Genomic DNA, 72,089 nt, shown 5'->3' on the forward strand with positions numbered 1-72,089 from the left:
TAAATACAAGCCTCTACACTGAGTTGTCTTTGTTTTCACCGTCGCCAAGTGGGTCCATATGTACTAGGTTGCACTGTCTGGTCCGGCCAGAACAGTAAATTGACATCAACAGTCAACGTCCCGTCGACCCGTGACACTGGAGCACGTTCCATCCGGTAGGCAACACGCTCAACGTTGGAGTCGAGGTAAGACCGCTCCTCACTAAAAAGTGGTAGTAGTGTCAGGGCATTTTTTAGTCCCTTAAAATCATGGACGACCTCGAGTCTTTACACTCAGAAGAATTGGGTCCAAGAACCCGTACCCTGTCAGAAAAGGGGAGAGAATCCTACATAGAAAGGAGAGACAAATATTCCCTGGACGTGGAATACCTATGGTCCATGCTGGATTCATATTTGAAAAATGCCGATAGCCCGCCTGAAGGGGTCCAAGCCTGTCTTGCCCTGGAGCAAAAAATCATACAGGGAAATGCCAGATATCTGAGTCAGGTCAACGCCTTTACGAGCTTTCTAAAAGGAACTAGGTCAGATGAAAGTACTCAAGATTTAGATACTTTATCTCAGCTAGTGGACGTTCGGAAACGTACTGTCGATAGGGCGCTAAACCTTCTCAAGGACAAAAGTCAATATGACGACACGAGGTCCATCAAATCACATCATTCTGGGAGCAAAGCTGGTTCCCAGTCGTCAAAACATTCTAACCCCTCAAGCGTTGCCAGACAAAAACGGGCAAAAGCGGAAGCTGCTAGGGCCGCCATTCTCTTTGCTGAGAAACAGGCTGAACTTGAAAGAATGGAGGCCATGACAAGGAAAGAAGCTGTTCGACAAAAAGCAGCCATGGAACAAGAGGCTGCTCGACAAAAAGCAGTCATGGACGAGGAAGCAGCCATTAATGCACTCCGGGAGGCAGAAATTAAGACTGAAATGAGCCTCCTTCAAACCAAGAAAGAGTTAGCCATTGCCGAGGCAGAAGCTCGTGTCTACGAGATGGACGAGGCCGGAAGTCAGGTCATTGAGGATGGTCCACCGCAACGAACGGCGGATTACTCTGACCGGATTAAAGAAAACATCAAACAACAAAGTCAGCTCATTGATAAAGGAAACATCGCCAATGTGGAGCCTGTTGAGGTATCGTCTGGTACAATGACCAGTGAACCGCTACATGACGTACAGAGACCAACAGGCGAGGATAAGAACCTTGATTTTCCTTATGGAGTCCGAGAACATCGTTCTGTTCACTTTGAGTCGTCCTTTGATGATTATCAGCCGATTACATCTACTCCTGCCAGATTACTCTCCAGGCAGGAGCCAAAATTATCTCAACTCTCCGCAGGCGCACCAGAATTTGTCCCTACTTCACACGACGAAAGACAAGGGGACCTAGTCCTCTCTCAAAATCATAGCTTAAATCAGGACATACAGATAGGGACGCAACATTCAACCCTGCCGAATGCCTCAGCTATGACCGATAATGGGACATCTGAAATGACAAAGGTCTTGTTACGGAAAGATTTGCTTTTCTCGCAGCTCACGCAATATAACGACAAACCTGGATGCTATCATGCATGGAAAGACAGTTTTCAATGTGTAGCCAAACAACTGAGAATATCAGACTCGGAAGAAATCAACTTGTTGGTTAAATGGCTAGGCCCAAAATCCTCAGAACAAGCCCTAAGCATCAGATCGTCTAATGCAGGGGATCCATCTAATGGATTAAAGGAACTTTGGAAACGCCTAGATCGGAGGTATGGTTCGCCAGAGATGGTAGAAGCTTCCATAAAGAAAAAACTTGAGTCTTTTCCCAAACTCACCAACCGGGACAACGAGAAATTATATGATTTTTTGGATCTACTGTCAGAGTTGAAATTCCTTAAGAAAAAGGATGAATTTAAGACTCTCCTTGCTTACTTTGACTCGTCCACTGGGGTACGACCTCTCGTATCTAAACTTCCTTACGGACTGCAAGAAAAATGGTCAAGCAGAGCAGCCAACTATGCTTCAAAGCATTCCATCGCTTTCCCACCATTCGAGGAATTCCATGCCTTTCTTGAGCACATATGCGACCTGAGGAACAACCCCGGGTTCCGACCCGTAGATCTGGACAATCCCACTCAAAAATGTGATTCTGCAAAAAACACTCATGGAACCAAACCTAAAGTGAGTGTCCGCAGAACAGAGTTGGCAAATCAAAGCGACGATCAGCCAAAAAGTCAACCATTAAATAACTGCATTCTACACAACACAAGACATACACTCGATGAATGTAGGGGCTTTAAGTCCAGATCCATCGAAGAGAGGAAGAAACTCCTTAGACAACACAACATTTGTTTCAAGTGCTGTGCATCGGATAAGCATGTCAGGCGCGACTGCAAGGCGAAGATTTGTTGTACGGATTGCGGCAGCAAACAGCATACTACGGCTTTACACGTCAATAGGCCTTCTCCAAGTTTACCTCCCGAGGTTGCGGCAAATCATGGCGGTGAGTTCTCCAAAAACTCCAAGAGGCAAAATGACGAAGACGTACGAACTAAATGTACTGAAATCTGTAAAGGAGCTCATGGCAAGTCATGCGCCAAAATCTTACCGGTCAATGTTTACAACAAAGACAATCCAAATAAAATTCTTAGACTATGCTATTATCGACGACCAAAGCAACAGATCCTTAGCCCTGCCAAGTTTATTTGACTTTTTTGATGTCAGATCAGAACCTGAGAGTTACACCCTAAACACTTGTTCCGGTCGAGTCACCACTTCCGGTCGGAGAGGAAGTGATTTCATCGTAGAATCCATCAATGGAGACGTCGAGTTGGAACTTCCGACACTCATCGAGTGTGACAACATACCTGATGATAAAAGCGAGATTGCAACTCCAGAAGTTGTAAAGTTCCATGAACACTTAAACGATCTTATTGAGTCTATCAAACCAATAGACAGGAGAAAAGAGATTATGCTACTGATCGGAAGAGACTTGGCAGAGGCTCATTACGTTCTAGAACAAAGAATAGGTCATCGAGGAGCACCATACGCCCAGCGACTCAAGCTAGGATGGGTCGTCATAGGAGAAGCATGTTTAGATAAGCAACATGCGCCCGATAATGTCAACGTCAGCCGAACTCATGTTTCACCTTCGGGTCAGCCGACAACCCTAGTGCCATGTCACAACTATTTGGAAGTACGGGAGCAACTTTCTAATCCCGCACTAAATTGCAAAGATAGTGAGTTTGGTTCCTCAGTTTTCGAGAGGACAAAGGACGACGACAAGACTGGTATGTCGCACGAGGACAGAATATTCATGCAACAAATGGATAATGAGTTTCAAATAGACTCATCTGGGCACTGGGTAGCTCCGTTACCCTTCAAGTCACCTAGGCCGCCACTGCCGAACAACGAGCCCCAGGCAAAATATAGGGCACAACTTCTTGACGCCAATCTGAAGAAAAATACTAGGAAACGTGAACACTTCCTTGAATTTATGGCAAAAATCTTGGACAATCATCATGCCGAGGTAGCTCCACCGCTAGCGGAAAACGAAGAATGCTGGTATTTACCATTGTTTGGGGTTTACCATCCGAGAAAACCCAATCAAATACGAGGCGTGTTCGATTCATCTGCAAAACACCAAGGAGTGTCATTGAATGACGTACTGCTTACAGGACCAGACTTAATCAACAATCTTATTGGTGTACTTTTTCGCTTTAGAAGGGAAATGGTAGCTGTTACCGCAGACGTGCGGCACATGTTTCACTGCTTCATCGTCCGAGAGGACCACCAAAACTATTTGCGTTTCTTTTGGTATGAGAACAATGACATCAATAAGAAACACACTGAGTACAGGATGAGAGTACATGTATTTGGAAACAGTCCACCGCCAGCCGTCGCAACTCTGGGAATACGTAAGGCCGCTTTGAAAGCTGAACCTGAGTACGGAAGCCAGGTTACATCGTTCGTCTCCAGGGACTTCTATGTCGACGATGGGTTAACTTCTTGCCCAGCACCCGAAGAAGCTGTTAAGCTCGTAAAGGACACTCAAAATGCCTTAAAAGACTATGGCAATCTTCGACTTCACAAAATTGCATCGAATAGCCCTGAAGTAATGGCTGCTTTTCCAACAACCGATCTGGCATCTAATTTGAAAGATCTAGATTTAGACTCGGAAGAAAAACCGCTCCAACGGAGTCTTGGCCTAATATGGGATGTCAACGCGGACAAATTTCTGTTTGAACTGTCTTCCGATCAAAAACCAGTTACCCGTAGAGGAATCTTATCAACGATCAACAGCATTTTTGATCCGCTCGGATTTCTGTCTCCCGTTATCATATATGGGAAACTCATCCTTCGAGACATTGTCTTAGAACCATAGATTGGGACGAGCCCGTATCCGAGGAAATTGCCTCCAAATGGGAGTCTTGGAAAAACGCCCTTGAACCACTTAAAAACTTGAGAATATCAAGGACATATGTGCCCGAACTTAGCAAATGCATCACCAGGGAACTCCATGACTACTCGGACGCTTCAGAGAAAGCTATTGCCGCCGTCGTTTATCTTCGAACGAAAAACGTCAATAACCATTATCACGTAGGATTTGTTATTGGAAAGGCTAAAGTAGCCCCCCAAACTGGAACCACGATTCCAAGAAAAGAACTTTGTGCCGCGGTCCTAGCTGTGGAGATAGCTCAGTTTGCTATTGAACATCTAGACATCAAGATAGACAATGTTCGCTATTACACCGACAGCAAGGTCGCTCTTGGTTACATATGCAACTCAACTAGGAGATTCTATGTCTATGTGGCGAAAAGAGTGGAGAAAATTCGCAAATTTTCAGATCCCGATCAATGGAATTATGTTCCAACGGATCAAAATCCTTCAGACTCTGCAACGAGGTCGATACAGGCTGTAGACCTTCAAGCTAGCAGTTGGCTCAATAGACCCCAACAATTATTTGAGTCGACTCCTCAGCAAGGTGAGACCCATGAGCTCGTAATGCCCAACGACGACATCGAAATTCGCACGGCATTTACCACTGTCGACCCTACGAAGGTAAATTCATCATGTAGTGGACTAGGAACCGCCAGATTCGAGCGTTCTTCGTCATGGAAGAGTCTGATTGCGGAGATTAATCACTTTCGACTAATTGCTCGCCAACGGAAATGTGGGAAATCAGCTGACTCTAAAGTATTGTCAGAAAGCCAAGTGTCAGAAGATCTCATCTTGAGAGCCACACAGGGCGAATTCTACGGCAAGGAAGTGGCCGCACTTCAAATGGGAGAACAAATTTCCAAACGCAGCCCGCTAATCAAATTGAACCCAACATGGGACACTACCCGGAATATTCTACGGGTAGGGGGACGCTTGGAACACTCCAAGGAAAACCTTGAGATTATAAAACCCATAAATGTACCTGGCAACAGCCCCATCGCAACCCTTTTGGTCAGACACTGCCATGAGAAAGTGAAACACCAGGGCCGTCACATCACTGAAGGTGCCATCAGGTCAGCAGGATACTGGATTACCTCTGGTAAACGCCTGATATCCAGCGTCATATACAAATGTGTAATTTGCAGAATGTTAAGGAGGGAGCCACAACACCAAATTATGGCTGACTTGCCTTCGGATCGCCTCGAGCCAGGACCTCCCTTCACCAACGTAGGTGTTGACGTTTTTGGACCTTGGGAAGTTCTCACAAGGAAAACCAGAGGCGGATCGGCTAACTCAAAACGTTGGGCCGTCATGTTTACATGCCTTGTAATAAGAGCAGTTCACATCGAAGTCATCGAAGAAATGTCATCATCATCATTTATCAACGCTCTTCGAAGATTCCAGGCTATCCGTGGACCCGTAAAGCTTTTCCGCTCTGATCAAGGAACAAACTTTATCGGAGCCGTTGATGACTTGAAAATCAACCACGGACCAATAAAAAACTATCTATTGGAGAACAGGACAGAATGGAAGTTCAATCCACCCCATTCTTCACACATGGGAGGCGCGTGGGAACGTATGATTGGCACCGCCAGACGGATTCTTGACGCCATGCTCGCCGAATCACCGAGCAGGAAATTCCTCACTCACGAAGTTCTCAGCACATTTATGGCTGAGGTCTGCGCCATTATCAACTCCAGACCACTGACTCCTGTCTCAACGGATCCGGAGAATCCTCTTGTTCTGACACCAGCGATCCTCTTGACGCAAAAAACCGACTACGCTTACAAGTCAGACGAGTTGGGAGATACATGTCCCGTAGACTTGTATCGTTCTCAATGGAAGCGAGTGCAAGCTTTAGCTCAGACCTTCTGGTCACGTTGGAGGAAAGAGTATCTTCCGTTACTTCAGAACAGGAGAAAATGGACGGTTCAACAACGGAATCTAACCGAAGGAGACGTCGTTCTTGTGAGGGACAGTTCGGTGTGCAGGAATCAGTGGCCAGTTGGCATTGTCACAAGGGCAATAAAAGGATCCGATGATCACGTCCGAAAGGCAGACGTCCGGATCGTTGTTGGTGATAAATGTGAACCTAAAATTTACACCCTTCCGATTACCGAACTTCTACTTCTGATTGACTAAAGACATTCATTGGATCATCGTTCATTCGTCATCGACATTCAGACAATTACCGTTTTTCCATTTGCATAACTGTTGGATAGGAATCCATTCATGTGACATTCGTTGGGTTTACGTTTTATTCGCATATTCGTATTTCTATGTCTTGGATATATATCTGGGATTTATGTGCTTTATTTATTCACATATATTAATTTGGATTACTGTGTATCCACAATATCGTTTTATATTCTAAAATAGAATAAGTGGTAGTGGTATCTCTATAGATGCCAGGCGGGGAGTGTTCTGGATCTCATTCACTCCTCTAGTGATTCGATCCGTTGTGGAAATATATTAAATATCTTGTTTATTAAATTCCCGAACTCCCGTTTTACCTTTTAAATAAATTTCATTAGTTTCCGGATTTGACTCCGTATTCCGCTTCCGCTATTTTACTTACACCTGGATTTCCTGAAAATCGTTCAACATACGACACTTTTTAAATCGACAGGACAGGACAAACTACTGTCAAGTAAGACTATATATCTATTCCTTTGTGCTCAGGAACATTATTTCGGACTGTTCAATATATTAATTATTAGTTTACAACCGTCAGATGTGTAATTTCAATGTTTTGAATTGTATTTTCGTTTTCGTATGAACTGGACATTTCGTCACATATATATTTCGTCATGTAATTATAATTTTCCCTCATTTTTTGATCATATTGTAATAGCCCCTTACCTTATTTTTCAGTTTACCATTCTACTGTACATCCATTGGGAATTTGAATAAATACAAGCCTCTACACTGAGTTGTCTTTGTTTTCACCTTCGCCAAGTGGGTCCATATGTACTAGGTTGCACTGTCTGGTCCGGCCAGAACAAATGTTGTAATCAAGGTCTCCTCGCTAGTCGCAGAAACATCGACGCTAATTGGTACGTTATCACCGACGTTTATCAGGTTCGTTGTAGCCCGTGGATGGAATTGGTGTAGCTGTTGTTGTCGTTGTTGCTGGTATCCTCGATATTATTGCGAATAAATATCTAATGTGCCACCAAGAAATTACACGAACACACAGAAATAACGTACGCGGCGATATTTATTATCGGTATCACAAGAACGCAAACATACCAGTGCACACGACTGGAACAGATTATCGCTAATACAACACCGCCCACATCCACAATGATATCAGCGACGTCAGCGAGGTCAGAATTTGATACTGATTTCCCAACCCCGCTAAAAGCCCCCAAATGGACAGTCGAGATCGCACCGGCACAATTACGAGTTTATTATAGTTGGGCAAATATCAGAAGAATCATTTGGTGGATTAGATGCTAATAATTAACTAGCATCCTCGTATAAACCCAGCGATGGAATGGGTCCCTTTTGTGTGTGTGTGTGTGTGTGTGTGTGTGTGATTTGGATTTTATCGTAGGTTTAATACTTTTTCAGTCATATCGCTACGATTGTTGCAGTGTGACGGAATATTGTGATGTTTAGCACTGGGTCATCATGCTGCAGACATGTAGCATGATGTCCCATCCAGTTACATTTTCCTGACACCAGGTAGGCCATTCTTAATGCTGAACGCTAAGTGAGGCAGCTGTTAGTATCATTTTTATAAGTCTTTGGTATGACTCGGCCAGGGATCAAACCCACAATCTTCCTCATCCGAGGTGGACGCTCTAACCACTAGTCCACCGGAGCGGTAGGCCCTTTTTGGGATGTCGTTCTTTTTCCAACAGGATCATATCAAATCGAACAAATCAATGATTAACTTCAGCGCTGAATTAAATCAATAACAGGAAAAGAATCGAAGATCGCTATCAAATTACACGAGACAATGTTGAATGATGAAATTTAAATATCGAAGGCGGGTTACGACTTTGACATTTATGGGTCCTTAATCAGAACTGTGCTGGGATGGCCGACGGTACCACCACCACTGTTTGGTTCTAGACCACTCCGACATAGTGAAACTGTCAGCGTTGGAAACACTTCCTCCGCGAAGCTCAATATAACCTACGCTGAAGCGAATTACGTACAATTTTCCTGGATGCAACTATCCGATCATCATATCGATATGAGTTCCAAAAATCATACTTTTGTGTCTGTAGGATTACGGTACACATTATTTCACACAAAATATTGTCCCGCTGTAATCCGATTAGCGATTTCAACTGTCGTAATCTTTCACTGCACGATTGATGGTTATACAATGTTTCTTAATAGTGGATAACGTTATTACTCATCCAGTCATGCGCGTATTCGCCTGTGAACGGCGGTGGCTGTCCGTGATCACCTCACATGATAATTGCAGAGTTTTTCGTCGACAGTCAGTCGAGAAACATTTTTAAAATATCTCTAGTTCGAGTGCATATTTTATCCAAAATAACTATTCTCGGTATATATTTTTGTCCCATTCGCTCGGCAGTCCACGCACCACCACGAAAATTCGTGACACGTGCATGACTTAACTCCACGTGCTTTCATCTCTCTGGCAAGATGGTGAGTTGGAGTCAATACAATCATATCCGAGTTTTTAAGTAATTCTATCGCACGTGTTGTTTTGCCAGAACGGCGAGATAGACTGTGCTATATCTCGTGATTGGATCATTCACTGACCGTGACGATGATGGTTTCAGTTTATGTGAAATGCTTCTATATTCTAGTTATGAGTGCTTGTTAAACTTTCCATTACATATGCATTTTTGTCCGACTAAGTCGAAAATTGCTGCATGTTTTCTTTGTCCAACACATTCACGAATCTCTGTTTCAAAACTATGTCCCTTCAACAGACTACTCCTTGTAGGGCCTTTTCTCGTTTAATATTGTATATCTTATTGACATTTTTTGTTTGTACTCCAGAGGCGCATGCATATTTTGAAAATACCTCAATCATTCCCATGATGCATTTGCATGCATCGTTGAATGGTTGATGTACGTGCAAGTCAATAATGTCTGCTCTTCACTGATCATTTAGGCGTGTAACATATACACTTCTACAGTAACACTGGCTGTAGAGAAAATACAGGTGAGTGCTGTAGTTGAGGACCCTAGCGTCAAGGGGACTTCTATGTTAGAAAAGGATCCCATCACGCTGGCGTCAAGGTGAATTTAATATGGGAAATATTGGGACTGTCTAACGACAAAAAATATTGGGCATATCTAAGGACAAAAGATATTGGGTCTGTTTAGCGTCAAGAGGAAATGAGCATAGGGATGTATAGCGGCAATGGAAATCCCAGTCAAAAAGGGCCTGTGGCTCTTTAAGGAAAATGGGAATTTAACATGGACAAAACTCCTGGGTTAGATTACAGAAATTCGAATTTAACAAGGGGAATTTTGGGACTGTATACGGACAAGGGAAAGTTGGGACTGTATAGGGACAATATGAATGACATAGGGACAATATATCCCGTTCCGCCACGTGTTATATAAAATCATATGTCCCGCCCAGCCAAGCGTTATAGCTTTTCACGGCGATTCACGAACAATGCGAATTACCACTACAAAAACCCTGGGACGATTCACAGACAAGATTTATAGGGACAAAATGTTGGGTCTGCATAGAGACAAAAATATTGCGTCTGTAAATGGACAATTTGAATGGAACAGGTCGGGTGACGTCACGGTGCTGGACATTGGCAACAATGTTGCAAGGGGCTGACCGTAATCGGGCAAAACATTGACAGCGGAAAAAATCTATAACGCCTTGAGGGCGGGACATATAACTTTATAGACATAAAATCACCTATCAAGCAATCTATAGCGATGAGAATACTGACCTAAAATAATTTTTTATACAAAATAACACACTCATGCTAAGAAAATCCACGTTATTTACTATCACTAGACTGCATTGAAGGACATTTTTTATGTACAAAATAGACCATTATCTTCAATCATCTCAGCAAAAGAGTTAGTGGTTATAGTCACACTACTCGACAGTCACACAAAACAAACACATGGAGCAGAGACAAGGTGTTTTTCGTTAAGGAAAAAAAACAAGCTTTCAAAAACATACAAACGTACGCGTGCACACATGCACACACATACGCACAATTTTTGCTAAGCGATACACTTTTTTTAAGGGAAGACAACACAAATGCACATAAACACCGACACATACAAACGGACGCTAATGCACACAAACATATGTACATACATATAAACCCTTTTTTGTTAAGGGATAAGTGTTTTTGCTAAGGGAAGAAAAGAAACACACATACACACACATACAAACGTACACGAACGCACAGAAACACATACAAACACATACATACAAACACTCTTTTGTTAAGGGATAAGTATTCTGCTTTGTTTGTTAAGAGAAGAAAACAAACACACACACACACACACTAACGCATGCAAAGACACATGTGCACACATAAAAACACTTTTATTCAGGGATAATATTTTCCTTAAAGGAAGAAGTCACACACACACATACATACAAATACTTATTTGTTAAGGGATAAGGTTTTTCGATAAGGGAAGAAAACAAACACACATACATGCACATACAAACGTACGCGAAGGCACACAAACACATACCAACACACACATACAAACACTTTTAAGGAATAAGTTGTTTGCTAAGGGAAGAAACAAACACGCATACAATCAAACACACACATACAACCGTACGCTAGTGCACAAAAACACAAACACACATACGTACAAACACATTTGTGTTAAGGGATAAGATTATTTGCTAAGGGAAGAAAACAAACACACATACACACACACGGACATACAAACGTGCGCGAACGCTGATATCCCAGCATGGACACTCAAATTAAAAAGCAAAGCATTTTGAAACCTGGAGGTTCTCTAGAACGTGTCATCATTCGCTCCCTCTTAAAATGGAATCCCAGTGCCCCAAGAGAAAAGCCACTCCCGACTCCAACGGACCCAGAAGAAAAAGGGCATTTAGTGTCAAGACCAGAAAAAGAAAAGATCCCAGAAAAGACCATAGAAAGAAAGAAGCTTCTACGCGCAAGAGGCACTTCGACCGGGACGCAACTTTACATCCCTAAGCCACGACCTGCAGCGATGGTGACCACGTCTCCAGTAGCCTCAGATTCTTCCACTTCTCCGTTGCTTGTGATGCCAGCCAACTCCGATTTGACACTAGTTCTTCCCCCTTTAGTACACAAATGGAAACCTTGTCTCCAGGAATTTCTGAATCATAACTGTACCGTTTGTCATTTGATGGCCCATACCAAGGAGTGAAAAACCATTATCCAAGAAGCCACACGCTACGTGCTATACGTGGAAGTGTTGCCTAAAGTGGGAAACGACATCAGCCCCGCCTTAAGCAGAACGACCGCCAAGTAACCGATACGACGCGTGCAAGTGAAAACTTTCACCATTGCCTTTGGACTTCTATCCAAGAGCGAAGATAATCCGTTCCAATGACAGTTAACTAAACGTTTAATCGTTGGCATCATCAGCAAAGAAAGATTCCGCACTGCCAATCCGTTCGAGTTTAAGCACTATAGAGTGTCCAAGCTCGAAGTCAGTCGCGATGGCAAAACCTTGTATACCAGACCATTTGAAACTAAGTTTGCCCAGAAGAATTACTTGAGATCGTACTTGTACCTAAACGAAGGCCCATACATCTAAGGACCAACACCAGCCACGGCATTTTGTAAACGATTATGCAAGAGGCTACACTCTTTGGGCCTTTGATTTTACTCCAGACCAAGGCAGCGACGAGGGACATTTATACCCTATATAATCCGGTCAACTGCGTGTGGAACTTCAGTTTTCAGAATCTCTCACCGAGAAGGTGAAAGTCATCATGTATGCCGAATTCGACAATACGGTAGAAATCAACAGAAATCTTGGATCAAAAAGATCAGTAGAAATCTTGGATCGGAAAGAAGTCATTCTAGACTATTAGAAGCCATGGAAGACACTTATCTGTCTTTGAATGGTAGAGAATCTTTGGAAATGGAATGAGAGGATATGGTGGAAGCAGAACCCAAAAAACAACGACAATAAGAGGACGTGGAGGTCATGTCCAGAAGGCTAGAAAAAGAATAACGTTTAGTCTCCTGTTTTGCCACACACACCTAGCAGAAACAATCACAGCGTTGACCAAGAAACATTGCTATGGATGTCAAAACGGTCATCCAAGATAAAATCCACACGATAAATGTCTGATGATGAGTCAAGAAGAACAATAGGATAAGTATCTGGAGGACGCTTTGGGTCTTATCTCGAAATAAGCAGTATTTCATCAGTGGTATAAAGACTTGTGTGATCATTTATCCCCTTCCATTGAATTCTCCAGAGATCCATCACATCGAATCTCTCTTGGCACATAATACGAAGACGGAGCTAATCGATGTTTACTTGTCAGAGATTTTCAGGCAAAATGTCAGGATTGAATTGATGGCTTATCATTACCTGTGAAGAAAAAAAAAGATTAAACAAAATGGATACCTGGGAACTTTATTACCTTTTGAACAACAGTTCGTATACCGCTTCTTGGAATCCTCTCGTGTGTGCTAAAGATGAACTTCTTCATCGCAAATATAAAAACATCAAGCTTATGTCATTAAAACGGACGACAGTTATCTCCCAGGAACCCACTGGATAACCGTATACTTTCCCCGTGATGGCTTTGTGGAGTATTTTGATTCGTATAGAGTACTGCCTTTGGAAGACGACATCATCGACTTTATGAGGACAAATGCCTAGACGACTGGCTTCAGTAACGTAAATTACAAGGCACAGATTCCATAGTGTTTGGACAATATTGTGTGTATTTTTTTCATCAACGCAGTTTTGGATATCTCTTTAAACATTTAGTGACATTTTGATCGTGATTGTTCTAGAAACGATGACAAAGTAAATCGATGGTTTTGTGACCATTGTGGATATATCTTTTCTTTGTACTTCAATGGTCCAATTGGCCTCCCTCATTGGAAGTTTAGCTTGACTTCACAACGGCGTCTGCCTTTCCAAAATGTGTTATTTGATATTATATGAATTGTTTATTGTTAGTTGTTGGTTGCTTAAATAAAATATTGTTATGTTTTGAAAAAGGTGCTGGTGGTTTGTTCTCAGATGATTTCATACATGCTCTTGGACTTCACTCTATCTCTCACCATGAGATAAACTTTACAGTGTTCCAACTCCCAAAGTGAAAGTGGCTCAAGACCTGATAGAAGAAGTGTTTAAAGACGAAATTAAGAAGGAGCAAGAAGAATGGACGGAGAAGTACAGACTTCAGAAACAGCAACAGCGGAAACAACAGGAGCCAGACAATGATTTTGTAGACTGCCGTGTGGACAGGAAAGAATTCGCCTTCTTCTTCCGAAGAAGCAGACCCTACCCTGTGGGAAAGCCTGCGGACAGACGGGGGCACAATCCCAGACGATAAAATGATTGCCATAACCCCGATAACAAAACAGCCGTTTTCAGGGCTACCATCAACAATCTAGAAAAGAGATAATAGTCAGATTACCAAACCATTATTCTGTTTATGTGTTTGTTGGTTAAAAAATAGAAATCTGCCTATAAACACTTCGTTTCTGTTGCTTTGATAGTACGTACTTATGTGTGTGTGTGTGTGTGTTTTCTTCAATTAGCAAAACACTTATCCCTTTACAAAAACTTGTTTTTATGTGTGTGTATATGTGTGTGTGTTTGCATCGGTTTTTGTGCGTATGTATGTGTGTTATTGTGTGTTTGTTTTCTTACCTTAGCAAAAACTTATCCCTTATCAAAAAGTGTTTGTGTGTGTGTATGTGTTTGTATGTGTGTATGTTTGTATGTGCTTATGTGCATTAGCGTACGCTTGTATGTGTGTGTTTGTGTGTATGTGTTTGTTTTCTTCCCTTAGCAAATTACTTATCCCATAACAAAAAAGTGCTCGTAACTATGTGTGTTTGTATGTGATTGTGTGAAATTCGCGTACGTTTGTATGTGTGTATATGTGTTTCCTTCTTCCCTTAGCAAAACACGTATCACTTAACAAAAAATGTTTGTATGTGTGTACATGTGTGTGTTTGTGCGTGTGTCTTTGTGTTTTTCCCTTAACAAAATTGTATCCTTTTACAAAAATGTTTGTATATGTGTATTTATGTTTGTATGTTTTTGTGTGCGTTCGCGTACGTTTGAATGTGTGTGTGTTCTTGTGTATGCATGTGTTTGTTTTCTTCCCTTAATAAGGCTTATCCCTTAACAAGAAAAGGCGTTGTATGTGCGTATGCTTTTACGTTTGTGTGCATTAGCGTACGTTTTTATGTGTGTGTGTGTTTATGTGTATGTGTCCTTCTCTTAGCAAACAAACTTATCCTTTAACAAAAAAGTGTTTTTATTGAGTGTGTGTGTTTGTATGTGTGAGTGTTTTCTTCCCTTAACAAAAATCTTATCCCTTAAAAAGGTGTTTATATGTGTGTGTATGTGTGTGCGCGTACGTTTGCATGTGTTTGTTTATTTCATTTTTCCCTTAACAAAAAAGTACATTGTTCCTGCTCTATGTGTTTGGTGTGTCTGAATGTCGACTCTTTGGCTAAGGTGAATATAGGGAATGGTGTGTTATGCAGATTCAAAAAAATCCTTCTCCACAATGTACTGATAGTAAATAACGTGGATTTTGTTAGCATGAGTGTGCTTGTTTGTATAAAAATTTATTTTACATTAGAACTCATCACCATTGATTGTTTGGTAGGTGATTCTATGTTTATAAAGTTATATGTCCCGCCCCGCTAGGCGTTATAGATTGTTTTCCGCTGTCACCGTTTTCCCCAATTGAAGTCAGCCTCTTGCACCATTGTTGCCAATGTCCAGCACCATGACGTCACCCCACCTGTTTCATTCCTATTGTCCCAGTACAGACCTGATATTTTTGTCGCTATACAGGCCCAATCTTTTGTCCGTATAAATCTTGTACTTGAATCGTCCTAGGGTGTTTTGTAATGACAATTCCCATTGTCCATGAATCGCCCTGAAAAGCTATAACGCTTGGCGGGGAGGGACATATATTTTTGTATAATGCCTGGCGGAGCGGGACTTATAACTTTGTATAAAACCATGCGGACATTGTTGCCAATGTCCGGTATCGTCACGTCACCCCACCTGTTCTATTCCTATTGTCCCTATACAGTCCCAATTTTCCCTTGTCCGTATACAGTCCCAATATTCCCCTTTCAAATTCCCATTGTCCCTAATCTAACACAAGGGTTTTGTCAATGTTAAATTCCCATTTTCCGTAAACAGCCCCAGGTCCTTTTTGACTGGGATTTTCATTGTCGCTATACATCCCTATGATCAATTCCCCCTGACGCTAAAGAGATCCAAGTAGACGAACTTTAAACACTTTGTTTTATACAGCAAACCAACAGATGTTGTGACTCAGTTTTACTATGAAATGGTTGGATTTGCGAGATAGCGCATCTGCTCTTGACAGAATATAATCAGGAACTGCATTTACAGAAGTAATAAGTGACATAAGAAGTGTGTCAACTCTTCCATTATCTCTTACCACAATACCACTCCTTATCCAATCAGCTAGGTCGGAATAGTCCCTGGACTGAGTGTTGGAGGCAAGGGGGGATTATCGCTTAATAGACCAAGTAATCACCTGAGATTGATTGGTAAAGTTTCTATATGGGATATATAAGAATGGTTTATTATTCCCCGTGGTACATTGAAAAAGTGATTAGAACCTAGCAGTGACAATATGGTTTGGTCTATTTGTAGCTAGATCTACCCTCGCTAGGTACATCATAACTAGAGGCTGAGTACATAAGGGGTACGTTGCTGTGGGCAACTGTATAGGTTGGTGGCACACTTCCTATAGGAAAGGACTTATATTTACATATAAGGTACGTATAAAGCTTTGAGCTGCTCGAAGGAATGAAGAGCAATTTGTTTTATGAAGTTTATTCTGGAAGTTATTCGGTTGGTTGATCTTGGAATTATTAAGGAATCATACATTCTTCATACTGTGCCATAAAGAAATTCCCAGCCACCAAATGGCCAACAAGTCCATACTTCTGGATAAATTCTCGCACACTATGTTTTGCCCTGCCCGCATCTATAGTTATCGTCGGAAGGTTATCAAAATTCATCCGTCCTCGTGGCTGTTTATACAACAAGAAGACATAGCGGTGGAACCCTGAAACATAAAAATGCGCAATTCTGGTGTTTTCCATAATCACAAATGCTTTTTTCCCCTTTCTAATTGCTGGAGGTTTTCGTTGACTGTATTTGTGTGTGGAATAAATGCATCATGTCGCATATTTTTGAGATAGATGGCTAAATGAATATGAAAATGTTTGCTAGCCAGTCTTTCTTTTTTCATTATCAATTTAAATAATTGTCATGCATATGCTTAGTTCAGCGATGGAAACGGAAATGGCCCTTATTATGCAATTGTTCCTACTATAATACAGTAATACGTATAGATCCCATTCAGTTAAATGAAATTTTAGATGTAATTATATATGGTTCGTGGTTAATGCTAACTCATTTTATCGTGTTGCAAAAATAATGCCATTGTAAGTCACCAAAGCCTTTTAGACATTTTGTACATCATTATCAAAATGCATGAAACATAACGTAACTCTGAATCATGGAATATACCTATCATATGGCGTCTTTTATAATTTCTGCGTATGTCAATGAAAAATTAATGAGCGTGTATGTGTTTATGTGTGTGTGTGTTTGTGTGTGTGTGTGTGTTTGCCATCAAACTTCCAATAATGGTCACGTTACATAATCAATTAACTATCGAATCCACCTAGGCTAGCTGTATATCTGTTAGCACAGGTTTTTAATAAAACTTGTATTACTGATGGTTTTTCACACCTTTTAACTCTTACTTAGTTCTCCTTGATTAATATACGGGTATATTGGTATATATATATATATATATATATATATATATATATATATATATATATATATATATATATATATATATATATATATATATATAATCTTCCTTTATAAGTAGCAGGGTCAAGGCAAGAAGTGACATGAGGAGGACATGAATGACTAACATAAGTCTGTTTGATTGTTCAGTGATACAGGGATGAGATAATTAGCTAAATATAGATAGTCACATATTTCAGATTTCGGTGAGTTCTACGACGGTCGCTATTGATTTGCACGATCTCGCCAGCTGCAAGGAGTCGTCTGCCAAACTATGATGCAATCAAAATTGACTTCATTGAATACTTTACTTTTATTACGGAGGAGCAAGATTGACTTAATGGAATAATTAACTCCAGTAATTTATTAAGTTATTAGGATATCAACACCTTGTACATAGTTTCAGCCACTTTGATGATACTATAAGCCAATCAAAATATACTTAAGAATTACAAGACTTATCAAACTGATACTTATTGATATGTTGTCATTAATTATCAGCCGTTCATAATTGTGGTGGAGGAAATAGCTTTGTTAATTAGCCGTCATAGTTGATAGTCGTGATCAATCAGTTAATACAACAGCAGGGAGGGTGAACAGATCGCTTTTTTGAAAGGTCCAAAATTGAAATAAACCCTTGTAAAAAGACGATTAAATAACGTAAAGAACGCTAAAATTAAGCCTTCCAATCACCAGTGGAGGCTTCTCTAATTGTGTTAGTTCATTGTATTATTTAGCTTTTTCCCGAACTGAAAATATACAATACGCAATGTATCACGAAATTGGACTAACTAAGGAATCTTACACGGCTACATTAGTTCGAGAAAGACTAGAAGCAATAAAGAAATTTCTTCCTGGTCGTGATTATGTCCGGCGAAAACTACAAGAACGACAAGAATCACTAGTTGAATTTGCAGAAGGTTCAGAATAAGTATTTAAGCCTGTTACAAAAGTTCCTGAAAGAGTTGTAGATGCTACTGAAGGTTTTCTTCTTAGACGTTAAAACAAACTGCTGAACAAACTGAAACGTTAGCGAGAAGAACTAAACAAACGAAAAAGATTCCAGCTGATATAACTGCCGCTCAGCCTCCTCCTGTAGGTGAGGAAATAATTGAAGGTGTTAGTGAAATAAAAATAGATCTTGCACCTAAACCTAAAATAAAAAAATAAAATATTGAATTGATTAAAATATTTAAAGAAGGTGTTGTTGAAGAACTCAAAAATATTAAAGAGAGAGATTTACCTCGGGTGACATTGAAAGTTTGTTTTGAATAGTCTAAATATGTAAAACCTGAGCATGATACTGTCAGTGATGATAATTTAATCAAGTGGGTATTTCGCATATATTATAACATACAACAAGCCAGAACTGATGATCTAAACTACAGAAGTTTTCTTGATGAAATGGAAAGATTTTATGATGTACTGGACAAATTTTCTCAACATAAACCTTCCTTGCCGCAACTTCCTCAGCAACAACCTTCCTATCAACTTCCTCCACCGCAGCAACAAATAGAGCGACAACAACAGCTACAAACGCCAACAAAAATCATCGAGATTTGTAAGTATATTTGTTTCTGAATTTATCCGATGTATTAGAAGTGATCCGAACAGAGCAATAGATATTGCTACACGTGGATATGAGGAACGAGAAAAATATGTAAAACCTAAATTTACTAAAAAAAAACGAAACCCTGAACTTTGGGTTAATGAAATATATATCGTTTCTGAAAATAAAGATTCTATCAAACCTAGTGATTCAGGTTTAACTGAATTTCAACAAAAAGTACAAGCTAGAAGCGATTCTCTTGGATTGACAAGTCTACTACAGAAGAATTTTACGATGCACCTGATACCGGCGCTACTCGAAGTGGTTTTCCTTTGACTACAGGAGAAAGTGAATTTATTACTTGTCCTAACAATGTTCTTCCTGACATAAATAGATTAGAAATTCTGATTGGAGGAAAAAGGCGCAGGAAATAATTCTCCGGAAATCATTAATGAAATATCTGGTATTTGCCGACGATTATTTATCGGCGGTGTCATGGACATAAATATTCATCGATCTCATATTGGTGAAATCGTTGATGATTATCGTAGCGATTAGGATCGCTGATTAGATAAATGAATAACAATTTATATGATCATACATAATGCACAAAGTGGGTCGACCATGGTCACAATAGTAAATTCGCGATTGCCGATTTATAAAGCAACTTACGGAGATGGACTGGGTGATGTTGTTCAAGGTTTATTTGCAAGAGTAGCCCCAAAAGCAATACCAATTGAAAAACAATCAAGAATGAAAGCTATTGTCATTATTCGAGATAAAGGTATTGGTGCTGCTGCTGGTAATGCTGCCGGTAAATCGTTTTCGGCAATCAAAGCACGATTAATACGACGAAAACCACAACCAGTGAAACTGTCCAGCACCGATGTTATGCCTGCAAAAGTCAGTAAAATAATCAGTGAAGCTGTAAATAAAAAATTAGCAGAGTTATCAGGTCAACCACAAACATAACAGGAAAGGGAAACCGCAAGTTTAATAGCAGGAAGTGATCTTCGTGTTAGACGATAACAAATATAATAAAATGTTTAAACGTATTGTTTGACATGGACGCGGCAGTTTTCAAGGATGAATCTGTGCGTGATTATTAGCATTATTCTTATGACTCACGTGACCCTAACGCACGTGGAAGAATCGAATTAAAAGTTCATGATACAAGTAGATATTTCCTGCCCGCATTTATCGAGATCGAAGGTAGATGTTTGAGAGCAGACGATATAACATATGGAATTGGTGATCGAGTTGGTTTTGTTAATAATTGTGTCATGGCGTTATTTAACAGCACTATATACATGACTGACGGAAAAAATATTGAATCGTGCCTGAAAAACGTCGACGTTTTCACGACAATACATGGCCTTGCAAGATACAGCGATGATTACCCAAGATCAGTTGGTCCGTCAATGATGTTTTCAAAAGATACAAATGATCATCCAGAAAACAGAAACGTAACACTAAATGCAGCTGGAACTGAAGTTGCATCAATGAATGAAAATTTAAACTTAGGATTTCCGCATGTCGATTAATGCTGAACGGTGATGAAGAATTTTAATGCGCATTTCAACTGTCTCATATTTTTTAATTTTGCAGAAATGTTAGAAAGGTTATATTTGGCGCCCAACACACCGTTGTACGTTAGAAACGTTAGAAACGCACGGATGATGAAGCAATATGGCATGATTCTGCCGTTGGCGCTGGTAAAGTTACGCTGCCAAAACTTTCGCTGTAGATGCCAATAATAACTCCATCGCTTGCTGAAGAACAGCGATTACTTTCTTTAATGGACTCAGGTGATAAATCATTATTATCATGGTTGACAATGACCACATATAGTATTCAAGGTAATGCTGCTGGGTTATTCACATGGCAGATAGCATCACAGCAGGGAGTGTCAGCACCACAATATATATTTATCGCGCTTCAGGAAAATGCTAGAGTAAACTCGCAGGAAAGAAATCCAATGGTATTTCATACACTTGGTGTTTCTGAAGTTGCTTTGAGGATAAACGGACACCAAGAACCTTTTGATGAAGTGTTGCTAAATTTTGAACGCAATCAGGTTGCACGTGTATATATCATCTGTTGACGAAATTTATGGGGCGTGATCAAAATGTTGACACTGGTTTGCAAATATCTCAGCGGAATTTCAGAACATTATATCCAATCTATTATTTTTCGTTGGAACATTTAGATTTGTTCAGGTAATCTGTCGTTGATATACACTTTCGAGCTCGTGTAGCCAGACTACCCTTTGGTGGATATAGAGCAATTGCTATTACAGCATATAATTATTGATGCCCCAGTTGAAAATATGTAACATCGTTTAGAAAATGATGTGTAATTAGATCACTCACGATCTTTATGTTATCATATCATCATATTAGTGTTAATCTTACTCCTGGTCAGAATAGAAAATTCAGTCAGCATCAAAAAGAATGTTGGAACAAAAATATCACTAAAATCAGAACAAATCGCAACTGGCCCCAATAAATTATCACTGTCAGGACGTCAACTTAAACACTTTAATAAAGCCAAACAATCAAAGACAGGTGTTAAACTCAATCTTTCCGCGGGTGCGATAAAAGATAATGTTAAAACGTGATATATTTCCACTTTTTGCAGCTATACCAGCGTTAATAGCCGCTGAAACTTCAGCTGTTGCAAAAGCAGCCTCACTTGGTGCTGTTGGAACCTCCGCTGGAATGGGAATAAAGAAAGCAACAGAAAAGGGATTTAAAAAATGAGGGCAAGGTCTGAGATTACCAGGAACCCTTATCGATACGGACGATGCCTGAGACTTCCAGGAACACTTCATGAGACGCAAAGCGTCTTCTTCTAATGTCAAATTTTGATTTATTTGATGCTGCTACACAATTAAATATAAAATTTTTTAGAGGTGTTTTTATGCGTGATGAATTACCAGAACGACAAAACAATAATGAAACCGGTATCATTAATCTCGACGATAGTTCTCGCGGCGGTACTCACTGGGTTGCATACGCGATTGATCCACGTGAAATTGTTTATTTTGATTCGTATGGGTTGGCTCCACCAAAAGAATTTATAAATTACATAAACAAAAAAAAACTTTGGCGCTGAAAACGCCTATCTGGTATTCAAAATTACCCACACAAACAATAACAGATCCGCCAATATGCGGCCGTGAAGTAATTTCTGCACTTAACGCTGTATCGAAATCAACATTACCACCTCATAAGGTCGTGCACGATTAAACAATTAGATGATTTAAATAAATCTTAAAGTATAATGTAGATATTTACGCAAGATCTTCCACGATCACTGGAGGCAAGAAAAGAAAGATGATATCGATCTTTCGAATTACGCGACTAAAGATGAACTTGCCGATATTATGAATCTTTCTGGAGTTGATCCAGATGAGGTTGTTATTTTTCAAGATAAACATGGTGTTTTGAAGACGAGTAATATCAAATGGAATGACAAAGTTCGTAGAGTTCTTGGTGCTACTACGGATACTGTTCCAGTATTTAATGAAAGCGGTAGAATCAGAGGCTCAGATATCTCAATCGCAATTATTAGAATTGAAACTGTAAAAATTGTTGCTATTCGTTTACGATGTACCGGTGATACAATGACAGATGAACTCAGCAAGAATGGAAAGAAAATAGTTATTTTAAGAGAGCGAACATGTGATGAAGATGCCGCAACAAACAAATACGTAGACAATAATTAGAATAGTGTTGATACTAAACTAACCACACTTCGATCTGAGTATGACGTCACGAAAATATGTTTGCAAATCTTCGTAGAAATCTTAGAAACATTAATGAAATCGCAGAGGAATTCTTTGGAAGTCCGTTGACTGTTGACGTGAAACTCGTTGATATTAACACAAAACTTGACGATATTAAAACAGCTATGTCAGACATTGAAACAATTAATACACGATTAGGTGTTATCAGAGATCCTAAATCATTTTCAGAGTTAATCACGATAACGCAGAGCAATATCGATGATATAAAAAACTAGTAGATATTATAAGTGGAATTCCTGATATCGTTAAAAACTTTATTCTGATTAAAATTTCTCACAAGCAGATTTTCAACATGGTATGTACAGTAGCGTCTGACCAAGCATTATGGTCACCACTCACTAAAACCATAAAACATCGCGCTGAGGTTCCCGGTATATACAGGCTCTAATTACTTGGTGTTGTAATATTTATAATATCTACCACGATTTCACGGCGTTATCCACTGACTCCGTTAGGTGGATCTCCTGGATCTATGTTAGTGGTGTTAGATCAAAACGATGGGGAAACATTTACTGTGGAACCGGAAGAAAAAAAATACGCTTTAGATATTTATCAATCATCGATCAGATCTGTTTCAGGTTGGCCTGAAATAACACCATAATATCGAGGACCACCAGAACCTAAACTCGCTGATTTTTACAACGAATTAGAAATTTGTGATAAATGAACCACAATATCGTGATAATGTCCCAAAAATACTTGAGTCATGGAGAAAAATAGCCCCACTTTCATTAATTCTTAAACACAATAATGATCCATATGGAGGTGACACGCATATTTCACCAGGAATTGTAAATATCGCATCAACAATCACAGTCAAGATATCAAAACAAATCAGGCTCAGCAAGGATGTATTTTTTTATACATTTACACCGCAAGTACCTCCTGGATATTTAATCGTACAAAAACCTATAAATCCTGTTTACCTGCGTTGTCATAATAAGTTATTATGGCGAATACATTTCAAACTTACTGACCAATCCGGGCACTTAAATGATTTATGTGCATAATTGCTGAATATAAATTTATATGTAAAATCGTATATTTTTGATCATGCAGAGTGTTTTAACAATTAACCAAGAGGTAATATATAATGTACCAAAATGTGAGAGTTTTCATACACGACAAAGACGTACCTGAAAAAGCCATCATAACAATAATGACACAGTCTCCAGTCAATACAGAACAATTTGGTGTTAATATATGTATTAATGAATACGGCAACGAAGACTTTTTGTTGACGCAGGAACAATTAAATGAACTAGAGAGAGAACATTATTATGATCACCTGTGATAGAGATCAAATTATGAATTATGCATATACCTGCATTAAATTTGATCAGCTTAAAAAATATTGTCTAGTTCTTCAGTTGATAGGAATATTATCTAAAACAATTATAAAATATATTATAACAGAATTTTATTTTATTGTTTCTCGCTGACATTTCAGATGAATGATACTAAAACAATAATGAAAATTAGTCAGATTTTATAATTTGATTGGGTCAAACCTCAAGCGATTCTCAAAATTATTTAGCGATAAATCGATAGATTTTCTTTTTCTGCTTAAAAATCAATCAAAATCAGACATAATTCAGTAAAAAACATATATTTAAACTGTTTTATCGATAAATCGTTAAATCATTTAGAGAACTGATTCAGGTTTGACCTGAAGAAAATCTGTAATTTGACTGATTGTCTGACAAATCTACTAAAATCAGTGAGAGAAAAAAACAAACATGAATTTTGACTAAATTTCACTGCAATCTCGAATTTGTTTAAGAAAGTCAACATTAAAAATATTATAATCAGAATTTTAAAAAATAATCTGAATGAACTTCACTTTCACTTTCACTAATAATTCGTCATTGTTTGATATAATCTTTCTTAATTGTCTTATACGAGTGTTAATATAATTTCTTGTTTCGTATTCATGAGATAATCCTGAGTTTTTTCGATCGCGCATGAGAGTGATACGAACATTTTAGCTTATGAATGCGTGGGTTCGAGTCCAAGGCTCGGCTAGCGTGGGTACGTGGGAAAGCCTGCCAGTAGTTTCTTGTGGGTCGGTGGTTCTTCCCTGGGATTTCCAGGGTTCTTGTTCCACCAGTTATACTGGCCGCCATGTATAGCCTATCATGTGCTGAAAAATGGCGTTAAACCCTTTAACAACAACAAATGAGGCCAGCGATTGAAACATAGCTTGATGGATGAGTTTAATAAACTTGTATTCTGATGGTAGTTTATACATATCCTCAAATTTACGTGTTTGCAACGATTCAAAGGCACAAATAATTTTTTCAAGATTTAGTTTATCAGATATTTTGATGCCTTCATGTTTTAATTTTTTAATTGCAGTAATAATAGCATTAATTTTTCGTAGTACATTATATAATAAATATGTATTTAAAATCAAAGATTTTTAAAATAAAAATATATTTACACGATACAATACCCCTGTGAAACCCTAGATTGCCAAATAACATTCTAGAAAGTTCAGAGGGCACGAAATATATACAGTAAAACTTAAATCTAAGGACGAAGCAGCATTAACTTAATTAACTTAATTCTATATACTACACAACATTAACTTAATTATATGCACTACACAACATTAACTTAATTTTATTTAAATCTATAGACTGCACAAATTAACTTAATTAACTTAATTTTATAAACTTCACATTATTAAGGTAATTAAGTTGATACTATAGACTGTACAACACTAACTTAATTATATGAATGAACACAAACTTAATTCTATAGAATGCACAATATACAATTTTATCTAACTTAATTCTATAGACTGCACAATACATATAAGGGGCTTTCTCTACGTTCAAACACATGCACCCCCCCCCCAAATCAACCCGGGAGAGTGCAAAAGAGCACCCACAAAGTGTTATGGTGGGAGGGTCTGCTTGTCTCTTGAATTTCTAGCAATTAATGGCAGGAGCCCAATGATAAAAAGGGTCCTATGCTATATAGGCTAACTAATACTAAGAAATTCAAATGTAGTTCGCGCAATGGGCGTGGCTTGTTTGCGGTTTTTATTTTTATTTTTTATTAATTATTATCGCTGACAAAATCTAGATGAAGCGAGAAACCTGACAGATTCAGAAAAACAAAGATAATGTTTCGTAAAATAAACCCAAAAAACATTATTCATCAATAAATAAAAGTTATTTGCTTAATTACAGGCTCTACCTTATCTAACATAGTTATTCCCCTTGATAGTCAAAGATTATATGAGGACGTAGTCAAGGATCATGTTAGTCCAATGACTGTTACTGACGTTGAATTTCTCTGTCTTACAATATAAATGTTCCGAAGTGAGGTACCTTTGCTTGGATTGCTTTGTAATACCGATTTGGTAATATTATTTGCAATACGATGGGGTGAAAACCAAACAAAAAAATATAATTTATTTATAAGCGAATAAAATACAGGCGAGATAACTCTTTACCGCACGAACTATCCTTGACAGAGTTATCTCCCTTCTGAAAAAAGATCAAAGCATTGATCAGTCAGAAATAACTGTTGTAACAATAAATGTGATGACACCAGCAAAAAATAATAAGTATCCAGAGCTAACAATACTGAAAAGGTACGTTTTGCTTATATTTCTTGGAAAACGCCGATCTGGTAATATTATCTGCAACCTGTTTTACCGAACGCACTGAAATATGAAAATATTTGCCAGCTGCGTTCATTGGTTGAAATAGTATTTCTTCGCTAGTCTCCACATTTACAGACTTAACAAGTCTTGCAATATTTGAATGATTGCCAGTATTTCCAAATCTGCTGTTTTTGCTTTGTGTGATAGCGCGTAAATTACATAAATTATTATCGATTTTTATAACATTGACATGATCGATCACAAGACCGTCTTCGACTAATCCATGATGACACTCGTAAATAAATTTATGAGAAAGATAGTGTTTATTTCTCTTAGTATTAATCATGAGATAAACTTTAGTAGTGACAACACCAACTGGCTTTTTAGTCGAAAATTTTTAATTACACCATCACGAAATGCTTCGCAATTCTCGATAATGGGATGTTTCTCAAACTCATTTTGCTCCATTAATATATAATATTATTTGTCTAAATCATTATTTTGAAAATGTAGCTAGACAATCTTTCAAATTTCTTATAACTTTATCATTATCGAACGTAATTTTTTTATCATAATATCTTTTCAGCTGTCTGTCTTTTTTACCACAACATTGCACACACAACTGCGTTTCTCTTCTAACCCCAACACCCCATTTCAAAACACGGGTTAGGTTCTAAACTCTCTCTCCGTACACTTTATAAATGATATCCGCAGAATGCATTTACACAAGATATGTCGCAAGGAGTTGTAGACCCTTTCATTAACCAACTACAGTTATTTTTTGTTTGAATAATTATATATACAATTATTTTTCAATTTAAATTTATATTTGCCTTAATTATAATATGGAACAGTTTGAGAGAGTATCTCCAATCGAGCCTTCTAAAGCCAGATTTGATATTGACAGTAGAACCCTTGATTTGCCGATACCAGCTCTGGGTGATCCGACGAAAATTCTGATTCAAAGTATTCGTGACGCCAAGAAAGAATTTCTTGACGATGGTGCATCTCATGTGTGGGCGGCGGTTAAAATTATTAACAATAAAAATATTATCGATGCTACAATGAACGATGATCGAGATGCGACGATTATTAATTATCTCGACATTCAGAGATAATTCTTTAGAATAAAATTTATTGCGGAAGTAGACGATACTTGGATTATCCGTGACAAACGTGACCCTGTCCGTGTTCACACTAGAAATATTGTTACGTTAAATAAAAATTCCAAATCAGGAATATTGACTGGTATGGACAAACCGTATTATGATCGAGCGTATCCTGTCACCCCAGTTATTTATACAATATATCCGCTGCATGACAAACCTAGAGTTAATGGTTTCAAACAAATGAAATTACCGTCCTTGACATTAAATTGGGTAGCCGAGCGAATTACACAAGACTTCACAAACGGGATACGTGGAAATAAACCAACAGACCTACGACGTGAAAAAATATTCAAATGGGCATAATCAGTCAAGGATAATGGGCTAGAACAAACGATTTTGCTAAGTTAGAAAAAAAAAAACACCAACATTCCCAATAAGAGTAATATCAATAAGAAGTATTATACGAATCGAACCCTAAATCAAAAGAAGCTCCGATAAATATCGTTGATCATAATGTGCATGCTTGGACTTCTGCGGTGACAATATTTCCACAAGATCGAACTGTTAAATTTTATAGCGGTGATGTGTTTGATTTTATTAACGAAATAAGTAAGAACGATCATGTATCAGTATGGTTATTTCAAAGTTCATATGATGGGAACTATGACCATTGAAGATATTTATCGTACAAGAAATGAAAAATCTTGCATTGAAATACACTGACGCGGACGATGTCAGAACTTAACAATTACTGAATAATTGTTTTACTGTTCCATCAGTTGAGGCTCATTTTGCTTGAGAGAAAAATTCATGGAAACCGACTCGATTTGATTTACTAGATGATAAAACATCAAGTTGTGTCGAATATGAACAGGTGGATTATGGAATGCTAAATACGGTTATAAAAATATGATATCACTCGATATGGCTGCATGTTATGCTGGAAATTTTCATGGAATGGCAGAATGTACGAAATATTTTAACAGATTTGGATATGCAGCCATGAAATGACCAGAGTATCTATAAATGGACCTCTACCAGATTTTGACTTGACTGGATTTGCTTGTATCAAGTCATTTAAGTTTGCCGAAGATCTCCATATGATTTGTTATATCTGGTTTGGAAAATACTTTTCAGAGAAAATGTGGGCACCGATAGCATTATTACGATATATGCTTGATTAAAAAATATTATTATCGTTGGTTGTAAGTGAAGCAATTGTATCATAGAGTTCGAAGAAACAAGTTTGGTTACCACAGCAAAAGAAATATTATGATGATGAAAATCCTGAAACGACCGATTTTAAGAATTCAATCGCAAAAGATCTTGGCATAAAATCAATTGGTAAATTTACCCACGGAGGATCATATGATCATGAACGACTTTGTACAAGATTAATTATGGCTGATGCTGAACTAGATTTTATAATTGCTGATACAACGAAAAAAAATACGTTAATAAGTCGAAGTGATGTTAACTTATCGGACGGAACTAAATTAAGTACAATTGTTAGTTATATTGATGGTGAGTCACCACAGTTTACTCATTGACGATCTTCATTGCTCGCGTACGTTTCGATAAACTTATTATCGATGTTGAACAGATTTTCTAAATTTGCCGTTAGAGTCGTCACATATTCATTTTATATCAACAAGAATACATAATTGCTAAAACAGCTACATATATGCGCTTATGCATCATGGGGCGAATGGAGAATAAAACAAGAAAATATACTTAGTTATTCTGAATCCGCTGGTGTTTCGATTAAGATATTTATTACAAAAATAATAAAATATCAAAATTGTTATCAGCATCATCAGTATATGATCTTGTGGCTAGACATAAAACTGTTTATATCAACGGACCAGGTAGTTGTGGTAAACAACACGTGAGATTGAATTATTTCGTCGCAATACTTTATATTGTGTTGATATGACTTTTTTTTAACACCTACACATAGACTCTTCAGAGAACTGAACGAGCGAGGAGTGAAATCTTGTACTTATCACATCTTTTTCTCGATGGAAAGGAGACGCATGGACTCCTGAACAAATGGGTGAAAAATATATTCCAAGGATTTTTAGTTGCGATGAGATATGTACAGAGGCCGCTGGAGACATTAAAATATTTTTTATTGGCTGTTATTGAAGAATACTGCTGTAATAATGTGTGGCGATCATAGTCAACCACCACCCTTTGTTGGATTGTCTCCGCGTGAATGGTCAAGGAGTTCTGCTGATTATTATGAAGAAATAACTGATGATCATAGAGCACTTAATTCAGAATTAAGAGAGTTTAAGAAATTAATCAGACTACAGCCAAATAAAATTCAATGTGAAATAATGTGTAAAATAATTTTAGAAACTCCTATTAACAACTTTTGGAATTTATGGAGACCAGATGATTTGATAGTTGCAAGTAGAAATATAGTGATGCACTTCAACAACAATTATTTAGGTTACATAAAGAAAGGTTTTCAAATTTACCTGTACCATTGTATTATCGCCCAGAAGATACGCGACGGCAAAATATTGATGTTGAAATTTCAAGATCGTTAGAAAAACAAAATCTTGTACTAAATGATATTGTTTTAGTTCAAGTCAGTGTTGTTGAGAGCGCATTAACGCTCGACGGAGTTAGGGACACATCTGCATGGACGCTATGATATTCTATAGCGATTCATTCATCGCATGGATTAACTTTTGCGGATACTAGAATTTGGATTATTGATGGCCGTATCAAATGGTCAAAATTTAGTTTATCTTGCAGTTTCTAGAGATAGGAGAATATATCAGCTACGTAGGGTTATTATAAATTTTACAGAAAATCTCGAAGACAATAACGAAGTTTCTGTTGATGATATAATAAGAAAAAAATATTTACAAGCAGTGTGATAAAAAAATGCAATTTTGATCTCGATGTTAAATTTATCATGACGTTAAAACAACAACAGAATAATCGTTGAACAAGTTGTGACACGGAAATGTTATGGCAGTAGTTGAATAATATTACAAGACCATTTACCGTAGATAGAATTAATGGTAGTCTTGGTAGCACACGCGAAAATGTAATGCTGACCTATCTTGAATGTAATCTACGTAAGGTGCTGGCACCGTTGCGCTAGTTTACAAAAGTGACAGCGGCGGTAATTGGGCATCTTCATGAATTACTTGCAATTGTTCAGGTACAAATCAACATTGAGGAGCAGTTGAATCTAATATGTATATTGCAGGTCTACCCGTGGATCTTAATACGTTAGAAATGTTATGTGTCGTAATATTCCAAATAGGATCAGTTGCTCTTTTTTTTACCACCTTCAAGTTCGTCAGATTCATATAAATATGATACAGTAATATTACCTGATACTGGTTGTTTTGAAAATTCATGTCGTTGTATTGGTATATTTTTTTTTTTTTGCAATTGCATTAATAGGTTTCATGGCAGTTGTTTGAGTAATTTCATTATTTAACGCAGTTATCACACTTAGTAATCTTGCAACCCATTCGCGGGATCTTATATCTTTCTGAATTATTTCCTTTGCACATTGATATCCAAATAACCGTTCAGCAAGTGTTCAATTAAATCGTTCAACCATTGCCTGATCACGATGAATTGCAATATGTGCTCGTCTGATTGTGACATTATGTGCTTTCATCAACGACGATACTACACCAATAAATTCCTTGCCAGGATCAACCTGTAGCAACTGTGGCCATCGTAGACCCCCACGTTGATAAATTCGTTCAAATGCAGATGTAACTTCAGTTGCTGTTTTAGTTGATAATGCTTCTTTATACCTCTTTGCAACCTCAATGACAGTTAATGCGTATTTGTACGTTGGTTGACGTCTACCAATTTTGATAGTATCGTGCGGTAAAAACAAAATATATGATTGATGAACTTTATTAGGAGTGCTCATATCAAAATGTGCGTGCTGAATTCGTTTAGGTGGTGGTAGATACATTTGCCATATTGGCTGTCGTGCTAACCACGCTGTAGCAACATAACGTGTAACACTTACTGCATCAGCGAGTTTACTAATCACTGTTATACCTTTCCAATATCTTCTTGGGCTATATATAATAAATCGATTCCATTATTTCACTAGTCGGTTGATTAATTACCAGCTCCGAATAATAATTTACCTTTCACCGCATATTTGATCAACCAATTAGCTAATGATTCTTTTAAAGATTTATCTTTTTATGGAATTTAATGCATAAATCAACTTCAAATCTGCAATATGTCTTTGTTGTAAATCTTTAGTTTTATTAGATATATAATGAATATGACATGCTTTATCAATAGCATTTATTGGATATTCACCAGGTCTTGGTTGATCTTTTTCATCACGTCGGGTACCAGGACCTCAATAATTATATACAGGAAGATGTTTTGTCGCCTGGGTATTTTGCCCATGGAATTCCTGGTAATTTTCCTAATGAAGTAGCGATATCACCACCGCAAGTAAAATTACTGGTAGAAATAAATTTATATATATTTTTACCACATTTTACACATTTATCTGTAGGTGCACGTTTTTGCTTTTGTTATTATTGTTGCTAGTCCACGCTTGGATGTAAATGCTCTACATCGAACACAATATAGATCCATATTATTTATTATATTTATATAACATGGATGTCATTGATTTCTCAGCGATACGAAAGCAAGAGCCAGTCAAACATCATCCAGCGCTACCAAATTATATCAGAATGATAATAATAGATCCATCTGGGTCTGGTAAGACGCAATTATTACTTAATTTGATAATGAGATGGCTCAAGTGGGATAAGATGTGTTTAGTAGCTATGTTAGTTGATGATCAGAGATGCTACGATGTACTTAAAGATTTTGCTGAAAACGCAAAATTGTTGGACGAAGATTGCGATGACATTATTAATTTTATAACTTATATTGATGAAGCACCATCCGTAGACGACCTTGATGGATTTATTAATAATTTATTGGTATACGATGATGTGCTGCTGGACAAACAATCAAATCCAACTTAAACATTTTCTCGAGGTAGACATAAAAATACTGATGGGATTTATGTTACTCAGCGATATACACAAACACCCCGCAAGCTTAACACGAGTTTTAGCTCACCAAGTAAGTGCGAATCGGTTAGATTTACTTCTTGGAGTGCTGAAAATGTTCACCCGTGGTACATATCAGTCTGTTGCTTATTCAGCCCGTTTTCCCCGCCATTAGACTATGTAAATGTCATGCATAACAATCACAGGTGTTAAAGAAAACCATTCAGAAATTGCTATGCGAAGACGTATTAGACACAATTTCGAGCGGTGAGAGATTTTTAACAACTTAATTCCAAAACTAGGTTGTAGCAGAATAAAACTGCTCTGGCAGGCATTGTTGCATAGAAACAAACAGTGATAATATGGATTAATAGCTTGGGTTAGGATTCACCCACCCACCCCAACAGAAACACATTGGATCAAAGCTTAATCCTCACTAACAAAACTATTAATGTCAAAACAAATCGAACCTGACATTCACAATATCCCACTATTTCTAGTGTATTTTAGATTGCATCAGACACTGAAATCAAAATCTCAATATTTTGCACATGCCTCCTGGATAGATTTAATATAATGATACCCAGTGTTTACTTTCCAACAAAGAGAACGCAATAATTTACTGTCAATCAGTAGTAGCCAGTTAGCTTCTAGAAAAGTAACATTAAAATGGCTTTATGCCAATACACATCTTTCTATGCTCTGTAATAAGTTATCGTGTACGTTATATGTGCATCTTAGTCTCCAGAAGAGAGGGCTTATGATGCCCTTACTTCACCACGTAATGACCCAGAATTTACCACCCTAAATGAACATCTTGTAAAAAAGTGAAATAAAAATGAGGAGTTTTTTTCCAGCATGTGATTGTGAGAAAAAGTTATAAAAATGCACTTCAGCATGTGTTCCTGGAAAAGTAATGTGCAAAACTAACATATTTTGTGCTTTCAAACAAACAGCTGATTACTACTTAAAAGTGGCAACTGTTTCATGTTAAATTAAGTAATAATTGCGTCTTACCAGACCCAAATGGACCTATTATTATCATTCTGATATAATTTGGTAGCGCTGGATGATGTTTGACTGGCTCTTGCTTTCGTATCGCTGAGAAATCAATGACATATATAGCAAATATCAGAGATAATTCCACTATTCAGCAATTTAAACGAATATTAAAAACAGATAAAAATGGACTTATCATTGACTCATATAATTCTATTTTCGGCCTGCAGAGTGCAGTCCCTTCGCTGGACTTTTGACTCTGTATTTCAAATACACTGTAACACCTTTCATACATAGGCAATATTGAGTCTTTTTAGGATGGCTAATACACAGCGGTTGCGCCGTAAAATTGTCAGTTAAGGTAATGAAACATAATCGCGTGGAGAGAGAGAGAGAGAGAGAGAGAGAGAATCACACCTTATACATCCGCATTTCTCATGCAGTAACTAGAGGTACAGTCATGAATGTGATAAGTATATATCGAAACTATATCTGTATATATACAAATATATAGTACATATAATGATTACTGAAATACACAATGCTGCTCAATATAAGCATGTTGTGAATGTTAGACACATGGTGGTATTTAAACATGTTTCCACATTGAATATCTCATGGACATTTAGGTACGATTGCCTGATTGCACAAAGAAATGGGAGTGGTGTGCATACCTGTGCCTCGTGGTGGTGCCGAACCCAGATATTTAGTGGTCTCTATGCCCTTTGTTATATCCCCATGTGGAATATTCGTGACCACCCAATGCTGATATTCTCCAAAGGTTGGATTCCGACGACTTGGTGCATCTGGATCTGCAAAAATAGGTAGTTATTGAAATTTAAAGTATTAATAACAAATACTTACTGGGTATGAGAGCTGGTGGATTTCAAAATAAGAACAAGTTCATTATACTTGCATGACATACACTGTGTCCTAAGTATAGTAAAATGAAGGGAAACGTTTAAGTATACAATGAATATTTGGAAACGTTGAGTATGAATAAACGTATACCAAACCGTCAACGATAATGAAACCAGTGTTAGTCATGTTGCTGCAATTTCCACATCAGCATGAATGGCACCTATCTCATTAAGCCGCAAGATGAAACGATGGCAGCAAAATCTGTGTCAGTAACCTGTTTTTATATAGATTTTTGTTAATCATGTTGATTGATGAAGAAAAACACGAATACTTTTATATCACAATGATTACAAATGCCGTTCAAAATTATAATGTTCTTTATTAGATAACGGGACGTCCATTAATTATGTCAACAATTTTTAGGCAATTTTTTACCCCCCTCCCCCCCTTGTCAACAACTGTCAAACTTTCAGTGACCCCCCTAATAAAATTATGTCAAATTTTTTTACCCCCCCCCCCCAAACTAACAATATTTTATACGGCTGGCTTTTATGCTAAAAATAGAATTATGGAAATTAAAAGGTCTACAAATAAATTTTAATACATTTTTTTACTTGTTTAACAGATTTCAAATTGACTATAACAATTTGAATTCATGAAAAAATCGAGACTTTATATTCTAGCTTCTATCATCTTCCCATGGGGAAGCCAAATGTTCCTCAATTGTTATAATGGGCATAGTGGCTGATTCATTAATTTCTTCAGATTAATACCATATGTGGTTAATCTGTCTATAGTCTACAATCTACATTGAATAAAAACAAAATATGACGATGCAAGACTATGACTTCCTTGGCAAGAGCTCAACCGGTTCAGGATTAAACTGGTGGGCTGTTGACGGGCGAGCGAGTGTGTGCCATACCAACGCACCCACTAATTTCCTATGTTTTGATTTATTAAATTTATTGTAAAAAATAACATTGTTGACGTCAATTTATCTTGAACTCCCCCCCATGTCAACAATTGTCAAACTTCTTCAAAGCCCCTCCCCCAATTTTGTTGACATAATTAATGAACGACCCCTAAACCTGTGTGTACAATAATTGTGTTCTCTTCCACTGTAGCTGTTCTCTTCAGGCGTTGTTCAATGTCTTTTCTTTTTCTGTTTAAACAATCGCATCTATGTTTTAGCGGACCTGCATCATTTGTACCAATCTGAAAGCTCCCCGTGCTTGAATGATTTTTGTCAAAATTGGTCCAATCCGTTGACTTGACTCTCGAGAAGTCACTTAAATGGTCGTCTTTGTTTAGCAATGATATCCATATTTAATACAGAATTTATTTGACTTTTAAAAAGACGAAAGGAGTATATACCAGAACATTTTTTGTTACATTTTGTTGAATTCGTTTGGTGTTTGTGTCCAGAACACGTCAGATAATGTTGTTTATTGATGCGAATAGTGCAAATTTGATGGCGAATTTATTATATAAAAATTAAAGAAGTTTGCAAAAGGATCAGCACTGTTAATATTAATCAAATTCTGTAAAGCTAGTGTTAAGAACTAATTTCAGTATTTTATTATTTTTAGCAGCGGTGGTACTTTTTAGTGAGTATCAGAATCATGTTTACCAAATGAATTTTTTTTTTGGACTCAGTTTCATCATATTTGATGAAGTGATCTATCATCGCATAATCCCGTAGGTTTCACGCTCTCTCAGAGACCTAAGATATTGTTATTAGGTTTGTCCTTTTTAGCACGCCTGTGTCATAACATGAACCTTCTAGTCATAACAGCCATAAAGGCACATTCGTTCTTATCCTTTCCAAACATTTGATGCATTTGGACGCGAATTTTGAAACCTCTGAAACAGAGCTTTTTCTTTGAGGGTCACATTCTATTTCTTAAAGGAGGAAAATTTTAGCATGGGAATTCTTTCGACTCTTTTATTCCTCACAACAACATGGCTGCATATCTTCTCTTATTGGGTCACTAGCTCACGAGACTCCTACTGATTGTTCATCTAGCTCAATGACAGCTCTTATTGCATCATATGATCAATGCAACGCAGTCATTCATCTCTGCAAATGGATTATTTGTATTCCTGCTTAAGGATCATCAGGCGGAAGGTAAAACTTTCACGGATGCCAGTACGACAGGACGAGGTGCTAATTTCCTGCCCTTCTTTCAAGAACCGAGCAAGGTTTTGGTTTTGGGCCGATCAATGTACAATACGTTTATGGCGATGAACCTGAATAACTTTCATTCTTATCAGGAAACGCTAACTAGAAAGAGCATTCTAATTCCCTCTGACAGATATGTTGTTGGAAATTATCTCCAACGATCTAGAGAAGAGAGGAGGGAACTAAATCCCTATACAAACGCTTTTTCATATGGTGTCAATAATCGTGAATTATCATTCAAGTTTCCTACATCCAAGGCAAGCTCAGAGACCTATTTTCCAGCATGAATCCACTGATCCACACAGAATGGTCCATTCACCCTGAACTGGAACGATTTCATATGATGTGTATTAAGAAGCAACCAAACAGAAAATACACGCACGACATCACTTTTATAAATAATTGGCCAACGCTGATCAAACTTTGATGCGAAGTTTATTAGAACATGTTCTAGCTCTCATTCATTTGCACTAGCTCCATTGTATTCGTGTCATTTCCAAAGCAACTGGTGATGAATATATATGTAACGTTTCCTTCAATATCACTGGGCTATATATGCCTAAACCTTGTAAAAATAACACCAATTAAGTGTTCTTTCAATGGCCTAACAAGCATATCCGCACATTTACTACAAACAGGTGCAAAAGCAATTTCCTACTAAGTTTAATCAAAATTGTATCAGTATGTTTGATGATATCTCAAAAACTGCATGTTCCACCTGAATGCTATGAAAGTCACATGGTTGCTAGAAACTCAGTGAAAAAACAAATTCGAGATAACGTATGAAAAGAAACATTCCCATCAAGTTTGAACAAAATTCGCTTAGTAGTTGTTTTTGAAGCATTATACATTTCATTTTCATCCTGGTTGCTGTAGATGCTTGACAGTGTAAAGAGAAATCATCGAAAAGATTACTTTGATTAAACATGTCCAAATATATATTCCTTTAATATTTCGTCTTGACTAGTTTGGTACTTTCACAGATATGGCAAATGTACATTTCCACTGTTCGCTATGGGCACCATACGATTGCTCGGGAGGCAACCCAAAAATAGTAGTAGATTACCTTCGGGTAAAAACAATTAGAGTAAATCTAAGAATAATTGACTCACTAGATTTTATTTAATGCTTCAATTATAATTGTCCACCTAGTTGCTATGAAAGCAAAATAGTTGCTATTGAAGCCGCGAAACCATAGTTTTGCTGGAATATATCCAGAGAAACATTGTTGCAAGGTTCGACCAGCACTGGACTGGTAGTTTTGAAGATCTCAAAACATACACTATCTTACCTGTTTTCTATGCCAGAAACAAGGTTGATATATTAAAAAGCATTCCTACAAACATATTCAATTTGGCATAGCAGTTTTGCAGAAGATGTCACAAATACGTTTTCAACATCTTTGCTATGAAATTCACATGGCCTTGTAGAAAGTTAAAAAGTATATTTTTTAGCAAATACATCTTGCAAATAACTCAGCTAAAATTTGATCAAACTGGTCCCATTATTTTTGAGGATGTCCTAAATATATATTCCACCTGGTTAATGTGGAATCCGCATATTAGTCAATGGAAGCCAGTAAACACTAATTCGGTTGAAAATTAAAACTTTAATTTTTTGTATCACAATTACCTCAAAAGTTTAGGGAATGAGGAAAAGATAAATTTTCCATCTAGTAGCTATAGAAGCAACTTCTTTGATATATGTGTCCCAAGGAACATCGCTGCAAAGTTTTTAAAATTTGTATTTAGGTAGATATCATAAATGTAGTGCATGGACGCACGACGAACATATAACCCTGCCATAAGCCTATGCTGCTTTCAAATATGTGAGTTTAAAAGCAAAACAAAAAGATGACACCACGTACCATGCATAATCAGCGTGTAGTACGCTCCTTGTTCACCACTGTATGTCACAGTTGGAGGATCTCGCACCGAGGATGGGTACAGAAGCATCGCAGGTTTGATATCGATTTGGCCATAACGAACCTGTAATAAAAGATAATCATCTGCTTAAGCAATGCAGTTACACGTTAGAAAATTAGCATGCTGCTTTCTAATATCATCAAATAGTTTCTTATAACCATGCACTAGTTTTGTTTTATTTCTTGTAAATTTGTATTTGTAAAGAAAATGCCAACTACTAATATCATCCAGTGAATTTGAATTTGTTTTAATCAATAATTTCTGTTATTAGAAAATGCATATATAATGTTAAATACTGATTATTAATGAAAGCAAATCGTTGTGATTGTTGTCCTTAATTGCCGACCATACAATGTAAATAGTTACCCTTTTGTTTCCAGCATTAACGCAAATATACGCTTAACATGATATCTTTCCATGCAATACAGGGCTCTATATGTAGCAAATTATTGCACGCGCGTTCAATGGTACCTATGGTAGTTTATCATTTCCATAGGTCACCGTCGGTTACTATAAATATTATCTAGGTTACTAGTTTTGGTAACATTTCAGACTCTTAAATTTGTGTGCCATTGGTACACTAACATTCAATAATGAGTTTCCATTGGAGTCAAAGCACTGCTGTAATTAAAGCTAATCAAAATTTACAATGCTTGGAAATGTCAATATAATGGGTTAATTGTAGCGTGGAAACTTCTGTGAAACATTCAATTTGGCGTCCGAGTTGGTGTTTTAGTTTTTACAAGCTGCTTAGTTGAATATTTTAACATTAGATGTCTGTTCGCATATTTTAATATCGCCTGTTTATTTGCAATTCTTCAAAATAGTGTATATGCAGTTTATATTATAGTTTTGCAAGACTTTCATGGTCAGAAAGGCATTAACTACCAGTCCATAGATGATTCTATTATTTCTGTTGGGAAGATGAATAAAGCTATGAACATGTTTAGAGATCATTTCTTTAATACCAATCGGAAACTCGTCGCACGTGCGACTCCAGTGTGACACATACTAGAGACAACTATTGGTTCATTTGTAAACCATGCCTCTGGTGGTTAATTCCGACATGTTGAGGAAACACTGTAACACTGGTAAGCAAAAGGATGAGACTATTTTTTTTCGCATGGTGAAGGATATCGATTGCGGACTTTAAAATAAAAACTCGCAGTAGTTTCAAATGTAGGACTTTTGTCACACCAGGGCATTTTTTGATTAGTTAACATGGTACAAGTGTACGAAACCGATCTTGTCTAAATCGTTTCTGCATTTTTAAATTAACGTTTAGAACACAAGCCTCCAGCCCTTCAGAAACTAAGACTGTTTATGCTACATATTTAAATAGCTTAGTGTAGTGATCAAAATATAGACAATCTTCTGATCTTCTGCAAATTTTCTTAAAGAAATATTGTTGTATAAATTTGTAATCTTCATAGTGTGAATGCATTGTCTTCTAAAATAACTAACAAAGTTTTCTTTAGCACGTATCTTATTAGTTTGTTCTTCGAGCGATTGAGTTACATGATTCACTTGCCGTTTCGAACAATCATCTGGTCGAAGAGTTTAACCCTCTCAAGACTTGACAATATATTACATAATACTTCGAAATATTTATTCAAATAGATCTATATATAAGCACTGGCATATGTGCATAGAAGACCATTCCAGCTGGTATAAAATCTGTTAGAATCATATGGTTCATAGCCGTTTCTTGCAAGTAGCTTCTCAGTCGTGGACTGTAATTCAATAGTTTTTTTTAACTGTTGAACGTATAGTGCTATGCTATAAGAGTCATTATGTGCGTTAAGTGTACTTTCAATACTTAAAGACAAGCTATGACACTCTTGTTATGCCTGAGCTGTTTTGCTCTGTTCCTCAGACGCTACAATCACTTCTTGACTTTATACACAGGAATACAAATTTAAAATAGCCGATGTTGTTCAGATTTGTGTTATGTCGCAAGTTGGCAAATTTTGATTTCGATGCGAATCAGCAAGACATAGTTGGATATGTGAAATGTTTTCCCCTTTGACTCCATTCTAGATCCTTTGTATATATTCCTTTATTTGTTTTGTTATGTATATCTATATATTTTGTGACTCCTGCTGCATGATTTTATTTAACTTTCGTAACTTTTATTCATGTTTGTAAACTGTATATAATATATTTTGTCATTAAATTACGTGACTTTTGTCTGTTAAGAATGCAAATTGCCTAGGATCTCTAAATTGGTGTTTACGTACGTGTTGACAATTAGTAATGGTATTCGTAATTTAAAACTTACAAAGGCGTATATGGCGTAGTTTCTCTGTGACTGATGGGATTTGGAAGTTTCCATGTTAATTCTGTGGTTTTCCATTGGTTTTGTGAGGTCCCTTGAATATGTTTTGTTCATCAAGATCTATAATGTATGTTGTCTCATGGCGTCTATTGCGAATTACAATGGCAATATACGGTGAATATAAGGGGAAAATGAAGCATTCGGTTTCATTCGATTTTTTGGAGTCATTCACTCTCATTGTGTTCCTGATGTAAGTCTGCAGACGTGTTTTATGTTCTGCTTAGATATTTTTTAAGAGGAAAACATTTGATTGGACTTTTCAGTGGAAATAGAAAGTGCTCATTATTTGAGCTATAATAGTATTCTGGAACTGTTATAAAGTATTCGAAAGAATTTTGAACAACGCCATCTTGTAGGAACAGTACATTTCCTGGTATTGACAATTATAAATTACTTTTCATTCAAAATTTTGGTACACTTGTCGGCCTTACTAAATCTGTTCAGTCTAAAGAAAGGTCAATTTTTATGTCTGGAGTTTTCCAGCAAGTTATGCTTGAATTTGGCATCTAACAGTTTAAATCAAATAGCCTGAAAGACAATTGGCATTGGAAAGATTTCATCAAACGCTGAAGAATATGATTTAGGCATATTGATTTGATACAAAAAAAGACTGGAATGAACATCTTCAATTGCTTTGGTTTGCTGTTACGGAATCAGTCAATAATCAGTTAGTTTCAGTCCTTATGAACTAATATTTGGAAATAATGTTAATGAGCCGTTATGTATTTGAAAAGAAGGTAAATTACTTTAAATTATATCATGAACAGAACTGGTAGGCGGAAACAGACACAACTTTGCCACATACATATGTTATAGAAATATTTTGCTAGATTTGTCACAGTTAATCATTCAATTAATTTAGTTTTACCTGTCTCACACAGTGAGATAGAAAGGATGGAATACAAGTACGAGCACCTGTTTCCAGATGTTCCAATACGAACATATACAATATGTTATGAGGTTGAAATTTCAGTATTCCACCCCTGTTAAACAATATCCTTACAGGATTAATCCTCTCAAGCTTGAATGTTGCTAAAAAGAAATTGGATATTTCTTGGAGAATGATTTTATTGAAACAAGTCAAAGTAACTAGAGTTCACCATGTATTCTTGTGCTTAAACCAGATAACTAGTTCCGCACAATGTCACAAAAATTGGTCCATTTTTAATTCAAAGAAGACAACGAATGCATTTCCAAAATTGGAAATGCTTAGTATGTCACCAAATTTGACGTTTAAAAGGATTCCGGCAAATTCAACTCACAGAAATTGCTAAATAAATTTAGACATTTATAACTTCAGAGGAATTTTATCAATGTAGCATGATGCCGTTTGGTATGAAAAATTCTCCATCAACATTCCGGCGTTTAATGAACACGATAACATTTGATTTAGATAATTGTGATGGAAACGTTGATGATGTTATTGTCTACAACGATACATGGAAAGATAACCTGGAAAACATATAAAATTCTTTTATTTAATAAGAGAAGTAAATTTGACAATTATTTTAAGTAACAATAACTTTGCGCTGCTTGTTTTACATTTTTATGACATATTGTGGACAACAGACAAGTTAAGCCTGTTGAAGCTAAAGTTAAGGCTGTCTGTGAATTCCCAGTACCAATTAGTAAAAAGCAATTGATGCGAATGTTGGATATTGTAGAATATTATAGGAAAACTTTGCTCAAATGTTGCCATAATTTCTGGACCAATAACAAATTTTTTGAATATTTTGGCAGCAGGTAAGACCACGGAGACAAACTTATGACTAGCCAGCTGAACTCATTTACATCGGTACTATTTCAACTACTACTGACGACAGTAGTGAAGGGGGATATTATAGCGTCAATGGGAATTAGCATTACAGACCCCCTTGGGAACATATAGCGTCAAGGGAAATTTAACATGGAGAAAAATCGTGGGAACATATAGCGTCAAAGGAAATTTAACATGGAGAAAAATCGTGGGAACATATAGCGTCAAGGGAAATTAACATGGAGAAAAATCGTGGGATAATATAGGGTCTATGGGAATTAACATGGACAAAAATCGTGGGACAATATAGGGTCTATGGGAATTAACATGGCCATAAACCCTGGGACAATATAGGGTCTATGTAAATTTAACATGGTCAAAAACCCCTGGGACTATATAGGGTCTATGTAAAATTGAAACAGGGAGGGACTCTATTTTTTTTTTAAAATAAAAAATAAAATAAAAAAAGGGGTAGGCAATGGAAAGGCTATCTCTTTTCGAGAAATATGGCTGGCCCTGAAAAGGGCCTTTGGGTTTTATGTTAATCTATTCATTAACATAAATGGCACCGCATTGGTCTTCTTCTTGTCCTTAGGCTACGTCTCACTGTTGGTCCGTAAATCAGCACTCTTTTTAGGCATCCTTGTCTTTCAACGTAGATCCTACGTATCCACAGGCTGGTGTTTGTCCTGTGGACAACGGTCCACTTCGATCGGACATACATGAGCAAGTCTGTCCGAAACATCATGGAAGACACAAGGGTGGATGACTCAACTGTGGTCCACATCTTGAAGCGACGAGAACAGGTGAATCAATGCAGTCAACGGCGATTATTTATAGGTACAGGTAGGATTGAAACGGATTGAGTTCATTCACCAATCCGAACACGCGTTACAAAATTCAGCCAGCCGCATCCAATCCGAAGAGAGCAGTCTGTGACGTCACGTAGTCAATATAGATCTGCTAGCGCTTGTGTGCAGTCAATCTATGCGACAGTGATTCAACATGACGGAAACTCAGAAAACGATCCAATGGGGTGCACCAGCAGCGGAGACCGCCCAAGGGAACCCGGACTTACTTTCAGAAGAGGTGAATTGGGATTTTGTGGATTTTCTCTCCTCGCAAGAATTTGTTCCGGAACCTTCGTTACCTTCTTCATTACCGCAAGTGGAAAATTTTAGACAGAGACAGAAAGAAGAATTGGAGAAATTTATACAACGACAAAAGGAAGCGGAACAGGCTTTTCTCCTACAGCAACAGCAACAAGAAGAAGAGGTAAGAAAAAAACAACAGCAGCAACAGCAAGAAGAAGTAGCAGCAAAGAAACAAGAGGGTGAGAATCAAACGGTCACGGTACTGTTGGACATTTTAGCGGAGTTAAGAAGTCTGAAACAAATGTATCAGACTTCTTTATAACGACCGAAGAGAATACGACCTTCCCGAGCTAAACACGTCAACCCTGTGACTAAGCCTACCGTACCACCCTTAGTGATTTCAACCCAATCATTATCATCATCATCAACATTACGCAGTCCAGAAGTAGGCCTTGGCCGTGGCAAAGGCATAAGGCAGTTAAAGTTGATTGCTTAAACTCACCCCTTCACCATGAAGAAAAAAGGCCCTTTTCAGGGCCACCCACATTTCTCGAAAAGAAATACAATTTCAATTTGCCAATAACTTAAAAAATAACCCACCCATTTTACCTTATAGTACGTGTCTGTGTATGAGTGCGTGAGTGTACGTTCTTATTTTAAAATCAAAACTCAAAGACACTTACCTTATATCATTCATTTATTCTTTTATCCATTTTTTACAATCCAATTCACAATTCACAACACAACACTTTAATAAAAAGTTCATTGACTTCTTCTTTCTCCTTGTTTAGTCTCTCTGTTTTTTGAATTTCTTCACCGTCTTTTCCTCATTTTCTTCCCTTCTTCTTTTCTTCTCCTGTTTCTTTGCCTCTTGTAAATAGAATTGTCTTCTTTCTTCCTCTTTTTCCTCTGAAGAATCCCTCTCTTCTTCCGAAGAATCCCTCTCTTCTTCCGAAGAATCCCTCTCTTCTTCTGAAGAATCCTTTTTTCTTCTGACTCCTCTTGTTTCTTTTCTGGGCAATCTGGAGACCAATGTCCTTTTTCTTTACAATAATAACAGGTATCTTGACTTTTGTCTTTTTTAGTCCCTGTTTTTGTTCTTTTTTGACGGTCTGGACACTCTGAAGACCAATGCCCTTTCTTCTGACAGATATAGCAAGTATCTTGACTTTTATCTCTGAAGGAAGGAGAGTAGTCCGTAGGCTGGTCTGAAGAGAATTTTCTAATGACCCCTCGCAAAGCTCTGACGAAACGTTCCATCTGGTTAGTCTCTTCCATCGTTGTGCTCGGCTTGAGAGTGAAATGAATAGTGAAAGGACAAGACACACACCCTTTTATATACGCTGGTCTGCTATGACTATAAAGAAGCTCATGGTGTTTGAACTTGAGTCATTTGACTTTTTGCTTTCAAGATGAAACGATCTAATTCATTCGAGAAGAAAGAAGAAGAAAGTAAGAGGCAGAAACGTGATCTATCGCCTCGAACCAGGGCTGAAATCTTGGCACAAATTCATGCCAGTGATTTTGAAGAGGACATGAGTGAACCAGAATTTGAAACCTCTAAACCAAGTTCACCACCCTTAGTCAGCCCTGAAAAATACTATTCCATTCGAGAGACGGAAAAGCGTACCTCTAGAAAATTTAGAACCACGGCTTACAAATACACGGTGAAGTTTAAAGATTTCAAGTCCGAAGTACCGTTAGAGAAAGCAGAAGGGTTCATCACCGGAGTGTGGGATTCTCTGCTCACTTCACTCAAGAGACAATGTCAACCCAAAGAAGACGATCGCTTGAGACTTTCCATACAACACGACGGTTTGAAATCCCCTGTTTGGATCGAGTTTAGCACCCCTGCAGAATTGACCGCTTCCAAAGTCATGGACAAGATTCAACACGTGCAACAATCTAATGACCAGTTTGACATCACCGATGGAAAAGCCACATTGGACATGACCCACGTCTCTCCTCCTCAAGGGACCGGACGCAAAAAGATGTTATTGGTGAACGACCTTCGCAGCATTAAGCGTAGCCTTGTCCAAATTCACAATCCTCATGACCAGATGTGTTTAGCCCGTGCCATCGTGGTGGGACGAACCTATGCCAACAAGAACGACACGGCAGAATGGAAAAGAGCCTGGAAAACTATTCAACAATCGGACCGAGCCAAACAACGAAACGAAGCAGAACTCCTGTTGCAACAAGCTGGCCTGTCCAAAGACACACCCTGTGGCATTCCTGAAATGCAAAAATTGCAAGATGTTCTAGCTCCACGCTACACCTTGAAAGTGCATCCTCAAGAAGTGCGCGGGTCTCTGTTGTTTCGAGGGCAAGATTTTAAGGACGGAAAATACATTCACGTTTATCATCACGATGACCATTTCGATACCATTACCAGTATCACCGGATTCCTGGGATACGGTTATTACTGTGAGAAATGTGACCATGGTTATAATAATCGAGAGCAACACAAGCATTGTGGATCGAAATGCACAGGATGTTTGGCCTCTTCACCCTGTCTGAGCGAAGAACCAGTGCCTTGTTCAACTTGTCTGCGCACGTTTGTCAGCCCTACCTGTTACCAACAACATTTGAAGACGCAAGGTTCACAGAAGAAATGCGCTTGTCAACTGCTGGGATTGTGCTCTACGTGTGAACAAGTCATACGTACCAATAATACCAAGGCACACGTATGTTCAGGAAAGAAAAAATGTCACATTTGTCACCACATCGTGGACTTGGAACACCAATGTTACGTGCAAAAATACCAACCCCCACCAGAGAAAGAGGACGGTCACAAGAAGAAAGGCAATTTCATCTTTTTCGATTTCGAATGCATGCAAGAGACCGGCATTCACATTCCTAATTTCTGCGTGGTTCATCGAGCGTGCGAGAAGTGCATTCAAGAACCTATCTTCAGTCATTGCCCTCACTGCAGCAAGATTCCCGGAGGGCGTGAAAAAATCTTTCGGGCGCCGAACACGTTAGCCGATTTTGCCCAATGGGTCTTAGACCCCGTCGACAAGACGTGGAGCCAAGAGGACATCGAACGTTACGGAGATTGTCATCGTCATGCCACGGTGATGGCTCACAATTTCTCCGGATACGATGGACAGTTTCTTTTGAGGTACTATACGGAACAAGGCACCGAGCGTCCTAAAGTGACTTTGAACGGAGCCAAAATCATTTTCATGCAAGTGGGACAAGTACAGTTTAAAGATTCGATGAGTTACTTGGCCATGCCTTTGAGTCGAATGCCTAAAACGTTTGGAATGACAGAAATGGCTAAAGGGTACTTTCCACACTTTTTCAATACGGAAGCCAATCAACACGCCGTTCTACCCCATTTACCTGAGGCTCACTATTACGACCCCGACAACATGCGTACCGAACAACGAGAAGCTTTCTACGCTTGGTACCAGGCTCACGCCTCGGACCCTTTCGACTTTCAGGAAGAAATGCTAAAGTATTGTCGTTCCGACGTGGACATTTTACGGCGTTGCTGTGGAAAATTTCGAGAACTGTTCATGGAACACGGAGGGGTCGATCCTTTGAAAGAAACTTGCACCATTGCCAAAGCGTGTTCCTTAGTGTACCGCCAACGATTCATGCCTGAAAACACCGTGGCTGTCATCAGTCCTCAAACGACCCACTATGTCAAACGTCAATACTCGGTCAAAGCCCTACGTTGGTTACATTACTTGTGCGACAAGGAAGGCAAGTGGATTCAGTATGCCCGCAACGGAGGGGGCGAAAAGACCATCGGAACGTATTCGGTAGATGGCTGGGACTTAGAAAACCCCAAGATCGTGTACGAGTTTAACGGTTGCTTATTTCACGGATGTCCCGTCTGTTACCCTGACCGTGGCACCAAAAATCAGTTTTTGCAACGAACCATGGAAGACTTGTACCAGGACACTTGTCAGCGTCGCCTAAAGTTAGAACAGGAAGGATACCAAGTGGTGGAAATGTGGGAACACGAGTACGATCACCGTATGAAAACCGATCCCGAGTTTAAACGCCTCGTGGAAAGTTACCAGTTCATGGACCCGCTGAACCCAAGGGATAGTTTGTACGGAGGAAAGACCAATGCCACCTGTTTGCTGTACCAAGCCGACGAAGAGAAAGGAGAAGAAATCAAATACTTGGACGTGTGTTCGCTGTATCCCTACGTGTGCAAATATTGTCGCTTTCCTGTAGGGCACCCGCAATTGTTCACGGAACACATCGACCTGAAAAACATTCGACAATACGAAGGCTTGATGAAGTGTAAAGTTTTGCCTCCCACGAACCTATACCATCCCGTCTTACCTCACCATTGTCAAGGCAAACTGATGTTTCCCTTGTGCCGTACTTGTGCCGAAACGTGCAACCAAGACCAGCCTTGCCATCACACCCAGGAAGAACGGGCCTTGGCGGGAACCTGGGTCAGCGTAGAATTGTTCAAAGCTCTGGACATGGGATACCAACTGTTAGAAGTGTACGAAATTTGCCACTTTCCCAAGACACAACAGTACCGCATGGGTGATCCCAGTCAGAAAGGCATTTTCGCTGACTACGTGGATGCCTTTTTGAAATTGAAGCAAGAAGCCAGCGGCTATCCGTCCTGGTGTCACACTCCCGAAGACCAAATAAAATTCAAAGAGAAATACTACAAACAAGAAGGCATCACTTTAGACCACATCGAGAAAAACGAAGGCAGGCGATCGTTTGCCAAAGTGATGTTAAATTGCTTGTGGGGTAAAATGGCACAACGACCGTGTTTACCCAAGACGGAATATTTGACAGAACCTTCCCGCTACTTCCAGATGATTCACGACATAACCAAATACATGAAACACGTGGACGTCGTTCGAGAGAATTTGATCTTGGTCAATTACGAAGAAGATCTGGACTTTGTACAAGACGACCCTTTTGGAAATGTCATCATTGCGGCTTACGTGACAGCCCATGCTCGCTTAAAATTGTACGAAGCTTTAGAACTGTTAGAAGAACGCGTCCTGTACTTTGACACGGACAGTTGCATTTACATCCATCACCCGATTCAACATCACCCTAACATCGAAGGAGACCGTTTAGGAGCCTGGACAGACGAGCATCCCGACGACAAGATTCTAAGTTTCGTCAGTGGTGGTCCCAAAAATTACGGCTACGAATACCGGGACAAACAAGGAGAAGTGCACACGACGTGCAAAGTGAAAGGACTGACTCTGAATTATCGTACCAGTCGAGTGGTCAACTTTGGGGTATTGAAAGAAGCCTTGCAATCGGGAGAGGATGGAAACTTTAAAGTGACCACCTATCAACCCAACAAGATTGTACGTTTACCCACTCACCACATCGTCAGTCGGCCCTTGGAAAAAGTCTATCAAATCGTGTACCAGAAGCGAGTGCGACTTCCCAATCATTTCACCTTACCGTATGGACACGTTGGTATAAAACATTGGTTGTAAGAGGATAGTCACCCACCAGAAAAATGACTTCGCCACAGCAAGAATCGAGTGAGAAACCCGATGAGAACTCCAAGTTCAAACCCTACTATTTTCCAGTCTTCTTACCTGACTATTGTGATTGTGCCCGTCGATTGGACACGTTTCAGAAATGGCCTACGGACAGGGAAGGATTACCTTCTTCGCATGTTTTAGCTAGAACAGGATTTGTCTACTTGGGACCTGAGTCAGGATTGGGATACGAGGTACAGTGTTTCGCTTGTGGACTGAAGTTACGAATGGATCTATGTATCTATAAAGATTCAGCTATTCTGGAACATACTCGATGGTCTCCGCACTGCCCTTACCTTTCTATGGCCTTTCCACCCATCACACTACGGTACAATGTTGACGGTACCTTAGAGACGGTACCTTCCAGAACAGGACAAAAAAAACGTAAAAAAGGAAAGATGTACAAGCTGGAGACTGCATTGCGACTAGTATAAAAAGGGGGCTATGGTCAAGATCGATAGTTCATTGTGACTACCAAGATCGAGCGAACAAGATGAATACTTTGAAAGAGACATCGTTCCAGTTTGGGGATTGTAAAAAAGTTGTATCTTCCTCTAGTGTGACTAATATTGGATGGATAAGACCCAGGCATTGCGACGGAAAATGTCCGGAAGGAAACTGCGATTGTCCATGTGGTTACCATTGTAATTGCGTAACGGAGTTTGCAGACGAGTGCGATTGTGAGCTTTGCGATGGGTACGATGCTGTACGTTGTGACCTGAGCGATGCCGTAAAGCATCATGGGAACTTTAGTGTCCCTACCCCTATCATGGAAAGGGATGCTGTGCGTGTCAAACCTGAGGGATGCGAAAGTGATGCCGCTCGTCCTCTTGGACATTTTACTGGGTTTCGTTTTAAAGGGGAATGTTCACCTTCACGTCTACCCCCCTACGGATGTCATCCAGCCCTGAGCAAACTCCTACCCATGTCACTCAACCCTCATCAAAACGAACCTGTGAAAGACGAATATTCGTTCCCTGTGCGTTTGTCGGAATACTGCGACTTTGAAAATCGTCTTCAATCGTTCAAAGGAAAATGGCCAAAGTATCTGGGAGGACCGACCCCCGAAGAATTAGCCAGAGCCGGATTTTTCTACTTGGGCGAAGGAGATAAAGTCAAGTGCTTCAGTTGCGGTGTGTCACTTCACCACTGGGAACCGCAAGATTCGGCCTACGTAGAACATGATCGATGGTCACCGAATTGTCATTACTTACCCTTAGTGGGACCGAGACATTGAAGTAACTTACCATGTCGTTGACGAAGAAGAAACCAGATTGGCTAGGAGTCAAATGTTGGACATCACCGAGACCAGTATTTAAACTTCATTTCAAAAACGATATTGAATCATTACCTAAAGAACTGCAAGAGAAGATTTACAAGGGAGTTTGGCAGGGGTTTGCCAGAGTGAAATCTCAATGGGTCACTGTAGAACTTTTGTGTCGAGAAATTCATAAGAGGAAAGTGAAAAAAGTCAACCAGTGTGTTAGATTTCTTTGGGTCAAGGGTGCATTCATCCTATTATATCGCTTTAGACCGTTTACATCAAAAGAGTTCAGTGACATTCTTGGACGTTACCCTGAATGGCAGTGGTCAGAAATTACTCACTATGTGGATTACTTTTGTGAATTGTACAGACTGACCTATTCATGAGTACTTTACAAGAGAACATTCGTGCTTTGCCTGTGGAATTGAGAGAAAGGATTTACCGAGAGCTGGTGAAAATACAAGTGAAACGTAAAGAACAATTGCATCCGATACGTCACCAGATCTTTAACCACTGGTACCTGAATGGTATAAGAGAACTGATTCGTCAGAAATTCTTTCAATGGTCAGACATTGTTCAAAACTTTGAGGTCGCTAATGATCGACATGTTCATGATTATGGTTACTTCGAGATTCACCTAGTGCAACGCATTGAGGAAGACAAGTTAAAGGATTACAAACATTTGTTACGTGGAATCTACTTAGAGGAAGAGGAAACACCTAAACGAACTCTGACGTTTCGGTTACAGTATGCAAGATTTAGATTCGCTGCTGGAGAACGAAGATCTCTGGCTAGAAAGTACGTGTATTGCATCCGAAAAAAAGAGAATATAAAAACAGGCTGCCATGCCACGGTTTATGTCACATGTCATCCAACAGATTCCGTGGAAGGAACTCATTGACCATATTCAAACTGTGGATCATTACCATCGATTATTACAAGAACTGTATCCATTCAATTTGGGACGACAAGTGGTGTGTGTCTTAGTGACTTGTTTTCTGGGATTTCGTTTACCAGCCGATTCTTTGTGGACTCTTTACGATCAGTACTTACCACCTCCATAGCCTTAAATGGTCACGAAAAACTTCTTTTGCTCAAAGCCTTGCGGTTTCATCTGGATACTTCTCGACCTCAACAGGAAAAAAAGATTCGTCAACTTTTAGCTACCCAAGACGTGTATGACGATGTGTGTGTAGCTTGTGACTTACATCCCCATTGGACAGATGTCCGTGCCTGGAAAGAATGATGTTTTGAGGCTTGGACCCAAGAAGTGGCCCAGTATGCACGAGAGTTGTTCAAGGAAAAAAGTTACTTTTCAACCCGTGTTAGTGACGGTGCCAGAAGAACCCGTCACCCAGGACAGGACTGTCGTGGACAGGCCTGAAAGACCCTTTCGGGAGGACACTTGTGTGACCTTACCCCCTACTATAGAACTGGTTAGAACATTACCCAAAACATGTTGTACAGACACTTGTGTTTATTCCACGTTCATAGTTATCATGTGCCTTTTATCCTTGTACTTAAGCCTTTGGCTTTTATGTATTTTTGTCTTTCGTATTCATGTTTGAAAAAAACATTCAATAAACGTGTTCTGAAAAAGTATATAAACTCTTGTCTTGTTCGTTTTTCGTGTCACAAGTGACATTTCTCACACCATGGCTACCTCTGCTGTCTCTGCTCCCTCTTCCTCTACTGTCAAAGTCATCGACGAACACTTAGATCGTGCCAGTTGGGAGGCTTTGTATCTTCGCCATCCCTTTAACATGCTCATTGCTGGACCTAGCGGTTCAGGCAAAACCGAATTCGTCAAACGTTTGATCGAACATAAACATCATTTGATCGATCGACCCCCTCAACGGATCGTGTGGTGTTACAAAGAGTGGCAATCGGCGTACAGCCTCTTGCGAGAAAGTCAAGGCGATTCCATCGTGTTTGTGGAAGGCATTCCTAAAGAAGACGATGGCATCGTCTCTGACTCCCGTCAAACCCATTTGGTCATTTTCGACGACATGTTAGGAGAAGACGAAGAAGAAATTAAATTGTGGTTCACGCGCAAAGGGCATCACCGTAATGCCAGTGTCATTTACATCACCCAAAATTTGTTTCAACAAAGTAAAGCCCATCGCACCATCAGTCTCAATGCACATTACGTGGTCTTGTTTAAAATCCCTCGAGATAAATCGCAAGTGCAAGTCTTAGCCAAACAGTTAGGAACGCCTTGGCTGACTCAGGCGTACGACGATGCCACTCAAACGCCACACGCCTATTTACTCGTCGATTTGAAACCTACCACACCCGAGGATTTGCGATTTCGTACCCACTTGTTTCACCACTGGTGCCAAGACGGAGGGCCTGTCCTGTACACGTCTCCGTCCTCGACTTCATTTCACTCCCCATCAAAAAATCTATAAAAACCTCAGACCCTTTTTCGTCTGTCTCACTCTCAGTGCGAACATGACGTCCCTGCAGTCGCATCTTCCCGTCAAATTGATTCGTGCCTTGTATGGCATCAGTCGAGAAAAAGATCCACAAACACGAGCTCGTGTCTTAGAAGCTAGTCTCAAAGAAGTCTTACGATGGTTCACGGTGACGGCACGTCAATTACTCCAAGGAATCATTCAGATTCCTCATCAAACCAAACGCTTTTTCGATCGAAACAAAGTCGCTTTGGTCCAACTGGCCGATCCCCGCATCGACACTCAAACCAAAAAACAAATCATTTTGAAACCTGGAGGGAGCGGTACTCTAGGAGGGGTCATCATTCGCTCACTCTTAAGATGGGATCCTAATGCCCCCAAAGTTATCCCGAAGACAAAAGTCCAACGAAGCCCCAAGAAGAAAAAGACCAGGTCCCCAAAGAGAAGAACTTCTCCAGTGGCGGGACCCTCCTCTTACCAGACACCACCCCGGAAAAAGAAAAGAAGCCCCCAGAAAAAGAAACAGAGAAAAAGTCCTCAGAAAAAGAAAAGTCCACAGAAGAAAACTAGTCGCAAGAGAGGCACTGCGGCCAGGACGCAGCCTTACACTCGCAAACCACGACCTGCCACAGCGGTGACTGTGTCTCCGACAGCCTCACGTTTATCCACTTCTCCGTTAATGACACCCAGAACTGAAGAGTACTTGGAGACGTTAATCACACCAAGAACGTCTCCGTTGATGACCCCCAAAAGAACTTCCCCAGTGGCAGGACCCTCCAATTTAGTGGCAGTGGCTGCTGCTCACAAAGTACCTTCTCCCAAAATCAAAGTCCATGAAAGATCGGGCATGTTACAAAGTTTACTGGATTTGTCCAAGCAAGAACTGACTCGATTTAGTCCGTTACGTACCCCTGCACGACGTGTCATGCCTGTCATGAAGTTGATACGCCGTAAAGACAATCAGTGGCGACGCGTTCCAGTATAAAAAAGGCCTGTGACCAAGTAGGGTATCAGTGTTCTTTTGGTGCTCCTAAAGACTCAAAGATGTCACCCTCCAGAAAACCCCAAGGAAAGAAAAGGAAAGGACTGCCACCACGTTTAGCCAAACATGGGCACCTGTTATCTGTCCTGTCCAAAGCTTCTCCACCCCTACGAAAAAAACTCATTCAAACAGCCTCCAAAGAGGTCATCGATACCGTGTGCGAATGTTGTTTGAACGTTTTGAAAGGCACGATCCCTTTGTCCAAACACCAGAAACAATGCTTAGGCAAACATCGTCACGTTCTTCGCCAAATGGTTCAAAAGAAAATCCCCATTCGTCAAAAAAAGAAGATGTTAGTGCAACGTGGAGGCATTTTGCCTCTCTTGTTAGGCCCCATACTGAAAGGAGTCTTGGGAACCATGTTGGGAGGACTGATGGGAGCAACATAAAAAGGCCTTCGAAAATCCCAAGATCTCAGAATCGACCCCTGACAACCCCATGGAAGGACGAAAACTAGCTTTAGTGCCTTACAAACGATGGATGGAATACCATCGGTGGCAAGAACAACGCACCCCGCATTTACCTCCCAATCCCAATTTGAGCGAGATGTCCCAGTTACAACACGAATTGCAGTCCTTGATGGATCGCCAAGATTTGTCCGAAACAGAAAAATCGCAAAAGTACGGTCAACTCTTGCAACGACTGCAACTCTTTCACCAGAAAGCTTTAGACGAAACAGCTCTACCCACTCTGAAAGATTTTAAGACCTTGATGAAAAGTCCAGCACCATCACCAGTACCAGTACCAGTACCAGTGGCCAAGACAGAAAAAGGAAAAGAAGAAGAAGAAGGGTTTCAAACTCCACCAGAAAAAGTACGCAAGTTAACAACACGACCTACCTCCAGAATTGGATGGATTAAAAAGATGATGGCCACCCCTTCTTCATCACAAGAGAAAAAGAAAGTGAAGACAGAAGTGAAGACAGAAGTGAAACAAGAACCGATATCCCCCGCTCAGACATCCTCCTCCTCTTCGACACCTATTGCCGGTCGCACACGCAAAGCATTGCAATCCAAGAAAATACCCCAAGAGAAAAAGAGTAGCATCCTCCAAGAGTGGGTGCCTTATTAACACAGCAACAAACACAAAAAATGGAAAAAGTCTTAGCCAGCATTTACTACGATCCCTCCCATCCTGCAGGTTACGCCGGAGTTCAAAAATTGTATCGTGCTGCCAAAACGCGACTGAAAAGTCTCCGTTTACCTCAAATGCAACGATGGTTACAAGAACAAGCTACCTACACTTTACACAAACCCATTCGACGCAAGTTTGCCAGAAGTCGCACCCGAGTGGAAGGCATCGATCATCAATGGCAAGCCGATTTAGCCGATGTCTCTCATTTGGCCAGCTACAATCGTGGCTACAAATATTTGTTTTGTGTCATCGACGTCTTTTCCAAATTTGCCTGGGTCGTGCCCTTGACTTCCAAATCGAGCAGCGAGTTAGTGCGAGCCCTGCAACGGGTGTTGAAACAAAGCGGTCGTCACCCTCTTCGATGGCAAACGGACAAAGGCACCGAATTTCTGAACCAAGCTTTCCAAAAAGAATTAAAGAAACGTGACATTCATTTTTTTACCACCGAGAATCCCGAAACCAAAGCCAGCATCGTGGAACGTTTTCAACGCACTTTGAAAGAACGCATGTGGAAATATTTTACGCATCACCACACTCTGAAGTACATCGACATCTTACCGCACCTGGTGCAAGCGTACAACCAATCTTACCATCGAAGCATCGGACGTGCCCCGCAAGACGTGACTCCCGACAACGAAGTGATGGTGTTCGAGCGTCTGTTCGGTACGTCCCCGACGAGGGCTGTCCCCAAGAAAAGTGGAGAGTTGACCGTAGGAGATTGGGTGCGCATTGGCAAAACCAAACGCACTTTCGACAAAGGTTACTTACCTAACTGGACGACCGAATTGTTTCGCGTCACTGGACGAGTGCATGGCCGTCATCCTGCCGTCTATAAATTGGAAGACATTAACGGAGAAGTGCTCAAAGGAACGTTTTATTTGCCCGAGTTACAACGTGTCACCAAAAAAGAAGACGACGTGTACGACATCGAAAGCATTCTCGAACGCAGAACCCGTAAAGTGGGCAAACGACGTGTCAAAGAAGTCAAAGTACGTTGGAAAGGATATCCACCCAGTTTTGATTCTTGGATCGACGCTTCGCAAGTCATCGACTATAAAAAGAAGAAGTGACCATCATGCCCTTTCACACAGCAGACGCAGCTACGTCAACCACTCCTCCTTCACCTAGTTCTTCTGTGCAAGATTTACAAAAACAACCCTTGTGGGTGTGGTGTGGAGAACGTGTGCCTAAAACGCAAATCGTCTTTTTCTGTCAAATCTTCGTGGTGTATTGTGTCATCGGGGCAGCCATTGCCAATTTGAGTTTGCAACAAGGAGATAAACAATTGTGGACCATTTTATTGAGCAGTTGCATCGGTTACCTGCTTCCAAATCCCTCCCTGAAATTCTCCTCGAACGGGAACCCCGGGAACCTTGTGTCCAGTGCCAGTGCCAGTCACCACTTCAACCACAATCAGAACCCCATTTTGGGCGGAGACACGCCTCTGACGTCCAGTAATATCCCCTCGGACAGCCACAGAACTCTGGAATTATGAGTCACCAAAACCAATTTTACTTAACCTTACCCAGTGACAGTTCCATGGAGGTGTTTCCCCACAACACGTTGTGCTGTTACACGGCCAAATTACCTCAAGCCATCCCCGTAGATCACGAAGCCCATTGGGAAGTGGCGTTGGTAGAAATGATTCACCCGACCCAAGTCCTCAATGTCCTTCCCAATCAAAATAAATTTGATGTGGAAGTTCATGACGAGCAAGTGCAGCAGTGGATGGATACCCATAGCAAATATGACAGGAAAACCCGTAGCACGCCAAATCTAAAGTGGACCACCTATCACTTGTTCATTCCCCCAGGCTATTATTTTAGTGGTCAACATTTGGTCAGCACCATAGCCACCAGGTTTAATGGTGTGTTTCTGAAAGCTTTGGAAAGTGTCAAAAAAAGTGTCACCCTGGAGTACCACAAAACAGCTCGTCGCTTCCTGATGAAATTTCCTGAGGGGCCCAAAATCATGTCTTTCTTATTTTGTCCTGAATTGTTTGACATGTTGGGCGGTGACATGGAGCTGAGGAAGAAAGTAGAAAAAGAAAAAGGTGAATTACCAGTCATTTCTGACAACGATTCTTTTGCCAAGTATTTTCGTACCCCGGTAGAACTGAACCAAGGACTGAATTTGATGTTCGTGTACTCCGATGTGGTGGAGTATAACGTGGTGGGACACACCTCCGTGCCGTTACTGCGTGTCATTCCTTTCAAAGTGGATTCTGCCGCAAACGCTGACGAGGAAGGTGGAAACACTTACCACGTCCACCGCGAATTTGTCCATCCTCACTATTTACCTGTCAGCAAGTCGTATTTGGACACGGTCAACATTACTATAAAAGGAGATTTAGGACAAAATATTCCATTCACCAAAGGAAAAGTCACGGTGAAACTCCATTTTCGAAAACGGTTTTCTCACGACTCGTAAGTAAGTCATGTATCCAGTGTACCAAGGGGTTGCACGACAGCGAGGACACGGTTTAGGAGACATGTTAAAATCGACCTTTCGTTCGGTGGCCCCAGTCTTGAAACCGATGGTGACACGCGGATTGCGCGCCTTGAAAGATGCGGCACTGACGCAAGGCAAAGAATTTCTCCAAAATGTCATCATCGACAAACAAAACCCTAAAGAAGCCTTCATGAGGGCAGGCAAAAATGTCTTGCTGCAAACGGGCAAAGACATTTTGGGCCGACGAGACACACCTATAAATGCTCTGCACGCTACCGAGTCAGGCATTCAGCAAGGACAAGGCAGAAAGAGACGACGAAGAAAACACCCTTTCACCAGACTTCAAGCGAGAAAGGCTAAGAAAAGAAGAACCGTTCGAGACTTAGACGTTTTCGATTATTGAGACACAGAGAAAAATGATGCACCGAGAGTCTTGCGCTTGTTCCAAGACGGAACTGGATCTGTTTGTCATGCCCCCCACCATGATGACGATGCAAGAATCTCAATGGGTGGAATTTCATCCCGTCTCCTCATTGACAGCCTCAGCTCCCATCGAGTTTGAAATCAAAGGACAGCCCGAAGATTACATCGATCTGAATAGCAGTTACTTGTACTTGAAAGTCAAAGTTCTAGATAAGGATGATGGTGCAGTAGATGACACTGAGAATATAGCACCCGTCAACAATTTCATGCATTCCTTGTTTAGTGGAGTGGACTTGTACTTGAACAACAAACTGGTCAGCAGCAGCATGGATACTTACCCTTACCGTGCCTACCTGGAAAATCTCTTGACGTACGGAATAGATGCCAAGGATACCCATCTCAATGCTTGTGTGCTGTGGGAACCTGACGAAGCGGGCAAGTTCGACCTTGTAGATGGAACCAATAACGGCTTTGAGCAAAGAGAACTCAAAATCTTAGATAAGAAGAGTTTAGAACTGATGGATCGTTTGCATTTGGACATGTGGTTGCAAGAGAAATATTTGCTGAACGGAGTCAATGTCCGCTTGAGACTGAATCGTAGCAGTACCGCTTTCCATTTGTTGGCTGAGGATGCTAAGGCTCCTAAAAGCAAAATCGAAGAGGCCAAACTCTACGTACGACGCGTGGAAGTGTTACCCAAAGTAGGTAACGACATCAGTCAAACGTTGAGCAGAACGACCGCCAAGTATCCCATACGACGCGTGGAAGTGAAAACGTTCACCATTCCCGTTGGACATCATTCCATGATCGAAGATCATCTGTTCCAAAGACAGCTACCCAAACGTTTAATCATTGGTATGGTCTCGAATTCAGCCTTCAACGGAGCTTTGGGTAAAAATCCTTTCCACTTTCAACACTTCGACGTGAAGAAAATCGAAGTCAGTCGCGATGGCAAAACCTTGTGTACCCGACCTTTCGAACCTGACTTTACCAACAAAAATTACCTGAGATCGTACTTGTCCCTGTACGAAGCCACCGGTCAGTTAGGAACCAACACCAGTCACGGCATTACGTACGAGGATTACGCAGGAGGCTATGCTTTGTGGGCTTTCGATTTCACTCCAGACCAAGGCAGCGACGAGGGACATTTCCACCCTATAAAATCAGGCCAGATTCGTGTGGAACTTCAGTTTGCAAAGCCATTGGAAGAGACAGTGAACGTCATCCTGTATGCAGAATTCGATAATACCATAGAAATCAACAGTTTGAGAGAAGTCATTCTAGATTACTAGAAGCCATGGAAGACTGTTATCCCTCATTACCTAGTGGAGAAACTTTGGACATGGAATGTGAGGAGACCCTGGAAAAAGAAGAAGTAATCATGATGAAGTCAAGATGGCCAGAACAAGAAGCCCATTTAGTCTCCTGTTTTGCCAAACACTTGGTCGACCAAATGACGGAATTGATCAAGAAAAATTGCTATGGATGTCAAAACGATCATCCCAGTCAAATTCAACACGATAAATGCCTGATGTTGAGTCAAGAAGAAAAATTGGACGAGTATCTGGACGAAGCTTGGAGTCTCATCTCGAACAAAGACGTGTTGTACCAGTGGTATAAAGACTTGCGTGAACATTCTTGTCCACCATTAACCACTCAAGAGATCCATCGTATCGAAGCTCTCCTGAATCAGAGTGAGGAAACAGAACGAATAACCGTTTATTCGTCAGACATTTTCAAGCAAAAAGTCAGGATCGAATTGACGACTTATTATTACCTGTGAAGAAGAAAACAACATGGATACCTGGGAACTTCATTACCTTTTGAACCACAGTTCGTATACGGCTTCTTGGAATCCTGTCGTCTGTGCTAAAGATGAACTCCCTCATCGCAAAACCTAAAGACCATCAAGCTTACGTGATCAACACGGACGACAGTCATCTCCCAGGAACCCACTGGGTAGCCGTCTACTTTCCTCAAGAAGGATGTGTGGAATATTTCGATTCGTATGGATTACCCCCTTTGGAAGACGATATCATCGACTTTATGAGAAGAAATGCTCAGATCACCCGATTCAATAATGTGAAATTACAAGGCACAGATTCCTTGGTGTGTGGAAAGTATTGTGTGTATTTTCTGCATCATCGCAGCCTGGGCTATTCCTTAGAACATTTAGTGACTCATTTCGATCCTCGTTCTTCTGCTAGAAACGATGTGAAAGTAGATCAATGGTTTTGTGACCATTATGCTTATCTTTTGTCTCAAGCTAGGAAACGTAGTGTCCATCAATGGCCTAATGATTTCCAACAGTGGAAATCACGATTTAATTCACAACGTTGTCAGCCTTGTTTAAAGTAGTTTGTATTTGAAGAAAAAAATGTTAGTGATTTGAAAAAAATTGTTTGATGTTATAGTGTTGGATTATTGTTAAAAAATGTTAGAGTTGTTGTTGTTGTTGTTTAGTGTTAAGTGATTTTTGAATAAAAAATGTTGTGTTATGAAAAAAATGCCTTTGTGGTTTGTTTAGCTATAAGAATGTTGGATTGATGCTCTTTCATTTCTTACTATCCTCTCATGACACTCACTAAACGTTGCGGCTCGAAAACCGTGTGGGGGATGTTTTCCTTCACGTCCGCGCTTTGACTTTAAGAACCGGGGTTATTTCCAGTCTAACCATCCATTGTCGACTCATCCTCCTAAGAAGATGTGCTCCAAACTAGCTAAGCTCAACGAAGCCTACGTGAATTTGCATAGGGTCAGACACAGTCTGATACCAAAGCCAGAAGAAATAGAGAATGTGAGAATGCTAAAAATCACTGAAGACCTAATAGAAGAGCTCTTCAGAGAAGAAGTGAACAGGGAAAAAGAAGAATGGACAGAGAAGTACAGACTTCAGAGACAGCAGCAACAGCAGCAACAGCAGCAACAACAGCAACAACAGCAGCAACCTGAACCTGACAGAGGCTTTGTCGATTGCCGCATCGACACCAAAGAGTTCTTCTTCTCTTTCCGAAGAAGCAGACCTATTGCCAGAAAGTCTATCCTCAGAGGACATCGCATTCTTAGAAACTAAAAAAGAATGCCATAGCAAACAAAAACACAGCCCTTTTCAGGGCTACCCAATACTCTAGAAAAGAAATAACGATTAATTTGCCAATGTGTGTAGGTAGAGTAGTGTGAAAATAAACACTAACTCTTGCTTTAAAAAATGTGAGGGTATGTGTTGGTGTGTTTGTGTTAGTAAGAGCTCAAGTAAGTTGGTGTGGATAGTAGATTAAAATGATATCTTTTCTTAGTGTTTGAGGTGTATATTTGGGGTTAGATTGGATTGATTTGAGTATGTGGATAGTCTATTGAAGTGATTTATAAAAAATTTTAAATAGTAATGGGTAGCATAAAAAGTGAGTAAGTGTTTCTTTTAGGTCCGCGCGTTGTTGTTTTTTTTGGTCATGATCTAGGTAAGATGAATTTTATGTTATTAGGGGGATGTTTTCCTTCACGTCCGCGCTTTCAGTATAAATTGAAACTCGTTCGGCAGTCCAGCTACCCTTGTTGATTGATCAACACCAAAAAATGAACACGAGACTTGAGAAACTGTTGGAGCTTCATGTGCATCTGGAATATGCCAGGCGCATATTAAATGAACTGGCCGCGGAAGCCATTGTCGAGGAGGGAAGGATAAGAGAGGAGGAAAGAAGAAACAAAGAAGAGGAGGAGAGAAGATATAAAGAAGAAGAAGAAGAAAGAAGATATAAAGAGGAAAGAAGAAACAAAGAAGAGGAGGAGGAGGAAAAGGAGAGAAGAAATTTCAAAATCCCAGAGAGCGAAAATTGGGATTCTGAAGCGACATATCCTGCCTCTGCTCTCTCCCCCAAAAAGGTAAAAAGTAACTGGGGGATAAGATGTGTATGTGGCGCCAGGCCTGGAAGGTGCCACCATTAACCAGGTGTCCATGAAGTTCCAAACAAAACAGCCCTTTTCAGGGCTACCCAATACTCTAGAAAAGAAATAACGATCAATTTGCCAATGTGTGTAAGTAGAGTAGTGTGAATATAAACACTAACTCTTTATTAATAGTGGAAGTGTATGTGTTTGTGTGTTTGTGTTTGTAAATGATGAAGTAAGTTTGTGTGAATAGTAGATTATGGGTTTCTTTATTGTTTCTAGCGTATGTGGAGAGTATAGTTGTGGTTATATTATATGAAATGAGAAAAGTGGGGATGTTTTCCTTCACGTCCGCGCGTTGTTGGGTCATGATCTAGGTAAGATCCATTTTATGTTTTTAGGGGGATGTTTTCCATCACGTCCGCGCTTTCACTATAAGAACCCACAGTGTTGGTTGTTCAAACCATTCTGCAAAGAATAAAAAGAAGATGGCGTCAAACCAAATCGACAAAATACAAACCTTGCAAGACGTTTTAGACAACTTAGGAATAATGGAACAGATGCTATTAAGACTGGTTGAAGACCATTATTCCTATAGTCCCCATCGTGTGAAGATGGAAATTAATAACTTAAGGAAAGCAAAGGACAAGATTAGTGGTGTCATGAAAGAGATCAAGGAGGAGAAGGAGGATGAAGAGGAAAGAATAAGAATACGCAATTGGAACGAAAAAATTGAAAAAGAAGAAGAAAATGAAAAGAGGAAGAAAGAAGAGGAGGAAGAGAAGAAGAAAGAAGAGGAGGAGAAGAAAAAAAAGAAAGAGAAGAAGAGTGTAGGAGATAAAATAAGAACTTGGTGGAGGAAAAGAAGAAATTAGAAGAAGAAGAAGAAAACCCAAAGGCCTTTTTCAGGGCCAGCCATATTTCTCGAAAAGAGATAGCCTTTCCATTGCCTACCCCTTTTTTTATTTTATTTTTTATTTAAAAAAAAAAAATAGAGTCCCTCCCTGTTTCAATTTTACATAGACCCTATATAGTCCCAGGGGTTTTTGACCATGTTAAATTTACATAGACCCTATATTGTCCCAGAGTTTATGGCCATGTTAATTCCCATAGACCCTATATTGTCCCACGATTTTTGTCCATGTTAATTCCCATAGACCCTATATTGTCCCACGATTTTTCTCCATGTTAATTTCCCTTGACGCTATATGTTCCCACGATTTTTCTCCATGTTAAATTTCCCTTGACGCTATATGTTCCCACGATTTTTCTCCATGTTAAATTTCCCTTGACGCTATATGTTCCCAAGGGGGTCTGTAATGCTAATTCCCATTGACGCTATAATATCCCCCTTCACTACTGACGACCAGAATGAGGCAATTACCGTTAGTTGATACATGACTTCAACGAAAAGAAATGAATATATATTCTGTACTACTCATTTCGCACTTATTATGAATAAACTTCAAATAATTAAAATCGGCGGCACTCTGACGATATTCCCAAAATAGTTCGATAAAAACAATCAGTTATTCACAAAACTGATGTCTGACTGGATCGAATACCTGATCATGAACATCTCTTCCTATGAACCTCTTCTTCATATAGAAATGTATCTGATTGGATTGAAATAAAAGGGTTTGAATGAATGTGCACCCTATTATAGCCAAAGCTTTATTGACATTATCGAGTATGCTTTATTGAGATTTTAGGTATATCGTAGCTGAACATGAATAGTATGTCCTTAAGAATATGCAAAAATATCAAACTATGTTGAATATATTTATATATAAAAATTCAGTTAAAAATAATTAATAAATAGTTTTCAAGAATATTGAGAATTTTCGAGTGTTTTATGACACATTATTCAATTATGTAAAACACATCTGTATTGAGTCCAACGAATCCAAAATCTGTGATAGTTTCGGAGGAAATTCATAAATATTTTAATCAATCAAGTTGTGAAGAATAATTGAGAGCGAGGTCGTGATGAAAGCATCGAGCACCAGGGGTACATTCAAGGTTATAGCCCCAATCACTTAGGAAGCTAATACAGAGATCATGTTTATAAAATATATGTTCGGTCTCAAACGTATGAAATCCATATCATCTTTGATTCATATTTCATCAGATTATCTTGGTTTTCGTTTGGTCATAACTCCTTTATGACGAAACAGACGAAACAACCCTCAAGACATAAAGTCATGCGTAACAACGATGAGAAATGCATTTCCTTCAGGAATGATATCGTAGTCGATCGGTTTGAGAAGGAAAGAGAAGACTCTTTTATTCATAGGGTATCCCTTGGAACAACTGACAAAGAAATGGAGCGATTAAAAGTTTACTGTAAGGATGCGATATATTCAACGGATGCAATCTACATTTCTGAGAAAAGATGCTAGCCAATACAAATACTCAGAAAGTTTTGAAAGGTTCAAGAAGAACCTATACCACCTATATAAACGTTCTGCTCCTCACTATTTACTGGAATATATCAAATCAAGACTTTTATTATTTACATAGTGTAAAGGATCATGTTAATATCAAGGCACGCGGTGACCGTTATGGTTACTATGGGACGAAGGACAATAACGTTGTGCATTAAATTTAAAGCGTTCAGAAAGATGTGTGTCAAAAAGTGCAAAATATGCTTTGATAATTCTATTTCAGTGCTCGCGGATTAAATTCGAGAAGGATTCGCACGATTGCACATATATAGACAATAATGGAATGAAGTAAAATGTTGGTTACCAGGTCCAAATAAACCCTTTCCAACGCTAATAATCTTGAATATGTAGAGCATGTGTAATGCACAGTACTTAGGAGCACATCGAATGAAACCACGAGGGAATTAGGTATATCTCTTCCATTGTGATATCTAAAAAGTCACTGACAATAATATAGTACTGGTGTTATGTAAATTACAGACCCTGCTTCTCTAAACAAACAGCTCTTCCTTAAGGACGAACCACCGCAAAAACAAACACAAAACGTTGAACAAATATTGATAAAGCATATGAAGGTACGGTGAACATTCATAATGTGTTCTGAGCAACCAACTGTTCAAAGAAATATTGAAAATGAAGGAAATGATCTTTTGTTAATATCTATAATGCATGTAATGTAAGTACAGCTTGCAATCAATCATCCACTAGATATTATTCAACATTTGGAACTACGTTATAATATGGATTTAATATATGATGCTTGTAACACCTGGAACCAATTGATAGTGCTTGCAACATCTCAAATTATTTTAAAATGCGTACAACATCTTGAGTTAATTTATGATCCTGATAACATCTGTAACTATGGTTGCCTCCATTATTAGCATCGCATAAAATGTAGGAGAGCGTAGTGGGCCTATTGTACATCACCATCACGCTGGCAGCCAAAAACATGCTGAGAATGTAGATGACTTGAATTCTTTAGTTACAACCAGGGTGTGTTTGACTGTGCATGGGATGATGAAAGAATGCCTATGTAGATATATGAAACACATACGTTATCAATAACTCTAATAAGACAGCCTGGAAATGCCTATTTCTGCAGACCAGAAAAAAGAGATCAAAGAAACAGGTGACACTATTTTGTCATTTCGAAGATTCCTAATAAATCAGTAAGTTGTCGTTAAAATTTGTTTGCAATTTGTAATGAAATATCCTTCTTGAAAATTGCACTTTTTCACGAGAACAGTAACGTTGTAAAGAGTTAAGTTCGTGAAGACTATACTATCTTCTTTAATACACATGAATTATATATATATATATATATATATATATATATATATATATATATATATATATATATATATATATATATATATATATAGATTGATTGATATATTGCATATACATTGACGTTTAAGGAGTGCTTTCTCACGCTAAAAAGTGTTTCTATCTTGAGACAGGTCACATTTACGCTCACAAGACCGTATTACATTTTTATTTTTGTGTGGCATCTAAAGGAATTAAGAATTCCTTCTCTAAAACATCCTGGTCAATTTGGAACTAATATCTCAGACAACAGTCAAACACGGCACCAATGCCATTCAAATTCGACCAGAAGATGCCGAACCGTCATCGAGTAATATCTCCTTTACTAAATATAGCAAACTATTCATCCGTATACTTTTGATAAACCGCTGAACAGAATTTGATCAAATCTAACTGATTGTTTTATAACATAGCTTTCAAATTTTACAACCAATATCGATATGCCAAAAGATATAGCCATCGTAGGTAAGCATAAAAACATAGCCAAATAACATCTTAAAAATGTTCAACAAGGTTTGACCAAAATTGGAAAGATTGTGCCCTGGCATAAAATGTTCAACTGTTTAAAAATAATAGTGATCGGTACTCAAATAAAATCATCGCAACACAAAATAAAACTACTTTCAATGACTTCTCCCAAAAAGGACATCATAATTTGACCCAGTTCCACAGAAAACAATCCGGCCTAAAGACTTTTAAGTTTTAGAAAGATTTTAATTCAGCAATGAATTATGAAAACCGTCATTCAAATAAGAAAGAAACTTTCAACTGCTCTCAGACTCATATACAAATTATGTCATATTCAAATAAAAACATAAAATCCGTTGAAAAGACCTGTCCAATAAATCTCCACGGATTTTAACCAAAGTGGCGAGAAATATATATATATATATATATATATATATATATATATATATATATATATATATATATATATATATATATATATATATAAAGTCCTACCATAAAAAACATTCACTTGTCCATAAATTAAGCCCATCAACAATGAAATATTGCAACCATATTTGCACTCACTAGCTAAATACTGCTTAACAGATGTTTCCCTGTCATATGTCTCTTTGACTATGAGGCAAATGATACTATTTCCCTGTCATATGTCCCTTTGACTATGAGGCAAATGATACTATTTCCCTGTCATATGTCCCTTTGACTATGAGACAAATGATACTTTTTCGCTCTCATATATCCCTTTGACTATGTGACAAATGATACTTTTTCCCTGTCATATGGCTTTTTGGCTATGAGACAAATGATACTATTTCACTGTCATATGTCCCTTTGACTTTGAGACAAATTATACTATTTCCCTGTGATATGTCCCTTTGACTATGAGACAAATGATACTTTTTCCCTGTCATATGGCTTTTTGGCTATGAGACAAATGATACTATTTCCCTCTCATATGTCCCTTTGACTATGAGACAAATGATACTTTTTCCCTGTCATATGGCGTTTTGGCTATGAGACAAATGATACTATTTCCCTGTCATATGTCCCTTTGACTATGAGACAAATGATACTAATGTGTGATTAAATATTCAGGAAGATATGACTAATTGAAAACTCTTTAAACAATTCACTATGCCAGATCAGCGATCTCATACAAACACGAGTCTTGCGTGTGTAAAAGTGCAATATTTGTAAACAATGTAATACCTCTCAGGAAAAAAGAGAATTCATGCAAATATGTAATTATTGACGTGAACGCAGTGGAACAATCTAACCATGGTTCTTCATGACAAATCTTTTCATTTTCAGTAATTCCGGCCTGTGTACTATTATATACTTGATAAAGTGGTTACTTTTACGTGAAGAGTTCGACTGTTTTATTATTTTGTTTATATATTGTTGTAAAACAAAGTTTCTTTAGGCAATAATATGATTCCTTCCCGAAATTAATTTGATAAGAGAATGACCTTGTGGAAAACTCTATAGGAATTATAAAAGTTAACACGAGAAAAACAGTTATCGCACAATACCCCGCACAAACATATATTCCTAATTATATGATTCGTTTTTCTAAGTATTATCATGCAAGGAATATTCTAAGTATTACCATGTAAGGAATATTCGACACTGAAAGTCATGATATGTCAAAACCTCCCATGCAGTGTTTTAGCACCCACGCATAATCGTGTATATCTCTAAGTTTGCGTTTACTGCAACCTGTGAAATACTGACAATAGTAGTTAAGGGGGATATTATATGGTCAATGGGATTTATCATTACAAATACCCTTGGGACAATATAGGGTCTATGTAAATTTAACATGGAGAAAAATCGTGGGACAATATAGGGTCTATGGGAATTAACATGGTCAAAAACCCTTGGGACAATATAGGGTCTATGTAAATTTAACATGGAGAAAAATCGTGGGACAATATAGGGTCTATGGGAATTAACATGGTCAAAAACCCATGGGACAATATAGGGTCTATGTAAATTTAACATGGTCAAAAAAACCCTGGGACTGTATAGGGTCTATGTAAAATTGAAACAGGGAGGGTCTCTATCTCTAAAAAATAAAAAAAGGGGTAGGCAATGGAAAGGCTATCTCTTTTCGAGAAATATGGCTGGCCCTGAAAAGGGCCTTTGGGTTTTCTTCTTCTTCTTCTAATTTCTTCTTTTCCTCCACCAAGTTCTTATTTTATCTCCTACACTCTTCTTCTCTTTCTTTTTTTCTTCTCCTCCTCTTCTTTCTTCTTCTCTTCCCCTCTTCTTTCTTCCTCTTTGCATTTTCTTCTTCTTTTTCAATTTTTCGTTCCAACTGCGTATTCTTATTATTTCCTCTTCATCCTCCTTCTCCTCCTTGATCTCTTTCATGACACCACTAATCTTGTCCTTTGCTTTCCTTAAGTTATTAATTTCCATCTTCACACGATGGGGACTATAGGAATAATGGTCTTCAACCAGTCTTAATAGCATCTGTTCCATTATTCCTAAGTTGTCTAAAACGTCTTGCAAGGTTTGTATTTTGTCGATTTGGTTTGACGCCATCTTCTTTTTATTCTTTGCAGAATGGTTTGAACAACCAACACTGTGGGTTCTTATAGTGAAAGCGCGGACGTGATGGAAAACATCCCCCTAAAAACATAAAATGGATCTTACCTAGATCATGACCCAACAACGCGCGGACGTGAAGGAAAACATCCCCACTTTTCTCATTTCATATAATATAACCACAACTATACTCTCCACATACGCTAGAAACAATAAAGAAACCCATAATCTACTATTCACACAAACTTACTTCATCATTTACAAACACAAACACACAAACACATACACTTCCACTATTAATAAAGAGTTAGTGTTTATATTCACACTACTCTACTTACACACATTGGCAAATTGATCGTTATTTCTTTTCTAGAGTATTGGGTAGCCCTGAAAAGGGCTGTTTTGTTTGGAACTTCATGGACACCTGGTTAATGGTGGCACCTTCCAGGCCTGGCGCCACATACACATCTTATCCCCCAGTTACTTTTTACCTTTTTGGGGGAGAGAGCAGAGGCAGGATATGTCGCTTCAGAATCCCAATTTTCGCTCTCTGGGATTTTGAAATTTCTTCTCTCCTTTTCCTCCTCCTCCTCTTCTTTGTTTCTTCTTTCCTCTTTATATCTTCTTTCTTCTTCTTCTTCTTTATATCTTCTCTCCTCCTCTTCTTTGTTTCTTCTTTCCTCCTCTCTTATCCTTCCCTCCTCGACAATGGCTTCCGCGGCCAGTTCATTTAATATGCGCCTGGCATATTCCAGATGCACATGAAGCTCCAACAGTTTCTCAAGTCTCGTGTTCATTTTTTGGTGTTGATCAATCAACAAGGGTAGCTGGACTGCCGAACGAGTTTCAATTTATACTGAAAGCGCGGACGTGAAGGAAAACATCCCCCTAATAACATAAAATTCATCTTACCTAGATCATGACCAAAAAAAACAACAACGCGCGGACCTAAAAGAAACACTTACTCACTTTTTATGCTACCCATTACTATTTAAAATTTTTTATAAATCACTTCAATAGACTATCCACATACTCAAATCAATCCAATCTAACCCCAAATATACACCTCAAACACTAAGAAAAGATATCATTTTAATCTACTATCCACACCAACTTACTTGAGCTCTTACTAACACAAACACACCAACACATACCCTCACATTTTTTAAAGCAAGAGTTAGTGTTTATTTTCACACTACTCTACCTACACACATTGGCAAATTAATCGTTATTTCTTTTCTAGAGTATTGGGTAGCCCTGAAAAGGGCTGTTTTTTTGTTTGCTATGGCATTCTTTTTTAGTTTCTAAGAATGCGATGTCCTCTGAGGATAGACTTTCTGGCAATAGGTCTGCTTCTTCGGAAAGAGAAGAAGAACTCTTTGGTGTCGATGCGGCAATCGACAAAGCCTCTGTCAGGTTCAGGTTGCTGCTGTTGTTGCTGTTGTTGCTGCTGTTGCTGCTGTTGCTGCTGTCTCTGAAGTCTGTACTTCTCTGTCCATTCTTCTTTTTCCCTGTTCACTTCTTCTCTGAAGAGCTCTTCTATTAGGTCTTCAGTGATTTTTAGCATTCTCACATTCTCTATTTCTTCTGGCTTTGGTATCAGACTGTGTCTGACCCTATGCAAATTCACGTAGGCTTCGTTGAGCTTAGCTAGTTTGGAGCACATCTTCTTAGGAGGATGAGTCGACAATGGATGGTTAGACTGGAAATAACCCCGGTTCTTAAAGTCAAAGCGCGGACGTGAAGGAAAACATCCCCCACACGGTTTTCGAGCCGCAACGTTTAGTGAGTGTCATGAGAGGATAGTAAGAAATGAAAGAGCATCAATCCAACATTCTTATAGCTAAACAAACCACAAAGGCATTTTTTTCATAACACAACATTTTTTATTCAAAAATCACTTAACACTAAACAACAACAACAACAACTCTAACATTTTTTAACAATAATCCAACACTATAACATCAAACAATTTTTTTCAAATCACTAACATTTTTTCTCAATGTATAATCTACTTTGAACAAGGCAGATAACGTTGTGAATTAAATCGTGATTACCACTGTTGGAAATCATTAGGCCATTGATGAACGCTACGTTTCCTAGCTTGAGACAAAAGATAAGCACAATGGTCACAAAACCATTGATCTACTTTCACATCATTTCTAGCAGAAGAACGAGGATCGAAATGAGTCACTAAATGTTCTAAGGAATAGCCCAGGCTGCGATGATGCAGAAAATACACACAATACTTTCCACACACCAAGGAATCTGTGCCTTGTAATTTCACATTATTGAAACGGGTGATCTGAGCATTTCTTCTCATAAAGTCAATGATATCGTCTTCCAAAGGGGGTAATCCGTACGAATCGAAATATTCCACACATCCTTCTTGAGGAAAGTAGACGGCTACCCAGTGGGTTCCTGGGAGATGACTGTCGTCCGTGTTGATCACGTAAGCTTGATGGTCTTTAGGTTTGCGATGAGGGAGTTCATCTTTAGCACAGACGACAGGATTCCAAGAAGCAGTATACGAACTGTGGTTCAAAAGGTAATGAAGTTCCCAGGTATCCATGTTGTTTTCTTCTTCACAGGTAATAATAAGTCGTCAATTCGATCCTGACTTTTTGCTTGAAAATGTCTGACGAATAAACGGTTATTCGTTCTGTTTCCTCACTCTGATTCAGGAGAGCTTCGATACGATGGATCTCTTGAGTGGTTAATGGTGGACAAGAATGTTCACGCAAGTCTTTATACCACTTGTGCAACACGTCTTTGTCCGAGATGAGACTCCAAGCTTCGTCCAGATACTCGTCCAATTTTTCTTCTTGACTCAACATCAGGCATTTATCGTGTTGAATTTGACTGGGATGATCGTTTTGACATCCATAGCAATTTTTCTTGATCAATTCTGTTATTTTGTCGACCAAGTGTTTGGCAAAACAGGAGACCAAATGGGTTTCTTGTTCTGGCCATCTCGACTTCATCATGATCACTTCTTCTTTTTCCAGGGTCTCCTCACATTCCATATCCAAAGCTTCTCCACTAGGTAAAGAGGGATAACAGTCTTCCATGGCTTCTAGTAATCTAGAATGACTTCTCTCAAACTATTGATTTCTATGGTATTATCAAATTCGGCATACAGGATGACGTTCACCGTTACATCAGGGTCTCGGTTTGCAAACTGAATTTCCACACGAATTTGGCCGGATTTTACAGGGTGGAAATGTCCCTCGTCGCTGCCTTGGTCTGGAGTGAAATCGAAAGCCCACAAAGCATAACCTCCTGCGTAATCCTCGTACGTAATGCCATGACTGGTGTTGGTTCCTAACTGGCCGGTGGCTTCGTACAGGGACAAGTACGATCTCAAGTAATTCTTCTTCTCAAAGTCAGGTTCGAAAGGTCGGGTACACAAGGTCTTGCCATCGCGACTGACTTCGATCTTGGACACGCCAAAGTGT

At 39.0% G+C, this 72,089-nt stretch overlaps 1 protein-coding gene across 1 annotated transcript; it reads right to left on the minus strand.

The window, feature by feature from the left end:
* Nucleotides 1–16,480: 16,480 nt before the first annotated feature.
* LOC149777447 (protein D2-like) lies at nucleotides 16,481–40,867 on the minus strand. The gene is made up of 4 exons (XM_089941397.1): nucleotides 40,814–40,867; nucleotides 38,475–38,595; nucleotides 34,239–34,376; nucleotides 16,481–16,677 (listed from the first exon to the last, which is right to left on the minus strand). The coding sequence occupies exons 1-4, from the start codon at nucleotides 40,865–40,867 to the stop codon at nucleotides 16,481–16,483; spliced, it is 510 nt and encodes a 169-aa protein (XP_089797523.1).
* Nucleotides 40,868–72,089: the final 31,222 nt, after the last annotated feature.

Source organism: Sinohyriopsis cumingii, chromosome 18, assembly GCF_028554795.1.
Source record: "Sinohyriopsis cumingii isolate HCF-2022 chromosome 18, ASM2855479v2, whole genome shotgun sequence".
Classification (NCBI taxonomy): Eukaryota; Metazoa; Mollusca; class Bivalvia; order Unionida; family Unionidae; genus Sinohyriopsis; species Sinohyriopsis cumingii.

Bases quoted from the DNA above. Each gene is read 5' to 3' on its own strand.
- LOC149777447 (XM_089941397.1), bottom strand. From the start codon at position 40,867: ATGGAAACTTCCAAATCCCATCAGTCACAGAGAAACTACGCCATATAC. The intron at 38,596-40,813 runs GTAAGTTTTAAA...CTTTTATTACAG, and splicing joins ACTACGCCATATACGCCTTT to GTTCGTTATGGCCAAATCGA. The intron at 16,678-34,238 runs GTATGCACACCA...TTTATGTTTCAG, and splicing joins GGCACCACCACGAGGCACAG to GGTTCCACCGCTATGTCTTC.